The sequence below is a fragment of the Malania oleifera genome, chromosome 5 (assembly GCF_029873635.1).
Source record: "Malania oleifera isolate guangnan ecotype guangnan chromosome 5, ASM2987363v1, whole genome shotgun sequence".
Taxonomy (NCBI): domain Eukaryota; kingdom Viridiplantae; phylum Streptophyta; class Magnoliopsida; order Santalales; family Ximeniaceae; genus Malania; species Malania oleifera.
In genome coordinates, this window is record NC_080421.1 from 101495414 (window position 1) to 101567502 (window position 72089).

A 72089-nucleotide genomic window follows, 5' to 3' on the forward strand; every position below is an offset into this window, starting at 1 on the left:
GATTTCGAGATCACTTCCCAGGTGCTTGGGCAACGAGCGGGGGGCTGGGTGAAAGGTCTTGGAAGTGGTTACATCGCCCCAACATCATCATCATCCATGGGTGTCGTGGCTCGTGCAGAGATGGAACAATAGCGTCGAGAGGCCGAGTATGATAAGAAGGAGATGGCTCGATAGATGCAGATGATCGCTATGGAGAATGCGGAATTGAGATCGGAGGTCTCCAGTTTTCGAGCCCAGATGCAGGCCATGATGGATAGGCAAGCGCGGTTAGAGGAAAGGATGCGCTAATCTAGACCAGATGATGCGGGTGGCTCCTCCAATTAATTATAAGGTATTATGATCACAAATTGAGTTTCATGTTAAATCATACTAGTCTAGAATGCCTCCTGCATGGTGGATGCAGTTGATGTGTATTGCATGCTAATAGTGGATATAGGTTCTCGTGTGGCTTCAACTTTTTATAAATGATCTATTTGAACCTATCAGGTGCAGGTTTTATGGGAAAACGTCCAATTTATAAATGACATGCTGCCGAAATTGCGTTAAAATTTTTCCAAAAAAAAAAAAAAAAGGCTTAGTTTAATGTTAAAATATTTTTGAAATGATGAGTAAAAACATTTGCCATGTCTGAGCAAAAAAAAAATTGCCATGATCTAGTGGCTTTTTAGCTGTTGAGTGAACATTATAAGTCCCTTGGACTATCTTTAGTTTGCAGAATGCTTATTCCTAGGAATAGAGATAGTTGTAATAGAAAAACTTGATAATTTGTATTAAAAATGTATTATAATGCACAAGAGAAAATTTATAATTTCTTATCAATCATAGTAAAGAGTAGACAAGGAATGGCTATAATTTCATCATAGATATACCTTCCATATTCGATGTTGAGTGGAAGAATGATGAATGAATATGAAATGACTATTATCTCTATTCCTAGATATCTTCTTGTATTCCGTCCAATTCATACGAATAGCTATTCAGTGAACCAACAAAACCTCAATGTATCTGGTGAACTTTTATGAGGCATCCCACTCATCATCTGATGTCAATTGTTCTCATGTGGTGAGGTGCCCTATTTTTGTTAGTTGTTTGTGGTCAGCTTGTGAAAGTAGCTTGGGCTTGTTTAGTTGTCAAAAACAATTTTTCATTTTTCATTTCTAGATTTAAAATGACCAAAATATAACTTTGTTTTGAATTAATATAGATGTCTTCAAAACAAAGAAATGCGTTGACATTTTTTATTTCATTATATTTTGAAAATATAAAACAAAAATTATTTTCCAATACTAAACTAGCTGTTACATTTTCTAATACTCAACGATGAGGGGGGTATCTTTTGCATGGAAAATTTGTCAAGCATCAATTTATACTGTTGAATATTGTTGTATTTGTTTTGATTTTTCTTTTATGTTGGGCATCTTGGCTAAATGCATTGGTTAAATGGTTTGCAAATATATTTTGGAGGGGAAAGAGCTGGAATTCTACATGAAGAAGATTCAGAGGAAGAAGGGAAAGAAAAGAAAGGGAGCAGGTGCTACCTAAAGTTTTGTTGCCTAGAGATCGTTTTCATTTTTCTCAATCCCATATCTCATTTCAGGCATTGGACTGCCTCATTAGAATATATCAGATAGCATTGTCTCTTATAGTTTTAATTGTTATTTGAACAAATGAAGTTTTTGTATTTTTATTTGAATTTGTACTAGTATTTATATTTGAATTTTGAATTTTTTTAAATAATTTTTGTTATCTGAACATATGTTATTTCTTCATTTTAATTGAATTTGTATGAAATTTTGAATGGTTTCAGTTTATGTATTTAAAAATGTAATTATAGATTTTTATATAAGAATTCATGATTAACAAAAATTAGTATTAAAAGGTTTTTTTATTTTTCACGAATTTGAATCCTTCACAAATAACTTACTTTTAGTAACAAATTTCGGATTTGTCAATAATACAATGCTAGTAGTGACGAATTTTTAATTCGACATTAATACCATACTAGTAGTGACGAATTTCTAAGCCGTCACTAATACTCTACTAGTAGTGACGAATTTCTAATTTGTCACTAATACTCTTCTAGTAGTGACGAATTTCTATTTCGTCACTAATACCCCTACTATTAGTGACGAATTTGAGTTGAACCGTTCTATACTATAGAGTGACGATGTTAGGGTTTTAGTGACGGATTATATCCGTCACTAATATTCCATTATTAGTGACAAAAGTTATATTGGCCACTAAAAGTTAGTAGTAACGGCACTTATAGCAACTATTTGAAAACCGTCACTAATAATCATAAATTCATCACTAATACTATTAGTGACGAATTTATGACTATTAGTGACGAATTGGATCCGCCACTAATACCCCTGATTTTTTGTAGTGGTTCTTACATATGATAAAGAGAACTTGGCAGAGGTGGACTAGCACGTATTTATACGATGGTCCTGGATGAGGCAGATAAAGCCAATAGGGCAGGTATGAATTTATGTTTAAGATAATGATGATCTTATTTAATTTTAGATGATACATAAGTTTATTTGGTGATGCATACTGAATTGTATGAGTTGATAAATTTTGAAAATGTGGAAAAATGATTGGGTAGCGAATTTCGAGGACGAAATTCTTTTTAGGGGAGAATGTAACTGTAACGACCCGAAGAATAATGGTATTTAAATAATAAAAGAAAGGGAAATGAAAACCGGAAACAGAAGGAGGCAGTCGACGACATTGCATTTTCGAAGGATAATTCCGAGGAATTTTTCAGCTCCTCTTCGACGAATACAGGGGACTCGTCGATGAGGGTATAACAAGAGCTCGTCAACGAGGATGGGAGTTCGTCGATGAAAATATGATTGGTCTCGTCGACGAGGTGACGTGACTCGTCGATGAGGAAATACCGAGAGAGGTTTTGGTCCATCTGTATTTCGTCAAAGAGGAGTCGGTTTCGTCGACGAATCCCACAGTATAAATAGGGTTAAATGTGATTTTTAGTTCATTTTGCTGCGCCAAATCCCTCTCTCTCTATCCATACGGTTTCTCCTCCTTCTTTCTTCGATTTCGGGCCAGATTTTCACCGGTTCGACGATCCGAAGCCACCACGACGCTTCTGGGAAAGTTCTCTGCAAGTCTGCCAGAGCAGATCATACGTGGGGCTAAAGTGGAAACCATCCCAAATCTAGGGTAAGGGTTTCTACTCAATATTTGGATTTTTGACAGTTGTAAAAAGTGTTATACGCATAGAAATACTGAACTTTAGTTATGGGAAATTCCGTTTTCAGGGTGTTGAATGGGGAACCCTGTGGGTGCGGGACAGATTTTCTTAGGGGCTTTTAGGAATCAGGTAAAGGGATAAACTAAGGTAGTTTTGTTTGATAAAATGTATGTATATACATAGCAATTGATTTCTAGAAAGTAAATATGTTCATATATATAATTTATATTTGAGAAAACACTGTTGAAAATGATGGTATATTGAATATGCGGAAAACCTGTTAGTGTGGCATGAGTAGAAATTGATATGAAATACTGTTTTCTAGAAATGTGATTATGATATGGATTTTTATAATGGAAAACCGGCGTATGGGCCAAGATTTTTATATATATTTGCCGGCATACGGGCCAAGCTATGGATATGATTTGTCAGCGTACGGGCTGTGCTATAATATGATTTTTCAGCGTACAGGCCAAGCTATGGATGTGATTTGCCAGCGTATGGGCTATTTTATGATATGATTTGTCGGCGTATGGGCCGAGCTATGGTAAAATGTGAAATACCAGCATACGAGCCGATGATTTTCATGATATGCATATATATGCAAAATGATATGATTGAATTGATAATTAATGATATGAAATATCCATGTATCACAGTTTCAGTATATGTTATATAATATCAAAACCTGGCTGGCTTGGTCTAGGCTAGCACTTGCACGGTACCGTTGCTATGTGTCCATGGTCTTCATGATCATGATATCTGTGTTAACGCTGCTATACGGAGGGGTGTGAGATTGGATGGTCGATGTGATTTTTAAGAAGTGTGTGAGCGCCCCTAGTGTACGGACCAGGTCTAGCAGACCCATCAGACTTACAGAATGTACTTTTGACTTGGTAGTGGTCGGCTAACCATTGTTAGGTCCCGCCTTCGGGCCACACAACCCAGTCATGTGAGGGTAATACATGACAATATGCAGCTAACCTACTAGGAATGTTTTTGTAGTATATTTTATGAGATGAATTATGATTATGAAAATGCAGTGCGTTCTGCCATGTTATGATGATATATATGCTTTTCTAGATATGACATAACAGTTGTTAAATATGTTTCTATACGATATATGTATAATACAGAATACTCATGTTGCCACACACTAGTATTAGTTTATTTCCCTTACTAAGAGGTGTCTTACCCCGAATTTCATAAATATTTCAAGAGCCCTTGATAGGGGAGCGGGTAAAGCCCCGCTAATCTAGTACGGTTGGACTACCCTCCCAGAAGGGTAAGTGTTTGATAAGGGTTGGATGTATTTTGTGGGACGACCTTAGATATCTTTTGGGTTGTGTATTGTGTACATATATATACAGTGATTGTTGTATATCTAGTATTATGATGTATGGTATAATGAGATGTATAAGATTGTATGTTTCCTGCTGCTTAGGCTTCCGTTTTGTGTTCTGATGTATCCCTAGTACCCACGGGTCCAGGTGGATTATGATCTATTGAAATTTGTGATATTGATTTTATTATATTTTGAGAAAAAAATATAGAAATTAAGCAGGTCGTCACAGTTTGGTATCAGAGCCTAGGTTGCTAGGTTCTGTAAACTTTAGAATGCAGCGGAAACAATACCAGAGTTTAGAAAATGATTTAAGGTTGTTCTACAGTCTAGAGGCAGGACTTCCATGGTAGTTTTTGTATTTTTCCTAGGGTGATGATTTCAGGAAAACCATAGTAAGCTATTGTCGCGTTGTGTTCCTAGTATCTAGGACTGGGGATTAGAAATGAGTTAGAAATGGTGAGATAAGTGGTGAGGATAGGTGGGTAAATTATAAGGATAGAATTTTTAAGTTGTGTTTGTTGTTTCCAGGATGGATACAGGAGGAAGTAGTGCTCATGCGAGTGGTAGTGATGGAGCAGGACCATCAGGTGCAGCTGGGATCGACTCTAACACAGTATTACGTAGCATGGCTCAGCAGGTTATGACTGAGATCGCTAGGAGCTCGAGGGAGTAGTGTGATCCATCTGCAGGCCATGGGTGCACTATAGGAAAGTTTACGAAGATGAATCCTCCGGCGTTCTCAAGTGGAGTTGATTCTGGAGCCACTAAAAACTGGATATAGGAGATCGAGAAAATCTTGGTTGTATTGCAATGTACTGAGGAACAGAAGGTCCTCTTCGCCACCTATAGATTGACGGGAGAGGCCGAGAGGTGGTGGACTGCGGTGAGACTATTGGAGCAGCAGAGGGTGACTTCGATAGCCATGACATAGGACAAGTTTGAAGAATTGTTCTTTGATAGATATTTTCCAGCTACTGTCAAGGAGGCTAAAGTAGAAGAGTTCCTGAGTCTGAAGCAGGGACAACTATCCGTCCAGCAGTATGCGGCGCGTTTCATCGAGCTCTCTCATTTCGTCCCATATATTGTTCCTGATGAAGTAAAGAAGGCGAGGCAGTTTGAGAAAGGCTTGAGGCGGAGTATATTCAAGCAGGTGGTGGTGCTGCGGATCTAGGATTTTGCTGAATTGGTCGACAGGGCGGCCTTGGCAGAGATTAGTGAGCATCTTGATGCAGAGGAGCGGGGACAGAGGAAGAGATCTGTATCTACGGGCTACCAGCAGGGTCATAGATCGGGTCAGTGGAGGAGAGGTAATCGTGGTAGAGGGCGGAGGCAGGAGAAGGGAGGACGCGAGGTGCAGGCAGGGCAGGGTCCTCCAGTCTTTCAGACTTGTGGTAGGAGGCATTAGGGAGAGTGTCGAGTTGGTGGTGTGGTGTGCTATCGCTGCGGTAGATCGGGTCACATGGTGCGAGACTGACCTACCCCATTAGATGCAGTTCCAGCTCCCAGACCATACCGGGGAGGTTATTAAGCGGCACGTGGGGACCAGCAGAGAAATACGGCTCCATCTAGGGTGTTTACTCTGACGCCAGGTGAGGCTGAGACAGCAGGAGATGTGGTGACAGGTATGGTTATTATGCTTTCTTTTCAAGTTATTGCATTATTTGATTCAGGAGCTACGCACTCGTTAGTGTCTTCGGGGTGTGTTAAATTATGTGAGGCTGAAACACAATCATTAGATGTTGAATTTTTGGTATCTACACCAACTGGGTTAACAGTGAGGTGTAGTAGGGTGCTCCGAAGTTGTCTAGTTGATATTCAAGGAAAGACTTTATCTGCTGATCTGGTAGTGCTAGATATGCACGGGTTTGATGTTATATTTGGCATGGATTGGCTAGCAGCTAATTTTGCCAGCATAGATTGCCGAGCACGAGAAGCGATATTCAAATCTCCAGGGGAAGTAGAATTCAAGTTCGTAGGGTCGCGAGTGCAATCCTCACCTCAGCTAGTTTCAGCTATTCAGGCCAGAAGACTATTGCTGAGTGGTTGTCAGGGGTTTGTGGCTGTTGTGAGGGAAATATCATAAAATGAATTGAAACTTGCTAGTACGCCTGTAGTAAAGGAGTTTACAGATGTTTTTTCAAATGAGTTGCCAGGCTTGCCACTCGATCGTGAGGTAGATTTTTCTATTGATCTACCTACCGGTACAGCACCGATTTCTAAAGTACCTTATCGGATGGCGCCAGCAGAATTGGTAGAATCGAAAATTCAGTTGCAAGATCTGCTTGATAAGGGTTTCATACGACCCAGTATATCTCCGTGGGGAGCTCCATTTTTATTTATGAAGAAGAAATACGGGACTATGAGGATGTGTATAGACTATAGGGAGATTAATAAAGTGACAATCAAGAACAAGTATCCTCCACCCTGTATCGACAATTTGTTTGACCAGCTCCAGCGTACACGGGTGTATTCAAAGATTGACCTCAGATCCGGCTACCATCAGGTAAAAGTGAAAGCAGAAGACCTCTTGAAGACAACCTTCTGGACCAGGTACGGGCATTACGAGTTTCTTGTTATGTTGTTTGGTTTACTAATGCTTCTGCGGTATTAATGGACTTGATAAACAGAGTCTTCCACCAATACCTAGACCAGTTTGTTATTGTTTTTATTGATGATGTACTGGTCTATTCGAGGAGCTATGAGGAGCATGAGACGTACTTAAGGCAGGTTTTGCAGACATTTCAGGAAAAGAAGTTATATGCCAAGTTCAATAAATGTAAATTCTGGCTTGAGAAGGTCGTGTTCTTGGGGCATGTTGTTTCTGAAGACGGTATTTCTGTGGATCCTAGTAAGATTGAGGCGGTAGTGAATTGGACTAGACCAATAAATGTCCAGGAGATCAGGAGTTTCTTGGGGCTAGTTGGGTATTATCACCATTTCGTTGAGGGATTCTCAGCTTTGTCAGGACCTTTGACATGACTGACGACGAAGAATGTCAGATTTGAGTGTGACGATAGCTGTGAGCAGAGTTTTCAAGAACTAAAGCAAAGATTAGTCACAACACCAGTATTGGTTATCCCATCAGGGGGTGAGGGGTATGTCATTTACAGTGATGCGTCCTTGAAGGGACTTGGTTGTGTATTGTTGCAGCATGGCAGGGTAGTGGCGTATGCGTCCAGGAAGTTGAAAGAATATGAGAAGAACTACCTTACACATGATCTTGAATTGCTGCAGTGGTACACGCATTGAAAATTTTGAGGCATTACCTGTATGGCGAGTAGTGTGAGATTTTCTTCGATCACAAGAGTTTAAAATATTTCTTCACGCAGAAGGAACTGAATATGAGGCAGAGAAGGTGGTTAGAGCTGATTAAGGATTTTGATTGTACCATCAGTTATCACCTAGGGAAAGCAAACGTGGTAGCTAATGCGTTGAGTAGGAAATCTAGGGAACCAGTGTTGGCGGCTATGGAGATCCAATATCCGATCATGATGGATATGGAGAGACTCAACATAGAGTTGGCAGAGAGTGATCCTCCAGTGTATATTTCTAGCCTAGAAGTGTAGCCTACTCTGCAAGAAAGAATTAAAGCCGCTCAAAAGGAAGACCCAGAATTAGCAGAGGTGATGGATAGAGTGCAGAATGGTCAGGGGGAGGAATTCAGTATTGCAGATGACAGAGCTTTGTGGTTCCATTCCAAATTATGCGTTCTTGCCGATACAGAGATCAAAAAGACTATTTTAGAAGAGGCTCATAGATCTTTGTATATAGTTCATCTCGGTAGTACGAAGATGTACAGATATCTGCGAGAGTCGTAATGGTGGAGTGGTATGAAGAGAGAGATCGTTGAGTATGTAGCCCCGTGTTTGACGTGCCAGTAGGTAAAGACTGAGCACCAGAGGTCAGTAGGGAAGTTGCAGCCATTATTTATCCTAGAGTGGAAGTGGGATCATATATCTATGGACTTAGTGTCAGGACTGCCGACGGCATTACATGGCCAGAATGCCATCTAGGTGATTGTTGACCGTTTGACTAAGACCACCCACTTTATACCTATCAAGATCAGCTACTCTTTCAACCATTTAGCAGAGATCTACATTCAAGAGATAGTTCGCTCTCATGGGGTGCCAGTATTGATTGTGTCAGATCGAGACCCATGTTTTACATCACGAATCTGGAGAAGCTTATAGGAAGCTTTAGGGTCTCAATTATATTTTAGCACAGCATTCCATCCTCAATCAGATGGTCAGACTCAGAGGACGATACAGACATTAGAGGATATGCTCTGTGCGTGCGTATTGGATTTTGGGGGTAGTTGAACTCAGTTCATGCCACTAATAGAATTTGCGTATAATAATAGTTATCAGTCCAGTATTGGCATGACACCATTTGAGCTCTATACGGTAGGAGATGTCGTTCTCCTTTGTTTTGGAATAAAGTGGGTGAGCGGCGAGTAGTGGGGCCAGAGCTTGTGCAGCAAGTGTGTGATAAGGTTCGGCTTATTAGAGATAGGATCAATGCAGCCCAAAGCCAATAGAAAAGTTATGTTGATAATCGCCACAGGAATCTGGAATTTGATGTGGGTAATCATGTATTTTTGAAGATAGCTCTGTTGAAAGAGGTTATGCGATTTGGGAAAAAGGGTAAACTTAGTCCTAGGTTTATCGGTCCATTTGAGATTTTAGATAAAGTGGGACTAGTGGCCTACAGGCTAACTTTGCCACCTGTGTTGTCCAGGATCCACGACGTATTCCATGTTGCTATGTTGAGGAAATATGTCCCAGATTCTTCTCATATCATCAGTTATGATGAATTAGAGCTTAATGATTCACTGGTGTATGAGGAGGTACCAATACAGATTCTAGATAGGAAAGTACAGGAGTTACGCAACAAGAAGATTCCTCAGGTAAAAGTTTGTGAAGGAATCATGCCATTGAAGAGGCTTCTTGGGAATTCGAGGAGCAGATGAGACAGCAGTATCCGCATCTATTCCAATAAGTTTGATTGGGTAAAATGTAAGTAGTTAGGTAGTATATCTTTTGTAGGTACATGTAATGGTTTAATTAGTGTAGCATTTTAGTTATGGGAGAAGTTTTCGTTTGAATATGTAATCTCCCAAGACTCGGAATGTAACCACGGTATTCCTCTGCCATAAGTGAGGGTAAGTAATAAAATAAGTAGACCCTTTTCTTGTTAAGGGATGACGAGTTACATGAATAGTAAATTTCAAGGACGAAATTTTATAAGGAGGGGAGAATGTAACGAACTGAAGAATAGTGGTATTTAAATAATAAAATAAAGGGAAATGGAAATCGGAAACAGAAGGAGGCAGTCGACAAAGCGTTCGTCAATGACATTACATTTTGGAAGGATAATTCCGAGGAATTTTTCAGCTCCTTGTCGACGAATACAGGGGACTCGTCAACGAGGGTATAACAGGAGCTCTCGTCGATAAGGTGACGTGGCTCGTCGACGAGGAAATACCGAGAGAGGTTTTGGTCCGTATGAATTTCGTCGATGAGGAGTGGGTTTCGTCGACGAAATTGTTAAAGGACTCGTCGACGAGATGACGTGGCTCGTCAACGAATCCCGCAGTATAAATAGGGTTAAACGTGATTTTTAGTTCATTTTTCTGCGCTGAATCCCTCTCTCTCTACCCATATGGTTTCTCCTCCTTCTCTCTTCAATTTCGGGCCAGATTTCCGCCGGTTCGATGATCCGAAGCAACCACGAAGCTCCTGGGAAAGTTCTTTGCAAGTCTGCCAGAGCGGATCGTAGGTGGGGTTGAAGTGGAAAACATCTCAAATCCAGGGTAAGGGTTTTTACTAAATATTTGGATTTTTGATAGTTGTAAAAAGTGTTATAAGCATAGAAATACTGAACTTTAGTTCTGGGAAATTCCATTTTCAGGGTGTTGAACAAGGAACCCTACGGGTGCGGGACAGATTTTCTTAGGGGCTTTTTAGGAATCAAATAAGGGGATAAATTAAGTTAGTTCTGTTTGAGAAAATGTATGTATATATATAGCAATTGATTTCTGGAAAGCAAATATGTTCATATATATGATTTATATTTGAGAAAACACTGTTGAAAATGATGGTATATTGAATATGCGGAAAACCTATCAGTGTGGCATGAGTAGAAATTGTTATGAAATACTATTTTCTGGAAATGTGATTATGATACGGATTTTTATAATGGAAAACTGGCATACGGGCCGAGATTTTTATATATGTTTTCCAGTGTACGGGCCGAGCTATGGATGTAATTTGCCAGCGTACGGGCTGTGCTATGATATGATTATCCGGCGTATGGGCCGAGCTATGGATGTGATTTTCCAGCGTACGAGCTGTGTTAGGATATGATTTGCCGGCATACGGGTCGAGCTATAGTAAAATGTGAAATACTGGCATATGGGTCGATGATTTTCATGATATGCGTATATATGCAAAATGATATGATTGAATTGATAATTAATGATATGAAATATCCATGTATCACAGTTTCAGTATATGTTATATGATATCAGAACCTGGTTGGCTTGGTCTAGGCTAGCAATTGCACGGTACCGTTGCTATGTGTCCATGGTCTTCATGATCATGATATCTATGTTATCGCTGCTGTACAGAGTGGTGTAAGATTGGATGGTCGATGTGATTTTTAAGAAGTGTGTAAGCGCCCCTGGTGTACGGACCAAGTCTGGCAAACCCATCAGACTTACAGACTGTGCTTTTGACTTGGCAGTGGTTGGCCAACCATTGTCAGGTCCCGCCTTCGGGCCACACAACTCAGTTATGGAAGAAATTTCTTTACCATGATTTAATTTAAATATTTCATATTCTCTAACTAGCATGCATATTTTTGATTGTTCATTTTGTGATGTATTTCCATAAATGTTTTCAAGTACATCCCACATTTCTTTTACAATTTGACATTCACAAATAAGACTATGTACATCATCATTTAAACCACAAAGAATAATATGCTTTGCTTTAAAATTTAGCTCAACTAACCTTTTTTCGCTTGGTGATTGTTCCATTAAAGTCTTTGGAATATCCTCATTTTTGTTTGTGATTGAGAAGTCTCCTTTAGAGATGATCTCCCACAAATCCAAGTCGTATCCTTGAATGAACACGGACATTTGATTTTTCCACGCATGGTAGTTTGAACCGTTGAACATAGGTGGTTAATAAATGGATCGTCCATATGAAGAGGTGCTCACTGAATACTCCATTTGATCTTTCACGCTCTGGATTTTACTCCGAAAATACAAGCGCCTTGCTCTGATACCACTTGTTAGAAGTCCTAGCCCGGGAGTATATAGTCTAGAGGGGGGGTGAATAGACTCTTTTTGCGGAATACGTATTTTTCTAAAAAATAGAAACTCTTGGCAAGATACAAAAAATTATATCGCAATATAAATATATATCATGCACAAGATATAAAATAAAAAGTGTAAGGGAGAGAAAGAACAACATCGGTATTTTTATGTGGTTCGGCACCAAGCCTACGTCCATGCCTTAGCACCAAGCCAAGGATTCAACAATCCACTAAAGATACTCCTTCACCAGCAGAGAAACCTTACAACTTGAGAACAAATCCCTACACTTGGGAACAAACCCCTACCACGCTCACCAAGAGCCTTCGCTTCGGTTCACAAAGAACCTTACAACAATGGTTTACAAAGAACCTTACAAGAGATTGGAAATACAATTTAATGCTCCTTAAATGAGCCAATATGAAACACAACCAAATCCTCACTCTATTCTCTCAAGTAATGAATCTTACAAGATAAGTGAGCAAGAGAGGATTGAGCACTTGTGAAGAATAACTAAAATGCAAAGTGCAAAGTGCTTAGGTTTTGGATAAAATGATATTTTTTACTAAAAATAATCAAAGACCTTCAAAACCATGTTAATACAAGTCTAATAGCTTGTATTTATAGCCCAAGAACCTTAGGAGCCGTTAACTAGCCGTTGGGGGGAAGAAAAAATATTTTATTTGGCAAACTAGCCGTTTTCTGCCCGTTGGAGAGCTTCTGCCCGTTGAATTCGTCGACGAAATATGAATTTCGTCGATGAGGTCCCTGAATCAAAAAAAGTCACCAAAATTAAAGTTGTGGAATTTTGTCTTAGCTTTCCAAAGGCATCAAGATTGTCCCATTTGGACTTTTTTAGAAAAAAGTTATGCCCAAAATACCGTAAGATGTTCAGGACTTAAGACTGCACTACGGCAGTGACAATTACTTTGTTTTTCCTTATCAAAAAGTGTTTTAATGACTCAAAACATTCTTGGACAAAATATATGAAATATATTAAATTTAATGAAGATTAAAACTTGTCCAAATGAGTTTCCTTTTCAATATAAGATATTTTAATTAATAAAACACGTTTGAAAACCCATTTTGATATCTTATATGCTTAGTATGTCCTTTTGTAAATATACTTGACTTTCTTTGAACCTTTAGGACATTAAACTTGTTTTAACACAATTGGGACTAAGTACAAAAGTGTTCTTAAAACTAGGATGTTAAAAACTTGTCCCTTTAAAAACATATTTGAGTTTTAGGATTCATTTGACAAACTCTTGTTTTAACTTTGAAAGTTATGAAAGGTGAGTTTGTGTTTATGTCTTTAGTGCAATCCTATAAACTCATGTGTCCTAGTATGCATGTGCTTTGTTCAACTCTTACTCAGAAATCATGCAAGAAACACACTCACAAGAGTTACAAAACATACTACCTCACACAACCCTTATTACAAATAATTCTACAATTAAGCTTTCTTTGGTTGTGCTTGGGTCATTCCGAGTACGTGTCCATTTGATCTTTCCTCTTAATGTCTACTCGGTCCGATCTTTTCCTTCGATCCAATAATTCATGTACAAGTACCTATAGTAAACATGATATGCAAAGATAGGAAAACACTAGGAACAACATATAGGTTAATATCATCAAAACACATTAAACAATGATGGTGTAGCCACTAAGGCTAACATTCTCCCCATTTTTCATGATGTCTAACCTATTACTAATTTACTTAATCTTTGCATTTATATTTATACTAATCATGGCTTGATATCCAAAGATAAGCTTACCTAGAACCACTAATGGGTTGTTATAATCAAAACAATGCAATTAAACTCACATAGCCTCTAAAGCTAACACGATATATGTATAACACAGAATACTCATGTTGCCACATACTAGTATTAGTTTATTTCTCTTACTAAGAGGTGTCTTACCCTGAATTTCATAAATATTTCAGGAGCCCCTGATAGGAGAGTGGGTAAAGCCCCGCTGATCTAGTATGATTGGACTGCCCTCCCAGAAAGGTAAGTGTTTGATAAGGGTCGGATGTATTTTGTGGGATGGCCCTAGACATCTTTTGGGTTGTGTACTGTGTACATATATATACAGTGATTGTAGTAACTCTGGTATTATGATGTATGGTATAATGAGATGTATAAGATTGTATGTTTCCTACTGCTTAGGCTTCCATTTTGTGTTTTGATGTATCCCTGATACCCACGGGTCCAGGTGGATTATGATCTGCTAAGATTTGTGATATTGATTTTATTATATTTTGAGAAAAAAATATAGAAATTAAGTAGGTCATCACAGTAACGACCCTAAAAATAATAATAAATAAAATTAATTAATTAATATAACATTATTAAAGTAAACTAATTGATTAAACATTGTTAAATTAAATTAATTAAATAAATAATAGGATGATATATATATATATATATATATATAATATATATATATTAGTTTGTTAAAACTTCTTGAAGAAGCTTCTTCAAAATGCTAAATTGAATTTGGCCAAAGGATCTGCGCCTCTCAATCTCTCTCTCTCTCTCTCTGTAACTCTCTCACATCCCCAGCGTCTCTCCTCCGTCTTCGTCTCTCTCTTCTTAATTTCTTGATGGATATTTGGCTGATCGGGAAATGGAAGGCGCCGTTGGATTCCTAACTCCGCCACCGACATTTATTCTAGAGTGGATTTGTCATAGGAGTGGCGTAGGCACCACTCATGGGGAAAAGTAATTTTTTCCTATTTTCTCAATTTCTCCTTAAATATACCACTAAATCTACGATCGGACACCACCACGGGGTCCTCGTCGTGATCATCGTCATTTTGGTCAGAGTAAATTTTCAATTTGGGTTTCCAAGGCCCTACTCCAAAGCGAGAGTGAGATTTGGGAAAATAAGTAAATTGATTATATTTGAGAGTATAATTATTTATTTGGAATTTAAGAGCCTAGGAAATATTAAAATAGTATTTTATTTAGGATTGATTTAATGGAACTAGGATTTTTAATTTTAGGGTCTGGGTGAGCGTCGCAGGCATCTTTTTGGGGTCCCTGTTGACGTAGTTCAAGAAATCAGGTAAGGAAAAAAAAATATATTAAATCAGAATTTTTTATGAATTTAATGAAAAATGAATTGTGTTATATATACGTATATATGTTTCAGTATGAGTTTAAAATACCAATCATTTAAATTATATTTTTTCAAGCTTATAGCTGTTTATTAGATATGTATATACGAAAATGAACTGATGCAAGTGAAAGATATTTTCAGGATAATTATGTAAGGTAAGAAAGGTATATTTTGAGTATATGAATGTTAAATGTAGGTTGACTTATTTTACAGGAAATATATATGAATTTTACTGCTAATAGTGTGGCATAAGTTAATAGGAATTCTATGTGGAAATATGTTATATGTATGAGATGCAAGATATACATGAAATGAACTGAGTATGAAAATGTTATATGAAATATGCTGCATGTGAGTGTTAATGCAACCATGTAAAACAGTTGAAAAATGTTGGGTAAAACAGCTGAAAGATATTAGGTAAAACAGTTGAAAAATGTTAGGTAAAATAGTTAAAAGATGCTGAGTAAAATAGTTGAAAGATGTTGGGTAAAATAGCTGAAAGATGCTGAGTAAAACAACTGAAAAATGTTGGGTAAAATAGCTGAAAGATGCTGGGTAAAACAGCTGAAAGATGCTGGGTATGAAATGAAATGAAATGAAAATGGAAAAGAATGAAACGAAAATGAAATGTGAAATGTGAACAATGTAAAATGGGAAAGAGCCACGTAAAGTGAAATGAAATGAAATGTAAAAGATGAAAACATGAACAGTTGAGAAATGCAGAATAATGGCAAACAAAATAATGTAATATGGTATTATCAGTATTTATGCTAGTAGAACATGTTACATTTGGGCAAGGCAAACTCTTTGCCCAAGGGCTTGTTGAGAAAGATGAAAGCTCTGGTTGTATTAGGTGTAGCAGTAGGCTGCATAACATGTTATGGCGGAGGGAAACTACTTGTATGAGTTGGTAGATTTTCCTATTCTTGGGAGCCTTCGCCGATAAACTTTTGTATGAACTGTGTGAGTACGAGATTAATCTATCACTTGAGGACTTACTGAGTAAAGTGAGTGCCCTGGTATGCTTCAGTTGTGACCTTTTGGTTGCCTAATGTATAAGAGCAGAGGGGTGCTACTTGTATGGGCGGGTAATCATCCTTATCCTTAGGTAATCTCGTGGGTAAAATAACTTGCATGTGTTTGAATAGGATCAGAAAATGATTTCAGAAATTATGTTAATGATTTGAAAATGATGAATAATATGTTATATTCAAACCTCATGTTGGTCACACACTATTTTAATATATTGTTTCTTCCTTTATTGAGATGTGTCTCACCCGAATATGAACTTATCTTTTTCAAGACCTCCACGAGATCGAGCTTAGAGATCTCGAGCTGTTATAACATTTTTGAGAAAAAGGGTATATTTTTTATAATATTTTGGGATGTAAATATTTTATATTTTAGTTTTCTAAGATATGGATGGTTGAGAAATATACTGGTGTTTGTGAATACTGAATGTTTTTGGAGATATGTGTATATATGAGAATACATGTGATGAATAGTTATTTTAGATTATAGATAGAAATAGTAAACTCTGGTATTATATTTGTGGAGATTATATTTATGTTTTTCCCTGCGTACTTGATATTAAAATGTGGATTATTGGGTAAAGGAATGGATTAGTAGCACTCTGGGCCCACGTAGAGGGTCGGGGTGTTATAGAAAAGCACAATGGATATTTTGGATTGAGTCTTGCAAAACCAATATCAGTGATTATGTGCAAGCTTCTAAGTCTTGCAATATGAGTGCCAAGACTAGCAAGAAAAAATCAAGATCTTTCTAATTGAATATTTATGAAATAAAATACTATGAGAAAGATCAAATAAGCAAGAACTCTCAAAATGGATTTTCAAAACCGTATGCTTATGTGAGAGTATTTTCCAAGGGAATGATATGTAAGACTATATGCACTAACCACAATCGCTTCCCTTTAAACTTGCAATTGATTTGCAAGAGATGGGAACAAATAAAACCAACACTCAATCTCAAAAAGATGTTTACAAGAGAGTGAATGAGTGTTTTCAAAAAAAAAAATATGAGCTTGGAATGAAAAGAGTATAGAAAAAGAGTATGGAAAATTTGAGAGGAAAAATTTTAATCACTTTTGCTAATCGAGTTACTAATTAGGTCAAATGAAGTGTTATATATAGGAACCCTTAAAATTTTGATCGTTGGGGACCTATTTGGAATTTTGCAAAAAGTTTAATGACCTTTTAACCCTATTTACTCTTAATTACCACAATTAAAAAATATGCAACCTGAGAGTTTCGGTCGCCCGGACTATAGGTTCGTTCGCTCGAATAGATACATGTGAAAAAGCTTAGTTTTTTGGTTTGGGTGCTCGAGGGTAAATTCGGGTGGCTCAAGTCAAGGCAATTTTCCAAATTGCTTGAGGTTTGGTCGCCTGACTCTAAGTTCGGTCTACTGAACTTGCCAGTTTGGTCGCCTAAGGTGAAAATGAACATGAAGTTAGGGTGCCCGAGGGAAGGTGGAAAAGTCATAAATAAGAGTTCGGTCGACCATGAACACTTAGTTCATTTCAGTTCGGTAGCCTAAAGTCAAGTCAACTATTTTACTTTCCCACGTCTAGTCGACCAAGGCATTTTCAATGCCAAGGTTCTGTTGCCCGAAGCCCTATCATTTTAGGTTCCAAGTCCTATTTTTAAATATAGATTTCCTTGATTATATGTATGATAGTGGGGCTAATCTTAAGTGCTAGTGCAAGGACCTAGGGGTCGATTTATGGTCTCTTGAGTATTTGGTTCTATCATGCAAATGATGTAGTTATTACAAACCATATTATATTACAGACCCAAGAGAATGAAATATTTAAAATACAACAATTAAACACTTTAGTCTTCAAATTCTTTGAGTCTCTGAGTCTCCATATATTACCATATGATATTGCCAAGTCATGCAAAACTGAACCTGCACACAAACTCGAGACAAACATTAAATATTAAGGTATTTGTCATAATCAAAATGGGAAATGACCTATAAGGTCAACAATTGAGAATACTGACTGCTTGTAAAAAAAATCTGATCAGTTGCGAATTCTATCTAGTTGTGAGTACTGCTTGGTTGTGAACATTGCTTGATGGTGAATATGAGTTGATTGTGAATACTGTCTGTTGTGAGCGTAAATGTGTAGTAAAATACGTAACTGCCTTACGTGGGCCACATACAGTGTGAGTACGTAGTTACCCTACATGGGCCACGTACAGTGGAGTACATAGTTGCCCTACATGGGCCACGCACAGTGAAATACGTAGCTACCCTATGTGGGCCACGTATAGCGAGGTACGCAGCGGCCTTACGTGGGCCACGTACTGGTAGGTATGCAGTTTCCCTAGGTGGGTCACGTGCTGGTAGGTATGCAATTTCCCTAGGTGGGCCACGTACTGAGTTTAATGGATTGTGTTGTATCTTGTGTGAATAAACTGTGATGTATATGTTTGCAGACTATATGGAATGATTGATGTGAATGTGAGTGTATATTGGTATGTGAATTTACTTGTATAAATATTTATGGCAAAGTAAATCTTTCCGCCCAAGGACTTACTGAGAAAGGCGAGTGTCCTAGTAATTATAGTCTGCTACCAGAGCAGAGGGAAGTTATATGTATGGGCGTGTAAATTTCCCTATTCTCAGAGACTTTGCTTATGAATATAACCCTGAGGGCTTACTGAGTAAGGTAAGTACCCTGGTAGCTATAAAGGTATTACAGCAGAGGAAAGGTACATGTATGGGCGTGTAATCTTCCCAATCCTCAGGAACTTACACTATAAATATTGGTTTTGTTTGTGTGACTGCAGTGTGTAAGTGCCTAGCTAGTGGTTGTTGATTAATTGATGAAGTTATATTTTATATATGTAATAAAACTCTTTTGCCACACACTGCTATAATATATTTCTTCCTTACTAAGAGGTGTCTCACCTCGAGGAATTATTGACTTTTCAGGTCCTTTAGGTGATCGAGCTTAGTAAGCTCCAGTGTAGAGCTTAGAATTTTGGAGACTTGTGAGTGGTAGTAGAACTGAAATATGTATAATAATGTGTTAGATTTTCTAGTTATGTAATATATATGGATGGATTTTTATTTTGGGTTGTCTATAGTACTCTAGTATTTTATTTGAGGTTGTTCTTTATTTTTCCGCTGCGTGTATGCGAAATATAGTATCAGGGACGGTGATTGATCTCATCACACCTCGAGCTCCACCTGGCGGGTTTTAGGGCATGATAGGATATGTGTGATTGTATAACCCTTTTCATTTTGGATTTTTCTACACAATTTGGGAAGTCTCTCAAATGCTTCATCCTTAGATGCTAGAAATAGAACTCATGTGAGCTTAGAGTAATCATCAACAATGACAAATGCATAGGATTTACCTCCTAGACTTTGGACTTGATTTGGACCAAATAAGTCTAAGTGTGTAGTGGCCTACTAGTAGAGATGAATTTCTTCTTTTTAAATTTAGACTTGGTTTGTTTACCAAGTTGACAGACATAAAAAATTTTATCTTTTACAAATTATGTCTTTGGTAGACCATTAACTAATTCTCCTTAATTTAACTAGTTTTGAAAGCAAGTCCATACTAGCATGACCTATTCTCCTATGCCATAACCCACTAGCCTCATTAATTGGGGAAAAACATTTTACATCTTGTGAGGCTAAGCTATCAAAGCTAATAGTGTAAACATTCTCATAACGATTAGCAACAAATAGTACTTTATGTTCAGATGAATTTTCAACAATGCATTTATCTTGTTCAAATGTAACTCTATATCCATTTATCACATAATTGACTAAAACTTAACAAGTTATGCTTCAATCCTTCTACAATTAGTAAATTATAAATAATGAGAGAATGTTCCTTACCGACCTTCCTGACTTCGATGATTTTTCCTTTGACATTGTCTCCAAAGGTGACGAATCCTCCATCTTTTGGCGTAATGGATGTGAATTTTGATTTATCTCCTGTCATGTGCCTCGAGCATCCACTATCCATGTACCATTTATCCCTTGAGGAGGACATCCTGAAATATACCTACAAGATAAACTTAGGTAACTACTTTTGGTACCCAAGTTTTCTTGGGTCCTTTTGAGTTAGCATTTGATTCTCCTTTTACTTTCCAAACCATCTTAGATTTAGTATCCTTATTTTTGAAAGGGCGGTCAATTTGACATAGTCTTTCTTTTTACACGTAAAACATGTAGCATGGATATAAGAAACTTTTGAGGGAGTATACGATTTTGATTCCCTTACAAAATAACCCATATATAGATTTTTCTGTTTCTTATTTTCTTTGCCATTAAAGTCAACCTTTTCTAAAGATTTTCTTTGAGTTCCTAGGATTTTTTCAAAAATTCTTTTTCCTCCTATAAATTTGTAAATGATTTTGGAGTCATCTTCTAGTTTTCCTTCTAAGTTTGTAATTTTCAAATCCATTTCTTTTAGCAAAATAGAATTAGACTCCTTTAGGTCTTCTAACTTCTTTATTAGTTCTTTATTTTCATTTTTCAAAGAAGAGTTCTTTTTAGTCATTTTTTCAAGAGCCTTGTGTGTATGAACATATTTCATTTTCAATTCTTTGTATGAAGGCATGCTATCATTGACAGAATCATCACTAGGATAATATAAGGTAAAGGAATAAGAAGATTTTACCTCATTATTGCTATGTGCCATTAGGCATAAATTTGCACCTTCATTTTCACTGGAGTCGCTGTTAGAACTGTTGGAACTTGGTTTGTCCCAAGTAACGACTTTAATTGCCTTTTTTTTTTTTTTTTTTTGGAGCCCTTCTTAAGCAATGGACACTCTGGCTTAATGTGGCCAACCTTTTTGCAGTTGTTGCACGTCGGAGGATTTGACTTCTGTTCTCTCTTGCTCGACTCTCCTTTTTCTGTTTTCGAGCCTCGATATTTTCTGGAAAATCTCCTATTATTTTTAAAGAACTTACTGAACTTCTTGGTCAGCAAGGTCATGTCTTCGTCAGTGTCCTGATCACTTTCCTCCTGAAGCTACTCATAGAAGCTTTGAGAGTTGTAACCTTATTTGTTGTGCTTTGCTCGTTTATCCTTTCATTGATAGCCATTTCGTAGGTGATGAATGTGACGAACTAATTTTTCTACCAATTTTTTCAACAATAATAATCAATCATCATCTGTCAACTAACTCTGATACCATATATTACACATAACCCGACCCTAAAGTGGGTACCGGGTATTCAGTCCATCCAAACATACTATCCATGCAGCGGATTACATGCAATGTTTGAGCCCAATATACAATACCATCCAAAATGCTATATAATACCAGAGTGCTAAGACTCCCAAAAATCTATAAAATAGTCTAGAGGTTGCACAAAACACATCCCCTAGCTCAAACACTTACTCTGAATATTAGGGTACTACGGTCTCCTCTACCTCAGAGCTCTCTCTGCTGGTCTGTCTTGATTTCTTGAAATATTTAAATTCTGAGTGAGAAACCTCTCAATAAGATGGAATAAATTATTGATAGCGTGTGGCACATGAGTTTAGTTATATCATAATACACTCATTTAAATGATTATATCATTTGAGAAAAATGTACATATATGTTCTTATAATCATATAGATATAAAATATAATTTTATAAGCTTTGGTATCATTTCTCATATTCATATTCATAAGCTATCATTTCTCATAATCACATACATATACTTTCATATTTCATCTTTATATTCATACTCTTTCATTTCTCTTATCATATACATACTCTCTCATTTCTCATATTCATATTCATTCTCTAGCCCATGAGTATCCACCAGCATATAGCACAATGTGTTTGTAACTCATGGCTGTTCATTTCTCATATCATTTCTCATTTTTATAATCGAGCTCATGAGTATCCACCGGCATAAAGCACGACTCGCCTGTAACTCATGGTTGTTCATTTCACTTTTCACTTTTCATAAACATTTTCTAACTCATGAACATCCACTAGTATATAATACACGCCGCATCTGTAAGTCATAGCTACATATTATCGCGTTTGCAATGAGAAACCAACCTGTGGATATGTAGGTCATCATGTATTCACCCCACATGACCGAGTTGTGCGGCCGGAAGGCTGGACCTAATCGCAGTTGGCCTACCCGGTTAAATCAAAACGGGGAACGTGTCTGTAGTACGATTGGCCTACCCAATCCTACTCCGGACCCCAGGGGGTAACACAACCCTTCATAGGCCTAATCGAATGTCTCGCCATACTTTGTACTAGACGTGTGGTTGCACTAATTACAAATACTGGCAACGGTACCATGCTTTGTATACTATGGTTCATCAGGGTTCTCATTTCCACATTTCCGTGTTCACATTTCATCATTTCTGTAATTTTCATCATTTTTGTATAATTCTCTGTTCAACATTTCTGTATAAAACAGTTTTATGTATTTCACATACCATTATTTCAGTATAAAATATATCTATATTTCTCATTTCATCGTTTACGTAAAACGTTGTTGTATATCTCGTATATCATCATTTCGTAGTAAAAACATATATGTATATCATATTTCATCATTCCTTAGTAAAAGTACATCTATATATAAATCTCATATCATCACGTGTATATATATATATATATATATATATATATATATATATATATATATAACATAACTGGGTTTCCCATATCTTCACATCTGAATAAAAACATATATGGGTATCTCATATTATCACATATTTCAATTTCAACCACATTTTCCGTAATAAAACTGCTATTTCATATTCCTCATGCTACACAATTTTTAACTAATAATCATAATATAATGATCACAAGGAAAATATCAATATCATAGTTTTTTCAAAACATAAACAGTATTCACAATTTCACATACTAAATTTCAACCAGTTAATTTTTCTAAAAATATTTGTTATAATTTATTCCCTTTACCTGCTTATTGAGAGGGTGCTTGCTAAAATCTCCAAACCCACGCCCGCAGCGTTTGGAATTCAAAATCCTGAAATCATATTTTCCCAGTTCAATCAGTTCAACCCTAGAATTACAATTATCTTAATATTCCTAAGCTCACACGCTCCCATTAACCGATTAAATTATAAAAACACGAGTTTGATCCACTTCCCATATTTAAATTTAATTTATAACATATTAAAAACATAAATATGATCAAATCCCCACAGTTTAATTTAGCCCTAGGAATATTTCCAAAAATCTAGTATAATCAAGTACTACAATTTAATAATTAAATACTAAAATTTAATTTGTTAAATTTTCAAAATAACAAACATAATTTGTAGTGGTGTCTAGGATCCCCAAATAAAAAATCTGCTCCGATTAAAATGACGAGGATCGAAGCCGGGACCCTAATATCGTGTTTGATCATCAGTTTAACTGAAGACTTGAAGAAAAAAAAAAAAAAAGTTTACCTTATCCTAGGAGTGGTGCCTACGACGCCCTAATCACGAATCCACTCCAGATAAAATGTTGGTGGCCGAGAATGGAATCCAGTGATATTTTTCGTTTTTCAATCGGCCGAGAATCGGAGAAGGAATTGAAGAGAGAGAAAAATGATGTGAGGAGAGAGAGAGAACGAGAGAGATGAGAGTATTCGGCTGGCTCCTAAATGTTAAATCCAAATTTTTGATTTGGATGCTTCGAGGAGAAGCATTGCATTGTATTCCAATATCCAATATAATACTAGTATTATATACATATATATCCTTATCATATTATATTAATATTATATACATATATATATATATATTACTTTATTCATATATATATGTATGTATACTTATATATCCATCATATTATTTATTTAATTAATTTAATTTAATAATATTTAATAAATAAATAAATAAATTATTTAATTTTATTTTTACACTTCCAAGCTTATTATTTTTGGGGTCGTTACAATGAGGGATCCAATAAGCTCGCCCATCGTCATTTCGTTCAAATTTCTCCCTTCAACTATAGTTGTACTTTTGGTTCCCAAATTAGAGGTACCTTCTTGATCATCTCATAAGTAGGATAAGTTTTTTCAAAAGCATTTAAAGAATTTGTAATGTGTGTAAATCTAATGTACATAGATTGTATATATATTCATTAGGAGTCATTTTGAAAGTTTCATATTCACTTGTAAGCATATCAATACGATTATCCTTAATATCAGTAGTTCCTTCATATGTGATTTCTAATTTATCTCAAATTTCTTTAGCATTTTTGCAAGTCATGATTCTATTAAATCCATTTGCATCTAAAGCACAATATAAGATATTCATAGCACTAGCATTTACTTGTAATAACTTCATGTCATCTTCACTCAAATCATCTTTAGTTTTAGGAACACTTTTATTTTCAATAGTTTTCATAGGTATATAATCTCCCTTAGTAACAACTCTCCACACCCTCCAATCCATGTTTTGAAGAAAAATTCTTATTCTTTGTTTCCAAAAAGTATAATTAACACCACAGAAAATTGGAGGGCGTGTAGATGATTGTCCCTCACCAAAAGGGGATATACCAAGATGAGCCATGTGATCTTTATACAAATACGTTTAAGCTTTTTGTTACAAGGCTCTAATACGAATTGTTAGTTTTGGTGAAATCTCAAGAAGGGGGGTGAATTGGATATTTAAAAAATTTAGGTAAACTATTTTACCTATTTTTTTAAACAAACACAATCTCAAGTTTAGGGTTTCTCAATCAATCTCAAATGTTATAAATATTCAAACATACAAGTGCGGAAATTTAAATAAGAGAAGGGATAGAGAAAAACAAACACAGTGATTTTTACAAGATTTGGCGATTCCCGCTTACGTCCTTGCCTTAAGACAACCGTTTGAGGATTTCCACTATTGACTCCTTTAACGAAGGCGGAGCTACCTTATACGACACTCCTTCACTCGGGCGGAGATACCCATTACAACACTCCTTGTAGGCAGAGCTACCTCTCCAAACGATATGGTCTCGCTTGGCACGGTTCAAAACTCGAATCGCAAAAATATGAATGAAAAATTTTTTTGTGTACAATCAAATGCTCCTTTAAGAACTGGTTAGTACAATGAAAGAACTTTTTCTAATGCACTCTCACAAGATAATAATGAAGCTCAACCAGTTGGTGAAGATTCTCTCAAAAAGATTTTGAAATAAATGAGAGTAGATGATATTTGATGTGAGAAAAAGAGTATAATAAATGCCCAAAGATGCAAGAGTATTAAATGATATTTGCAAAAGTATTCTCCAAGTGTTTGGGCTTTGTATTTATAGGCAAATACAAGAAATAACCGTTATATGACCATTAGGTATTAAAATAATATTTAATTTCAAATTTTATGGCCGTTTTCTAGTCAGAATTGTCAAAACCCGAGAGTTCTTGTCGACTGAACTGAGGTTTGGTCGACCCACCCAAGGAGGATTTCCCTTTTAGCGCAATTTGGTCGACTGACCTAATGATCCGATTGACTGATCTAATGATTCAGTCTGCCAGATCATACTCGGATGATTGTCAGTCGACTAAGCAATACATCCAGTCGACAAAACCCGTTAAGAATTTGAGTTTCAGCCATTTTTCAAGTTCAAAACCATTTCAAACCTTTTGATTTAGTTTATCATTTTTGATAAAAAGGTTTTCCATGAAAATTTGAGTTCCTAGGATTAATATATGGTCATTAGAGAGCTTCACATTAAATCAAATGAGATATGCATGAACAATTGAATCTTAATATATTACAACTGAAAAAGAAAATACGTGTCTTCAATCGTTGCTTTTCAATTTGTAATGGAATGAGCCGCGTGACGTGTGTTTTGAGTGTCTAATAGCTTCCATTTTGCATTTACAATTTGTGCCTTCTAAAATATAAACCTGTTCATATACTAAATGTACAAATGAGATGTTTGTGATTTGTCATTATCAAAACGAGATAGAACTCAAAAAGTCAACATTATTTTCCTCATTATTATTACTGTTTTATAGTAATAAATATTATTATTAGTTTTTTATTATTGCTATTGAAATTAGTATTAACTGTTATTTTTTTATAATAATAAAATTAGTATTATTATTGCTTTTTTTTTTGTTTGATTATTATTTTTTTATTTTATAATGCTATTTATTATTGGTGTAATTATTTTTTATTGTTGTTATGACTATTTTTTATTATTTTTATATTATTTATCACCCTTAAAATAATAATAATAACAATTTATTATTTTTCTTGCTGTTATTATTTTACAATAATAAATATTTTTCTTATCATAGTTATTATTAGTTGTTATTATTTTTATTATTTTTATAAAAATGATTTTCCTTATAATAATTATTACAATTTTGACTTTTTTATTATTATTTATAATGTTCTTGTTGTTATTGTAAATTTAATTATTATTTTAATTGTAATGAATACAATTATTAGTTGTTATTATTGTCGTTATAATTGTTATTAGTTGTTATTGTTTTTATAATAATAATAACAATTAGTATTATTATTTATTTATTTTTTTGTTTGATTATTACTTTTCTATTTTTTTTATAATAGTGATTATTACTAGTGTAATTATTATTGTTTAGATAAGACACTAATCTCTCATGAGGTTTGGCAAAAAGACAATGATCTCCCTAGAGGTTTTAAAAATTTCAACTACCTTTCATAAGGTTTGTTGAAAAGACACAAACCTCTCATTGTATTTTGTAAAATGACAATTTCTTTTAGGGGAGGTTTATGTCTTTTTGGCAAACCTTAGGATAGGTCAATGACATTTTTGAAACCTAAAGGGAAGTCTTTGTCTTTTTGTCAAATCTCATGAGAGGCGAGTGTCTATTGCCTTATTGTTTATTATTGTTATTACAATTTTTATTATTTTTACAATAATTATTAATTTTATTTTATTTATTATTATTGATCTTCTTGTTATTATTATTTATTTTTATTAGTTATTATTAGTTGTTATTATTTTTTTATTTTTATAATAATTAATATCCTTAAAATAATAATTATTATTTGGTCTTTTTTATTAATAATATTGTTCTCTTTGTTATTACTATTTAATAATTATCATTAGTTGTGATTATTTTTATTATAATAGTAATAATAATTAGTACATTGTTGTTGTTTTTAGAATTTTTTTTATTATAAAATGAATCCGATTCCATGGAATGAAGATCAATTCCACCCTATTTGGGTTGGAATCGTGATCCTCTCATTCGCAAAAATTGTATTCCAGTCAAAATATGATTCCATTCTAAATTTTGCAAATCAAACAAATCAAACGCAAGAATGCAAATCTATTCTCAAGATTTAATTTTATTCCACAAACCAAATGGAGGGCCAAAAAACCCCCAAAAGCCCAAAGAAAGATAAGATAAAAGGCCTAGGATAAAACGGTTTAACATGAGAGTACTCAAACTCTATTTCACATGATCAAGCAAGGTTATGTGTGACATTTTCAAGTTAATATTTTTTTAATGCAAAAGATATTGGCCTCTTTTGAAATTTGATAAAAAGATAAGAATCTCTAACAAGATTTCAAAAATCCCACCAATCTTCTTAGAGATCAATTTTTGGGATACTTATAGTCCTAAAAAAATCATCGTTCTTCCAAATATAAGGGAAATGTGTGTCTGTTTTTTAACAAATCTTAGAGGAGATTTATAAAATATTTGAAATTTGAAAACTCAAGGGAGGTCTCTATCTTTTTGCCAAATATCAGGAGAGGTGAGTGTCTATTGTCTTATTGTTTATTGTTATTATTACTATATTTATTATTTTTAAAGAATTATTATTTTTGATTTTATTATTATTGCTTTTGTTGTTATTATTATTTATTTTTATTAGTTGTTATTATTTGTTTGTTATTTTTATAATAATTATTATCCTTAAAATAATAATAATTATTTTGATTTTTTTATTAATAATATTGTTATAGTTGTTATTACTATTTGATAATTATCATTAGTTGTTATTATTTTTATTATAATAGTAATAATAATTAGTACATTTGTTGTTGTTTTTAGAATTTTTTTATTATAAAATGAGTTTGACGTCATGGAATGAAGATCGATTCTACCCTATTAGGATTGGAATCGTGATCCTTATTAATAGTTACAACAAACCCAACTAAATATTCCTTTTTTCTATTTTTTGCGACTTTCTGTTTCTTCTGTAACCATTTTTTTATTCCCCTTTTGATTCCCTCTGTAAGTGTATATAAAGAGCTTCGCATATAAATAAAATCAACACCGTACAACCACTGTTCATTGGCTTCTTTTATGGTATCAGAGCAGTCGAGATCCATGGAGCTATCCTCTTCTTCTTCTATTCCTGCATCTCCCTCTTCTTCTTCTCTCTCTCTCACATCATCACAACCAAACTCACCACAGAAAACTATCTTCTCTAGAAAGCTCAGATTACAGCATATCTACGGGGCCAAGATCTCTTCTCCTATGTTGATGGATTAGCCTCCTCTCCGTCAAAATTTCTCCCTGACTCTACCGGACAACAACCACCCAGATCTAATCTTGTATACTTGGCCTGGCCTTGATTATCATGAAACATTTAGTCCCGTTGTCAAACCTTCCACAATTTGTCTCATTCTTTCTATTGCTGTGTCTCAGCACTGGCCACTACGCCAACTTGACATTGAAAATGCCTTCTTACATGGAAATCTCACAGATGATGTTTACATGCAACAACCTCAGGATTTTGTGGATTCTGCTCATCCTACCTATGTCTATAAGTTTCACAAAGCTCTTTATGGATTGAAGCAGGCTCCAAGGGCTTGGTTTGATCAGCTCAGTTCTTGGTTAAGTGAGTATGGCTTTCAAGTTTCCAAAGCTGATCCCTCCCTTTTCATCTTCAACACCCTAGCTGTTACAATTTTTCTACTTGTCTATGTTGATGATCTTGTCATTACTGCATCAAATTCCTCAGTTATTAACACACTAATTGCTGCCATGAGCAAGGCCTTTCCTATTCGGGATCTTGGAAATTATCTTTCTTTTTGGGCCTTGAGATTGATCACACTACGGCTGTACTGTTCATCTCCCAACGAAAATACATCAACAACCTCCTCACCCGCAGCAATATGCTCCAATGCAAACCCATGTCCTCACCCATGGCTGCTTCACTCAACCTCTCCAAATTTGATTCACCTTACTTTGATGATCCAGTCCTCTATAGAAGTCTCATTGGAGGTCTCCAATATCTCAACTTCACTCAGCGAGATATCTCCTTTGCAATGAACAAACTTTGTCAGTTCATGCATTCTCCCAAACTTACTCATTGGAGTGCACTCAAATGTGTCTTACGATATCTCAAGGGCACCATCAATCATGGACTATTTTTTACCTCTCACTCAGGCCCTGTTCTTCAAGCTTATTCTGATGCAGATTGGGGTGGTTGTCCGGATGATTATCGATCAACAAGTGGTTTTTGCATTTTTCTTGGCAACCATCTCATCTCATGGAGCTCTAAGAAACAAAAATTCATTGCTAGATCATCTACTGAGGCTAAATACAAATCCTTGGCATCCTCTGCCGCTGAGCTAATTTGGCTCCAATCTCTTCTCAAGGAACTTGACATATTTTTACCCCAAGCACCCACACTCTGGTGTGACAATCTTGGTGCTACTTACCTCTGTGCAAATCCAGTTTTTCACTCAAAAACGAAACATATGGACATTGACTACCATTTTGTTCGGGATCGTGTTGCTGCCAACAGCCACAGAATTTCTTTTTGCAGCACCAATGATCAGATTGCAGACATTCTTACCAAGCCACTGGTTTCAGACAAATTCCTTCACTTTACAACGAGTCTCAACGTGGTTGACACCCCTTTGGACTCGAGGAGACGTATCAGCAGTTACAACAAACCCAGCTAAATATTCCTTTTTTCTATTTTTTGCAACTTTCTGTTTCTTCTGTAACCATTTTTTTATCCCTTTTGATTCCCTCTGTAAGTGTATATAAAGAGCTTCGCATATGAATAAAATCAACACTGTACAACCACTGTTCATTGGCTTCTTTCAATCCTCCCATTCATAGGGATTGTATTCCAGTCAGAATATGATTCCATTCTAAATTTCACAAATCAAATGCAAGAATGCAATTTCATTCCTGAGACTTGATTTTATTCCACAAACCAAACGGAGGGCAAAAAACCTCCAATAGCCTCTAGAAAGATTAGATAAAATGCTTAGGATAACTAGAGAATGTGTTAAAATGGTTTAACATGAGAGTACTCAAGCTCTATTTTACATGATCAAACAAGGTTATGTGTGTCATGTTTAAGTTAAACGCAAAAGATATTGACCTCTTCTAAAATTTGATTAAAAAAAAAAAATGAACCTCCCACGAGATTTCAAAAATCCCACAAATCTCCTTTGAGATCAATTTTTGGGATACTTATAGTCCTAAAAAAATTATCTTTCATCCAAATATAAGAAAAGTGTGTCTATTTTTTTTGACAAATTTTAGAGGAGATTTGTGGAATATTAGAAATTTGAGGAGAGGTCTCTGAAATTTTTAAAAGCAAATCTCAATGAATATTAGTATCTTTTTTACCTTATTTTTATTATATTTAAATTCACATTTTTAGAATTATAGTTTCTTTTGACAATTGCATTATAAAATGTTTAAACTACTTTCATCATAAAAGGAAAAGTTGTTAGTTGTTGAAAAGGAGATTTTTTATTATTTAGTGTTAATTTTGTCAAGATGCATGCATGCTCTATAACCCTATTTTGTCTTTGGAGTGAAACAAGCTACCCTTTTCTAAAACAAATATACCTATTTCTACATAAATATATAATAAAAGTTGGTGAGCATTGACTATTTTATTGCCCATTTAGAGTACATAAGTAGATGTTTTAAGAAAATAATAGTCTTATACTGCAATGTAATTGGAGAAATTATTAAGTTAAAGCCAATCACATCGTTGATTTTAAATATTTTAGAAAATTTTAAATTAAACCAATGACTTTTTTGTTTAAAATCATTCAAAATTCAATAGTAAGAGTAACTGTCTAAAATATGTCATGATTCCGCAGACTAACTTAATAATTTTTCACATAATTAAGCGCATGGAAATAAATAATTTTTATTATTTAGTAATTTTTAAACGGCATTTTCGATTATGCAAGTGGGTAGTATCCTTTTAGAGTAAGAAATTGTATTAATAAAAAAAATTGGTTACTATATCGAAAAACACTAAGAAAAAGAAAAGAAAATATGAAAAAATTTATATTTTCATGTTTGGTTATTAAAGAAAGTAAAAAAAAAAAAAAAACACACACACACACACAAAAATATATGAACAAAATTTTGATTCTACTCATAATTAATATCTGATTTTTTTTTATTATATTTTCGATCACATTAAAGTAAATTTTTATTTTCAATAATATTTAACATGCTTTTCCTAAGTCTTTAATTATTATTTTTAGTTCCATTTATAAGTATTGTGTGATACACGCGGCATCTTACAAAATCAAACTTTGCTTTTGACACGAATAAAAAATTTGAGTGCCTTAATCTGATCCACCCAAAAAGGAGGGGCGGTGCCAAATTGCCATTTGTCCAAACAAAAATTAAACAATGTGTGGAAATTAGGAGGAGATAAGACACCATAAAGATGATGAATGTGGGTTGACCATTGACTCCGGTGCGACTGACGGCGACCTTCGCGCGACGGACCGTCGAGGCTCGCAGATTCCAGAAGGATCGACTCAGCCCGCACCTACCGCCGCCTCTATCCTCTCCATACACGTGGACGGTCCCGATGCCAGGGCGCCGCGTCCGTCCGCCCCGCTCGAATGTTCACATGCCCTCGCAAACCTTGATATTTCGGCCCCCACAAAAGTCGTCTACTCGTAAACCAACAGCAGCAGTTTCCGCCGTTCGATGAAAACGAGCGCCGCATCACCGTCCGATTAGATGGAACCATGCAGAATCTCGAAGCTTGACCCAGCAATGAACGGGTAGATTTTTTTTATTTGAAAATTTTAAATTTCTTGGTAAGGTTGGAAAACGGTGGAAGACGGCTCCACGGCTCAACGACCACGTGGCGATAACTGAGTGGTCCGTTGAGTAACAGCGGTGACCTTCTTTCACGCGGCGCCTCTGAACCCTAAATCTCTTCTCTCTCTCTTGCGTTACGCGTTCCGACCCTGCTCGCTATATATAATGGCGTTAGCTCTTCATCTCCAACCAAATATTTGCAACCCTAGAGCAGAGAAGCGAGAAAGAGAGAGGGCCAGAGGGGTTTCGTTGTGAAGAGGTTTCTCTCGCTGCTGTGGTGGATTTTCCGAGAAATCGAAGGAAAGCTTTCACGGCAGCGACAAAATTCTCTTTCTGCTTTCGATCGAAATGGCTCGCTTTTTCTCCAACGCTAAGCTGATCTCTGCTCTCGTCGCCGATAATGTTTCCCTCGCCGTCAACAGGTACTAGGCGTTCGTAATCATACGGTTTCAATTCAGAGTTTTGCAAAACTCGTTCTGCGCTTAGTTGTCTAGAAAACGGGGAGGAAGAAAGGGAAAAGGGGACGATGCCTTTCCTAATCTGATTATTTCTATCCCCCCCCCCCCTCTTCTACGGCAAGCAATCGTTAACAGCATTAAAAAAATTTAATGTGATTTCCTTTAATTTTTAATTTGGTTTTATATTTATGAGTTTGGTATGTCTTGTCCAGGCGGGGTTATTCTGCGGCAACTCAAGGGGCAGCGCCGAGCGCGGCCAGAGGAGCAAGGAGCGGCGTGATAGTGAAGAAACAAGGAGAACAGACGGGGAAGACGACTTCTTCGTGGGTCCCAGATCCTGTCACCGGCAACTACCGGCCGGAGAATCTTGCCGACGAGATTGACGTCGCCGATCTCAGAAACATGCTCCTGAAGAACAAGCACTGATCAATAGATGAGTTTTTCAAGATTGAACGGCGGTGATTCGTTGACGGTGCTTGGGTCGGACGCTGCACGGGTTTTTGCATCCCTTCCTCCGATCTTGGATTAGGAAATTTGTCGAAGCTTCTCTGTTCCTCCTATCGTTGACGACCAGATTTGTGACTTCGTGTTAGTTTGTTCATCTGTGTTATTTTTAGGAATATAATAAAAGTAATTTCTATTTGAGATTGCGACATTCCCCTGCCGATCAGATCTCTTTATCTTTTTTCATTATTTGGTAAACCTGTGCTTGAATAAAAAATTTTCAATGTCTAGTAAGATTATGTTTGGCACAATTGAAATATAAAATTTAACGAATCTAGAAATGATGTAATAGGATCTTATATTTATTTCGTCTGAATATACTTTTGAGATTCAGAATTTAAGCATTCATGAAGAAAATTTATGAAGCAGAGCTTGATTACTATTTCGGGACCAATCAAAGTAATGGATTATAGAAACTGCAACTCAGGGAAAAACAAAAGTGAAGACAGCTTACAATCCACATAAAAAAATAGAGCAACCTTCAATACAAAAAATAGAGGCAATTTTAATTTCAAATCATTCTTATCATTTGTATTTCAATAAAATTTAGATTTGGCACATTTATTTTGAAAATCATCTCATTCAGTGTTTCAATGTTTAATGCTCAAGTTCAATGTTTCAATAAATATAAATCTCTTATGAAAAAATATTTATTAGTTATTATGTGAGAAATGTTAATTGCATAAATTTTAAATATTTTTAATTTACATTATTTTGATTTTAGAAATTTACTTTATTGTGAAAACGTGGGTGGAAAAAGCATAGAGATTAAGTAATAAAAACACACGAATTTAATGTGATTTGGTAGTATATTTATAAATCCATAGAGCGACACTATATGAAAATTTTCAGAAATACTCCGATACCATACCACAGGAATATTGTGCAATCCCAACCTATTTTCAAAATTTAGCCAATAGGACACTTTGTAGGAAACATAAGTCAATTTTTTATTTTTTGGATTACACATCGGGTATCTACGTGTCCGTTTTACGGTCCATGTGACTAATCCTGCGTCCCTTGAAGTTGATCCCACAACTCCAAAGGGAGGATAAATTCAGGAGTCCAAGGGCGAAAACGAGTTCGAGAGGATTTGAACACCTGACCTCGTGCGAGGCACTCCTGCAACCCACACTACCACCTGAATCACACCCTAAGGGTATAATTTAAATAATCAAATATCTCATTCACACAATGCTTAGGCATCTCACTTACAACAATTATTAAGAATAATTGTTGTAAGTGAGATGCCTAAGCCTTGTGTGAATGAGATATTTGATTATTTAAATTATAAACTTAATTCTTTTCTATTTTTGAGGGTATATCAGAATATAATTGTTTAATTTGAATCAATTAATTAATATCTAAATAAAAATTACTAATATATTTTTATCATTTAATTATATCTATTTTTTTTTAAAAATTTGATAATGAATATTTTATTTTTTGTAAATGGTCATAATTATGATTATCATCGAAAATTCTAGTAAAAGGTATATGTAATATTATGAAAGATATTTTCATCTTCTTAAATTTGAGAAAAAGACACTGATCTCTCTTGATGTTTTAAAACTTTCAGAAACCTTCCTTGAAATTTTAAATTTGAAGACTTCCACAAACCTTCCTTAAGCTTTACTGAAAAAAGATATATATTTTTGTGAAACTCCATGAAAGGTAAATTTCTTTTGTCTTGTATTATAATAATTCATCTTGTTACAATAACATCATAATAGTCATGTGTTGGCTTTTTGTGTGATACCTCATGAACTAAAGGCTCAAAAAAGGATTAAATATTACCACCCATATCAATAAGATGCACATTTCTTTTCGGGAGTCTTCCTATAAGAATTTCATGATTAAATGTGCTTGACTTGGAGTAATCTTGGGATGTGTGACCTTTTGGAAAGTTTTCTAAGGAAGTGTGTGAGTGAGAACAAACATACTGAAAAGGACATGTGTTGGTCTGTGGAGCTAGTCATTAATCCGATAAGACTTGCCCCCTATTGTCTGGTCCAAGAGGAGGAGGAGAAACGCAGTACTCTTTGGTAGACCCAGATTGGGGCGTTACAAAAAAGTATCAAAGACATTATCCAGCCGGAAGTGTGATGAAACTCACATCGCCTGGGTTTGGAAATGTGGGTTCGCAACAAGGACGTTGTGTTCTGTAAGTGGGGGAGAATGTGATACCTCGTCGAAGAAAGGCTTAAAAAAGGATTAGATGTTATTACCCAAATCAACAAGGTACACATTTCTTTTTGGGAGCCTTCTCATAAGAATTCCACGATTAAGCGTGGTTGGCTTGGAGTAATTTTGGGATGGGTGACATTTTGGGAAGTTTTCTCAGGAAGTGTGTACGGACAAAATACACTAAAAATGACACATATTGGTCTGTGAGGCTAGTCATTAGTCTGATAAGGCCCGCCTCCTGTTGTCTGGTCTATGTGGAGGAGGAGAGACGCAGTACTCCTTGATAGACTTAGGTTGGGGCGTTACATTTTGAGTTCGATCTATGTTTTGTTGACAAATACAAGTATCTTATATATGTGCCTAGTGTTTTGAACATGTTTACAATTCAAAATGCACACACAAAAGAGGAAGATGGAAGCCAGAAAGGACTTAAAGCTCACATCATATTGACATATTTCATAAAGAGAAGAGCAAATAAGAAAGAAGACATTTTTTATTTCAATTGTAATTGCATTTGGTTTTCACACTTTGATATGTAATAATGCATGCATCTGCATGATATGGATTGAATGCTCAAATAACCGTAAACTGACCTTAGGGCACCTACACTTCATACAAAACATTTTCATAAAAAGATAAAATCTTACAAAGGTTTTTAATATAACTTTATAGTCAAATTAGGGCTTACAAAGACTTGGTCGACTGACGTTAGATTTTTGGGCTTAATTTAAATGTTCGGGCGACTGGAACCTCTAGTTATAATCAACTCAGTCAACCGAACCACTATTTGCCCTAGAGTCAAAATGTTGACCATAGCTCGGTTGACCGACCCTGTTTTAAACTAATCTTCTTTGGTTAACCGAATCATAAAAATTTACTTTTCCACCTACTTGGTCGACCAAACTTATGGTTAAAAAACACTTTGGTCGAACGAACCTCATGTATGGTCAACCGATCTCTTGCCATGGTCGACTAAACTCATGAAGGGTTTCAAATCGCCTTACGATGGTCAACTCTCTAGCTTCCCTGGTCAACCGAACCCGTTTCTAATTCAAATTCATTATGAGAGCTCAACCGTTTGGCCTTGTGCTCGATCAACCGAGCTTGGATGGTCAGTTGACCAAACCTTGCTTGGGTTGACCGAATCTCTTAGGTGTTTCAAATTTTCAGCGGTTAAACGCCATTAATTTTTAAACAAATTTGAAAATACTGATCGTGTCCCTAATGGTCATAATTTTCAAAAATTCAATAAATATCCATTTCATTTGCTTAAATAACAACTTTGATTAGCAAATTTTTTCTCACAAATTTTTTACTTAATCAAAGTTCCCCCACATACTCTTTTATTTCAAAAATCATTTTGGGATTAAATTTATCACTCTCCAACTCTCTTTGTTATATTTTTTGAAATATTTTTTAAAGAGAGTATTTTGTTTGGGCATTTGTTTTTAATTTTATTTATTGCATAAATATTCTTGAGCTTAAAATCCCAGACTCTCCAAACATTTTTATTTGCAAAAATCTTTATTGGAGAACGTATTTATCATATATATATATATATATATATATATATATTTTTTTTTTTATTTGTGTAAAAACTATTCAAAGAACAAACCCTAAGCTCTCCTATACTTGTATTGAAATATATTTTTGGGAGAAAATTTTAATAAGGTCACATCTTTGACTATTTTATCATACACATCATTTCTCAAATATTGAAAATGTTGTTTTGAGAAAATACCCTTTCTCTACTGAGCTTAACTCATATTATATTAGAGTGTGCATTTTATGAGCTTAAATGTGTACATCCCAACTTATTTTTTTAAGCATGTTATATGTATAAAAATGATTTTTATTGTACCGATTGGGTTTAGCCTGGAATTGAATTGGAGAGTCTCAGCCCCGTAAGTGAAACTGGTTGGGTTCAGCTCGGTAAATTGAATAGGGGAGTCTCCGCCCCGTAAGGGAGACAAGTTGGGCTCAACCTTGTAATTGAGTTGGGGGTTTACCCAGCCCCTGAAGGAAATGTTGTAACGGCTTCTGCTCCGCCTGTTTAAGTGAACAGGGATAGTGTAATCCTTGGGGGGTATACCCAAGGAGGGGATGTAGGCTGGTTTGGTCGAATTTCGATAACAAATATCGTGTGTTTCTCTTTCTCTATCTCGTTTAAATTCGTGCACTTTAATTTCCTTACATGTATGCTTGTTCATTTATCGCTGTCATTACTTTTGCATACATGCCCTTTATTTAAATGAATATGCGTCTTACATGTATATTTACTTTCATTACTTAATCATTTTCACATACACGCTTTGAAGATTAAATGGGATATGACGTGGTGATTGTATGCAAGTATTTAATTTACCGAGAATGTCTTATTTGGCTTAAATATTTGCATACTTGATTAATTGGGAATGCTTAGATAGACCCTAAGTTGTGATATAATGGCTGCGAAGTGAGTTCAATATAGAAGAAATTTTTAATACCCAATTCACCCCCGCTTGGGATTACACCATTTCCAACACCATATTATGTCAAATACAATCATAATTTTTTTTTTTAAATTTACATGAATGAACTCCTTAACAAAAAAAATTCTCATAAGATAATAAATACTTAGAAAAATAATTTTAGAAGGACAAACAGGATAAAGTCTAGCGAAATGCTCCCTTTAGAAAGTTCATTACCAACCGACTCTAATGATGCTTAAGAAAAAACCAATAACAAAAAATTTTCATTGAAATCCTTTTATAGTCCAAGAAGATTGATAAAATAATCTAGTGAGTAATAAACCTCCTTCACAATTTTTTTTTTTTTTTTTTAAATTGTGAAAAACGTCATTTACACTAGTAGAAATTGAAAAGTTAGTGTGAATGATTGTTAGCCTAACTAGGTTTTTCAATCTTATTTTGATGATAAAAAATGTAGATGGTTTAACATGTGTGTTGTTAAGTGATTCTATTTCAGGTATATATAATCTCATAACTCATATTTGACATGGATACAAGCTTGGAAATTAAAAACAAATCAACTGAAAGTTTCTTCAAAACGTCAAGCATCAAAAGACCAAAGCTTAAAGATAAAAAAGAACTCAATGAAAAGCTTGAAGTATCTTAAAGCTTGAAGATGAAAATACCAAAGCATGGAGACTCAAAGTTTTCAAGAATAACAAAAAGTTTAGAAGTCTTTATGTAAGTGCGTTAATATTTAAATATCTTTTAAAATATTGTTGGAACTCTTTAGGGACAAATATGGACTTAATAAACCTATTTCAAAACCTTGGAAATATTTTATGAAAGATTAAACCATGAAAGCAAGACTATAATTAAAAAAACCAAAAAGAAAATCCAGTCAATGGTCTGTCCAGCCGACTGACTTAACAAAGGCAAAATCACCCAGCCGACTGACCTAAAATGAACTGTGTCTCACCAGCTGACTGACAATTTCTGGAATTAATTTCTGGGAGACAAAATGGTGTCAGTCGCCTGTCCAGTCGACTGATCCTGTGTTTTTTGAACCACTCAGTTGCCTGTCCAGCCGACTGACTTCACGGGTTTTATTTTTTAAACTCCAACGGGAAGATTTCAAAAATTAGTTATATGAACGTTGTAAAAACTTGGGAAACACTAAAAGTCACTTGGGGAATAAGGAAACTAATCTAGAATGCCTATAAATATTTCTTTAATCTCAAGATTTCAAATAGACAAACAATTACACAACACACTTATATCAAATCTCTCAACCTCTTTCAAAGCTTTGAATTGCTCAAACTCTTGCTGAAGAGAGATCATCCGAATTGCTGTTGAAATACCAACCCAAGGTTCTCATATTGAATTTTCTCAAATCACAAAGGAACCCTTGGTGAATTCTACTTTTGAGTTTCAATTCTATTTCTTTGTGGTATTTAAATTATTGAAGTACCTAGAGTTGAAATTGTACTAATCTACTCTGTTTTGAAAGTATTTTGTAGTATTTTCTTCATATTTTGTGTAGTTCTTGGACGATTCGAGGTGTTCGGATTGTTGGCTAAGCAAGGGGATATTGCTTAGAGAGACGGACTCTAAACTAATTAAGGAGTGATCGAACGAGGGAACATCGTTTGGAGAGGCGGGTTCTAGCATACTGAAGGAGTGTGTAAAGGTTTTGTTCCGCCCGGTAAAGGAACTGCAATAGTGGAACCCTTTGGTGGTTTGCCAAGGGCGAGGACGTAGGCTATGTTGAAGCTGAACCTCGTAAAATCTTTTGTTCCTCTCTCTTTCCCTTACTCTTTACTTTTAGTACATATACAATTGCGTGGATGGTTTAATTGATAAACATACAAATTACGTAATTTGGAAGTTAAACTTAAGGTTCAATTTTGATTTGGGATTGCGGAAACTAAAAGGGAGTACGTTGGTTAAACCTTACTTTGCGGAAACTATACGGGAGTACGTTACTTAGTTAAACTCTCAAAGATAAATTTACCAAGAGTTTATCTAAATATTTGGAAAGAGTGATTGAATTTTATATTGAACATCATATTGAAGAAGCAAATTCATTAATACAGGGTTTAATTCAAATTCACTACAGGACTGCAAACCAAACAAAAACTGAAAGTTAAATTGTTTAAAGTTTGATATTGATTGGAGTGTGTTTATATTCCAAGAGTACTGAATCTTGAATGCTTTCATTAATTGAAATAGTGTTGTGGTTATCTTAATCTTGGCTTGGTTGTTTTGCTTTCCAATTGTGTTTGATTGGTTTGGATAGTGTGGTTGAAGATTGAATGTTTAATTAGTTGTGTTGTTGATTATATAAAAGAAACCAAGTTATTGTGTGTTTGACAAATTAAACAAACAAGTCAAAGAATTGGTTAAATAATAAAAGAAGTTAACTATTCTTAAAAGAAATTAAAAGAAAGTTTTTAAAATCCCAATTCACTCCCCTCTTGGGAAGTTATCCTAATTTCAATGATAGTTATTTCTTTCTATGAGTTTATTTGATGTAAATACAAATACAATTAAATAAAACTTAGAAATGTAAATTTTAGATCATGTAGTGTAGGAGGATGAATTTTGAACTTTGAATTTAAATTTGTATAGATCTAAATGAAACCTAACATATTTTTGGACTGCATTTTGTTCAAATACACATAAATTCAAATTAAACACTTAAAATTTGATCTTTTTGCCAAGCATAGAATTAAGATAGATTCGGGTTCTGTGTCCAATAGCTCACCACATTATTCTATCTTAGGTAAGAGGTTCAAAATTCAATTTTGAATTAACAATTAGGTGTTGATGTAAAAATTAATACTCAATTTTTGTCTTTGTAAATTCCTAAACGATAATGTTAAAGAAAATAAAAGAAAAAGTGGATTGTGAGACCCTTTTACAATGCTCAAGCAATAGTCATAACCCTCACAATGACATAGAGAGCCCCAATTGATAGGGCATATAAATATGCCCGTTATTAATACCCTCTGAACAATTTATAAAAATCACACGTCAACGAGGACAATAGGCGCTTTAAGACTTTTTAAAATACTACAATATCGATAGTTATAATCGCATATTACTCAATCCATATTCTTTTATTTCTAATTTTTTTTATGACCCAGAACTTCAATTTAGGCAAGTTCTTCGAACCCACTAGACTTTAACAAACTAGGGCACGAAAATATTGCCAACGCATCCTTGATAATTCAGTAAGCAAATCGTAAGTAAAAATCTAAGTGTAAATATTGCCGTTTACTTACGTTTTCTTGATAATTCAATAAATAAATCGTAAGTGAATAAGTTATTGAGTGGGGGCTGGGGATTAGATAGAATGGGAGTGGGGTTGTTTGCTCATCCTCTATAAATATATAGATTGCAAAAAATTAAGCAATACATAAAAAATCAAAATCAAAATGAAGAGGAGAACCCATAAACTATTGTTCAGGCTGGCATGATGTGGTTAGAGGGACATGCAAGCTAGGCATCAATCCCTCTTGTCTCCATCCCCCATGTGCACATCAATCTATCTCTACTCTTCTTCCTTAGTACTCACTGCCAAAGCCTCAATCATTTTTGTGTTTGCATTATGCATCTTGCATCTGCAATATACACGAAGAATCCTCGCAGAGGGTGTTTGAACATGACACGCATTTGGATAGGGTCATAGGGGACAAGAAGAAGCCCTTCTTAATTTTAAAAGAGACCATAAAAAGTAAGTAAAAGAAATTGATAGTATTATTTTTTGTTTGGCAGGTGGGAAAAAATTGGTAATGAGTTTTGGGTTGACCCAATGAAAAGAGAAGTTGAATTGGGAAACTCGTAAGAGTCCTTTTTGAAAAAGACAAAAAAAAAAAAAAAAAAAAAAAAAAAGAAAGAAAGAAAGAAAGGAAGGTTAGTTACGCAAGGAATGTGACTTTTGCACTTTGTGTTTGGTATTGCATGATAATTCTCTAAAGTAATAGGGTTACATTATTTTATGAAATTTCTACTTATATAGGAGTAATATAATTATTGAAAATAAAAATAAATAAAATTTGTAAAAATATTGTTGTAACGTTTTAGAGAATGGTCCAAAATGACGAGGGGTGATAATAATATTGATAGTTTGATGGAATAGCTACTAACCTGTTATTTTTTTAGGTGTGGTTAGCTTACCTAATTACTACTTGTTGATTCGATTTTAGACTAATCCTAAGCCCAATGAACCAGTAATCTCGGTCTACTTATACCAAAACTGAAGATTGAGAGAGTATACTTATGCGAGGGGAAGGTATTAGCACCCCCTACACACTCATTTTACGAACGATACCTAATTAACTGCGAATTAGCTCAAATTGAATTAGATGGTCCTTAATTAATTCCTAAATAATCCCATGAATATTGAAGTTTCAAAAGAGAATGCAAAATTAAGTACGATTTAGGAATGCCTAATAAAACCTCCATAGAAGGGGGTCTTATTAGATAAACTCCCTCAAAATTGTTATAGGTGAGGTTTGAAATATCTCTTTATCCTTTATTTTATCATCAGGATGCACACATGCACGTGCACACAAAACATGATATATACAAATATAAAATGATCATAAAAAATGCACCAAATTTAAGAAAAAATGATCTCCAAAACATTCACCAAACTCCAAAATTTTCTTCTAGAGTTCTCTTTGAATTTTCCAAGAATTTTCTACAATTTTTAAGATTTTAAAAGAATTTTCTCCATTTTATTTGTTTGGTAATTTTATTTTATTTTATTTTTTTACCTTGAGTAAAAAATTATACAAATAAATTTTTAATATTTTTTCATAATTTTATTTTTTAAAACTTTTTTTCCTATTTTTGAATTAAAAATAAATTAATAAAATTTTTAAAAATGGGTGGCCCAGGAAAGTCAGACCAATTCAATTGGTTTGAACCAGATTCACTTGATTCAAGGAAGAGGCAGAGGTGGGAGATGATGGACTACCACTTGTCAAATTGCTAAGTGTCAACCATTGACGATGACACATGGCAGCAAACGATGTTTGATTTTTTTTTTTTTTTTTTTGAAATCAAGAGGAGACATGTGGCCTTGGATGTTAGTGTGACATCACCGACCATGTCGCAGAATGGAATTGACTCCGCTTAAAAGGAGCATATCGCTAATGTGACAACGATCCTACCATCCAGAGACTTGTCACGGACCATCCGTGAGGGCTCTGATACCATAAAAGATTTTGCAATGCACCACATACTTTTACGTGGGTGAGTATTTCTATTTATAACAGTGTTCAAGTGTACAATCCGATTACACAACTACATTAAAGAAAATAATCAAAGCATATCTGTGTAACATCTCCTACAATCAAGGAGGAAAATCAAAACATATTGTGTGACATCTCCTACAATTAAGGAGGATCCCATGGATCAATGAAGGAGGATTTTGTGTAACATTTGGAAGATCAAAACAGATTTGTGTGACATCTCCTACAATCAAGGAAAATCTCATGGGTCAATGGAGGAGGATTTACAAGGATTCTCACTAATGGGGTTAGTGCATGTCCTAAATTTGACGTGCTCTCATGAAAGGAAAATCTTCTTCATGTGGTCAATATGTGATTGACTTGAGTAGCTCTCATGAAAGTTGGGAGCCTTCACGAATCTTGGTCACATGGTCAAACATGGCTAATGCAACAACTTGTCACATTGAAGGAAGATCCTACTCTTCATTGAGTGGCTAGCATGTAGCTAATTAGCCTAACCTATGTTCACCCGGATAGTTAAAACAATCCGAAATCTCAGGAGCTAATCCAAAATCACCTACTTGATTGAAATAGGAATAGACATTCCTATGGTTCTTATGGTGAAATTTTAAAAGTCTTCCAACTTGCCTATTACATCTTATGTACAAACAAAAAAAATTGTGTATAGTCAATTTCTTTACAATAGCAACATATTTTGTAAGCTATTAAATCTTTATATTATGAGTATTCTTCCTATAAATAGATATTCTGCAAATCAAATGTAACCTAAGTATATATTAAGAACTCGGTATGCATTTAATTTTAAATAAATTGGTAATAAGTGAATTGACTCATTAGGGTTATATACTCTTCTAATTTATTTTATAAATATTTGTGTAAATTTTGGAACATAACATATCATCATTCTTCACGAACAATATACTCAACTTTATGCATTCTAAATTATTTTAGCTTATCAACACTTATACTGTGAACTTATTGATACATTTTTTTTTTTCAAAAAAGAAACAACTAGACTCTAAGCAACTTTTTGAGGGGTAGCTTTTAGTACATTGCAGCTCCACTTTGACTCTCTCATCCTTTTAGGCAATTGTCATTCTACTTTTAGCTATTCCTCTTCAAGTAGTCTTTTTGTGAAATTGGTCTATTGCGTGAAATTAGTATACCCTCTTCAAGTAGTCTTTATATATATATATTCTATATAACTAAAATAAAGATTGGAAGAGAACATATTCCAATTCCTATTAGCTTAATTAATTGTTTGAACTTTATGTATGGTTGAATATATATATAAATAAATATTATGATAAAAGGTATTGACGTCCTTTGAAGTTTAATAAATAGAAGAAGCCTTCACCCTTTTAATAAATTTCAAAAAGGTAAGTGATATTTTTAAAATTTTAAAAGTATTTTAAATTTTTTTATTAAATCTTAAAAGATGTAAGTATCTTTTGCTTTATATATATATATATATATATATATATAAAATTATTAATAATCCAAAATTTCAGCTATTGCACTACTTTCAACATTATGATGCAATACTAAGTGTTAAAAGTCGCCTCCCATGGTAATTCCGGATATATATTAGAGGAGACTCTGAACGTTGAAGTTGGAGAAAGTTTGGTTCACCATCATAGCAGTGGAGAAAAAAGTTTGGGTCCCGTTGGAAACAGGTCTCCATGGGCACTCGCCCAGACAAAGCTTCATTTCTAGTAGAAAACTGAATTTAGAGAGAGAGAGAGAGAGAGAGAGTAATTTAAAATTTCAAGGTAGGGTAGGGAGGCAGGCATGTAAATGCGGATGCTGCTGATGCAGAACCTAGCTAGGCAGCTAGGAAACCAAGGAGAAAGCGTGATTCTCTTCTCACTGCTAGCTAGCTAGGAAACCAAGAAGAAAGCGTGATTCTCTTGTCATTTGGCAGTTTGATTAAAAGAGAAACGCCATGCATATGTATGCACATGCATATGCGTATGCATGCATGCATGTACGTAGACCGTCTCCGTTGCCACCACTCCAACTGCTTCATTGAGCTCTATATAACCATCATCCATCTCTCTCTCTCTCTCTCTCTCTCTCTCTCTCTCTCTCTCTCTCTCTCTCTCTCTCTCTCTCTCTTATCCGACTTGGACCACAGACGTACATGAGGTAGTGGATTTAAAATTTTTTAAATCTTATTTTCGTTCACTTTTTTTTTTTTTAACAAGATTTGAATTTGAGATGCATAATATCAATACAAGTCTCCAAATAAACCATTTACAAAGTCTTCTAAGGAAAAAAAGTTATCCCTTCTTTAATTTTTTTTGTTAGTTAGATAAGTTCTTTTTGTTGAGGCCTAGTCAAACTTGTCTATAAGCCAATAATATTTTGGAAAAAACAAATAAACTTTAGATTAGATTGTCCAATTTTTATGTGTTAATTGGGCAAGTGAGATAATTATGTTATGAAATAAATAAGACGAAAAAATATATTATAGGCAATAAATAACTCTTCATATAGATAAGAGATGGAAAAGTGCATAAAGAAAAGAAATGGAAGAGAGAGAGAGAGAGAGAGAGAGAGAGAGAGAGAGAGAGAGAGAGAGAGAGAGAGATGGTGTGATTTGTATATAAGAGGGGTATGCTATTTGTAGTCTATTCTAAGGGAGAGATTTGTTTATCAAGTCAATGTGGGACAAGTGTTATATACATTAACAATATACATTAATAGCCCCCCTCAAACTCAAGGTGCCAAAATGGAGACCAATTTGATTTTTGGAAACTAAATTCTGAAGGTGCCCAGGAGGATGCGTCTTAGTAAAGATATCTGCAGTTTGATTGGCAGAAGAAACTGATAATAGTCTAATGGTGCCACGGGTGAGATGATGACGCACAAAATGACAATCAATCTCAATGTCTTTTGTGCATTCATGGAATACATCATTGTGAGCAATTTGGATAGCACTTTGATTATTGCAGTTGATGATAGTAGCAGTAGAATAAGTGACGCCCATGTCTTCAAGTAACCAGCGAAGCCAAAGAATTTCCTGAGTTGTATCAGCAAGAGCACGATACTCAGCTTCTGTGCTTGAACAGGCGACGACTATTTGCTTCTTGCTGCACCAAGAAATAAGAGAGTCGCCAATGAAGAAGCACTAGCCAGTGGTGGATCTACGATCAGTACTAGGGTCACCTGCCCAATCTGCATCTGAGTAGGCATGAAGCTCAAGTGAAGAGTGGGTAGAGAAATGGAGACCATGAAAAAAGGTCCCCTTGATGTACATGAGAATGTGAAGCACTACTGCATAATGGGGTGTACGAGGAGCAGAGAGAAATTGACTGACAATATGGACGACACAAGAGATGTCCGGGCGAGTCACTGTAAGATAAACAAGACTCCCAACCAATTGGAGAAATAGGGTGGGGTCATCTAAAGGTGTACCATCCATAGGAGCGAGTTTTGAGTTGAGCTCGAGAGGAGTGGTGCATGTCTTACTATCTATGAGTCCTACTCAAGTAAGAAGGTCTGAAGCATATTTGGCTTGAGAAAGATAATATCCTTTAGAGTTAGAAGAGATCTCAAGTCCCAAAAAGTAACTAAGCTTCCCAAGATCTTTCATCTCGACATGTTGGCTAAGATGGGTCTTGAGAGCTAAAATTCCAGATGCATCATTGCCAGTGATGATCATATCATCAACATAGAGGAGAAGAAGTATAGTCCCATTGTTTGATTTGCGGATGAAAAGGGCGAAATCATGCGACCTGGAAGTGAATCCAAAATCTCCAAAAATGGTACTAAACTTGGCAAACCAAGCTCGAGGAGCTTCCATGAGACCATACAGAGCCCAATGAAGTTTGCAGACTTGATGTGGAAGATGATGAGAACCAAGAGGAGGACACATATACACTTCTTCAATGAGCTCACCATGAAGAAAGGCATTCTTCACATCCATCTGAAATAGACCCCGGCGACGAATAGCGGCAATTACAATTAAACTGCGGACTAAAGTGAGACAAGCAGCCGGAGCAATGGTCTCCTCATAGTTGATCCCATACTCTTAGGTAAACCCTTTTGCTACCAAGCGAGCTTTGTACTGCTCAATAGACCCATCAGAGTGAGTTTTTATTTTGTAAACCCACTTGCATCCCAGAGCATGTTTACCAGTTGGCAGGTCCACAAGATCCCAAGTGTGAGTGTTTTCAAGTGCCTGTAGTTCCTCATCTATTGCTTTCTGCCAAAGAGGGTTAGAACTAGCTTCACGACAAGACTGAGGTTCATGCTGAGTAAAAGTAGTGGAAAAAACAAAGTCATGAAGATGAACAGAAGGAGTTTTTACCCGGTCACTTCGTCAAGGAGGAAGATCAGAAGCTATTGGAGCGAATCCATCAGTAGAGACAAGTTGCTCAGAAGTAGGCAAGATAGATGACTCAGGTGGAGTATCTGGAGACATGTTAGGTGGATGTGTTGCTGGGGAAGTTAACTCAGACTCAGGTGGAGTATCTGAAGACATGTTAGGTGGATGTGTTACCGAGGAAGGTGACTCAAAAGAAAAGCTTGTCTCAAGAGTATCGGGAAAAATATTTGTGGAGAGATCGGTGAAGAGTTGAGAGGTGTTGGTGTGCGAGAGTTGAAATTTGGATATGGAGGAAAACATCTTGTGTTCCTAGAAAATAATATGACGTGACACTTTGAGACGTTTGGAGTGAGGATCCCAACATTTGTAGCCTTTGTGTTCAACACCGTACCCCAAGAAACAACATAAGCGAGATCTAGTTTCCAATTTGGTACGCTTATGAGGTTGAAGGAGAACAAAACATGCAGAACCATAAGAGTGTTATAGTCGGGAGGGCAACCATAAAGACGCTCAAAGGTTGATTAATTCCTAATGATGGGAGAAGGCACACAGTTCTTGGTGTAAACAACTATAATAGAAACTTCACCCCAAAAACGTTCAAGACACGAACTAGATATAAGAAAAGCATGAACGGTATTGAGAATGTCTCGGAGTTTGTGCTTAACACGCCCATTTTGTTGAGCGGTACTGGGACATGAACGCTGAGAAAGAGAGCCATGTTGGTGAAGAAAATTAAAGACACGAGAGTTTGTGTATTCAGCCGCATTGTCTGCACGAAATACTTTGATATTCAATAAAAATTGTGTTTTGACCAAGGTAGCAAAATCAAAGTATAACTAGGGTAATTCAAATCGATTACACATAAGAAAGATCAAGGTGAAATGGGAGTAATCGTCAATAAAAATGACAAAATATCGAGAGCCTCCCATAGTAGCAGTGGGAGATGGATCCCAAACATTAGAGTGAATTAAGTCACATGGTGCAGAAGAAAAAGAGTCACTTTTGTAAAATGGCAATGTCGATTGTTCTGTAAGTTGACAAGGAAGACAATCAAATTGTTCTTGATTAACAAGTCCCAAATTTCCACTAGACACTAAAGTTTGGAGGCAACCAACAGACGCATGACCAAGGCGAGAATGCCAAAGACTGATGGATGGTGTGGATGATATAGGAGCTACCATTTGAACTGATGAGGAGAAATGAGATGGAAGGTGAAGATTAATGAGCTCAAAGTTTAATAACCCGAACCTAGAAAATAAAAGAAAAATAAATAAAAGAAAAAGGGGAAATAAATAAAGGAAAGGAAGAACATTTCAAGGCAGCACAATAGGGCTTTGTTGACGAGTGCCCTGCGCTCGTCGACAAAGAGATACCGAGAGCCAGGAAAATTCAGATTTAATGGATTCATCGACGAACCAGATGTTCTCGTCGACGAATGTTCTTCTTGGGTTCATCAATAAACCTTTTAGACTCGTCAACGAACGCCAGTTTATAAAGAGGCCCTTGATCCATTTTAGTGTAAAATTTTCTCTCCTCTCTCACTCTCTCTCTAGAGCTAAGGTTCCTTCCCCTTCTCTTTTCGATTCTGGCCTGGATTTAGCTCAATTGGATGATCAGAAACCACCACGAGGCTCCTAGGGCGATTCTCTCCAAGTTAACTGGAGCAGAAACTTGATTTGGAGTTCTTGGGCACCACTCCAAAATTAGGGTAAGTAAGATATTTTAAATATTAAATTAATTATTGGGAGTGTGTGGGCCTAGGAAATGTTAAATGATGAATATTCTGGGATTGAACTGATTAAGTTAAGATTTTTGGAATACAAGGTTTCGTTTTTCGTTTGATTTGAGTAAAATTTCGAGGAACAGGTAAGGAGAATAAATTATACCAGGTTTTTTATTAAATTTGAATAGGTTATTTTTGAGTATAGGAATCGTATAATTATAGTATGATTTTCTGAACAGTTTAGGCAATTGAAAATAATGATTTTGATTATAAATCATAATTGGAAACCATGTGACATGATAATAATCCTTCTTAATTAACTGGTTGTAAATACTATATGGTTATGAATACTGTTTGCTTGTTAGTGCAGTCTAGATGTGAGTACTGCTTGGTTGTGAATACTGATTGGTTAGGGATACTGTCCGTTTGTGAATACTGTTAGTGGTGAATACTGTCTAGTTGTGAATATTGCCTGTTTGGGTGAATACTGTCTGTTGTGAGTGTAAACGTATAGTGAAGTATGCAACTGTCCTATGTGGGCCATGTACTGGGTAGTACGCATTAGTCCTATGTGGGCCACGTACTAAGATAGTACGCAGTAGTCCTACATGGGCCACGTACTGTGATAATATGCAGCTGCCCTATTTTGGTCATGTACAGTGAAGTACGTAGTTGTCCTATGTGGGTCACGTACTGGATAGTACGCAGTAGTCCTATGTGGATCACATACTGAGATAGTACGCAGTAGTCCTATGTGGGCTACGTACTGTGATAATATGTAGTTGCCCTACGTGGGTCACATACTGTGATAATATGTAGTTGTACATCTCCTTAGATGTACACATCCATACCCCACAGCAAACAGTCTATTAATTTAATTAAGGCTTATATAGTCATGTATTTCAATATTGATGTACATGAAATAAAATACAATTTTAACAAAAATAAGCCTAATTAATAAAGACATATATTGGCATTTACATAAAAATTTAATAAATGCACAAATAATAATCACAATTATAGGCCAATAAAAATTAATAAATGCATATATGACATGCATTAAATATTTATGCGTAATTTTTTTGTTTGACTAGTCAAAGGGTTGACCGGTCCGGTCTGGTCAATGGTCAACTGGTTTGGTCCACCAGTTCACTAAATCGGGCCAAGCTTTGTCTAGATGCGCGGGTCGAGTACGAGTACGGGTTAGGTTGGTAGAGTCTCCCATGCACATTTTATTGGGTTAGACCTTAGAGTGGGCCGACCTATTTGACCTATGGCTCAGGCTTTATAAACCTAACTGGTTTGTTTACTGAACTAGGCTAGGCCCAAATCCCACGACCTGTGAGCTTTAATAAGGCTCGTCTCCTCAATGGGCTGGATGTAGCCCACGACCCAATACCCTAGGGCTAAACGACACAACCCATGCCCTTTCAACCCTCTTTGGCGCTCAGGAAACCCTAGTGCCGCCAGCCCTTCCTTGCCTCCTGATTCGACGCGGCTTCACTTCCTAACGGTGACTTCACTGTTACACGAAAACTTAACACAAAAACTATCCCATAAAACCAAGACCACTCAGTGAACAAACCAATTAAAAAGAAAATCTCTCTTTGGAAAGAAAAACATGCCGTGAGATTGGTAAAATAAGCATAATACATAAATCGAGTTTGCATATTTAAGAATAGTGCATGCCGAGTAAATTTCATTATAGAAATTAATACTATAATATCAAAATCAATTTCTTGAAAAATAATTTCATGTGATTTTAGAATAATAGAAACTAAGCAATATGGTATGGAGTTGGCTCTGATACCACCAATGAAAGCATAATTTCAGAAACTACAAATAAACAATTGTTTACAAGCGGAAGAGAATAGTGATCTGACCTCTAGCCATAACTACTCAAGTTTTCAAGAAAGGGATCTGAAATAAGAAAGAGAACTATGAGAAATAGAGAAAGAGATTTGGGAATTCGCTTTACTCTCACTATGTTTCAGAAGTGTAGAAGGAGTAGGGTTTTTGGTAAGTGCTATATCATCGTAAGCTCACATGCCCTATTTATAGACTGGTTAAAACCCCATCCACTGAGAGATTTCCTCTCACATTTCCTACCATCAAGGTATTGTGAGTTTTCAAAATCTCTCATTTGAATTTCAAATCAGATTCAAAATCTTTCATTTGAATTTCAAACCAACGACTTAATCTTAGTCTTAGTCTTAGTATATCAAGTAGTTACTGTAAAATATCATCTCCCATATTTGATTTTTTGAATAAAATAATAATTATAATAATTTAGATAATAGTATTTTCAAATAAAACAAGATGTGTTATGTGTGCCACTTAAAAAGGCAAACATGCGCTCTAACAGATACGATAATCTTTGGACATGAAAATTATGGACTCAATATTTTTATGTTTGAGACTAACTATTTTAGTTGTAAAAATATCCAATTAATTACTGGTCAAAACCAACGTATTCACTTTCCATATTAAAATAAATTATCTATCTTTGTTTATCAATTAACAACTAATACAACAATTTTTGACATTTTGAAAATAACAATTTTTATGAAGTGTGCTGGCCATTCATCTATACTTATGCATACACACATACACATGAGATGCATTATTCAAATAATATACTAATCCTCTATCTACCATATCATTGAGCTGTCCTTTTGATTTTTTTTAAATAATAATTAAAAATGCAGCTAAAAAAAGAATATATCTTTATAATTGAGAATGCATATATGATTGAGAATCACCAATTATAAGATGTTATCATATCAATAATGTACATCTTGATCACATTAATGTCTGAAATTTATTTATATTTTTGGTGTAAGAAAGAATAATTTTTCATAAATATTTGCTGTAAATTTAGACACATCCTGTTTAAAATTGGATTTATTGAAAAAAGAAACAAAAATAAAAATTCTTGTTTTTTTATTTGATTATCATGAAAATTTTTTTAAAAAAATTTAATTATACAAAATCAATGAATAAAAATTAATTTTATACGCAGTTGATATTTCTAAAAAAAAGTTAATTATGTTAAAATAAAATCTTATTTTTAATAAAAATGTAATAAAAATAAATTTTAAAATGTATTTTTTATATAAAATTATTAAAAATTCCTAGGCAGCAGTCATCATTCACTCTTTACAAAGTAAATTAAATAAAACACAGGGGATGATCAAAGCTAATCAAAGTAACGAGGAAAAAAGGAAAGCCTTAATAAATAAATCATGGTTCTTCCGGAAAGTCGTCGTAAAAGCGAAGTCAAATTGTTGCAAAAGAAAGTCCTCGTGTCCTACGAAATAATCCGCCCTTGTTCTCTTTCTTTCTTTTAAGCGCCGCTGAAAACTGTTCTAATTTTCTGAGCAAAGGGCTCTGCTCTCTATATAAAGGCGGCAGCTCTCCCTCTCCAATAGACAGAGAGAGGGTTACAGTTGGGTAGAGTTTTCTCTCGCTGCTGTGGAAGATTTTCTCCAGAAATTAAAGTTGGTGAAGAGAAGCTTTAGCATTAATCTTCGATCGAAATGGCTCGCTTCTTCTCCAACGCTAAGCCTCTCCCTACTCTCGTCGCCGATCATATTTCCCTCCCTGTTAACAGGTATACTAACGACTAAGCACTAACGCTCAAAATCATGCTCGCTCAAACTCATCCCTGTTTGGTCGCTGAGAAAACAGGGTGAATAAATATATAAATAAAAGTTAACGTGGCAGCCAATCCATCACCCCATTCCATGCAATTCTTCCTTTTTATTATATCCTCGAGTTTTTAAGGTTATATGGTTTTTGCGAATATTATTCATTCATGCACTTTGGGTATATCTAGGCGGGGTTATGCTGCAGCGGCGGTGCAAGGCGTTGCGGCGACCGCGGCGGGAGGAGGAGGAGGAGCAGCAGCAGGAAGGAGCGGTGCGGTGGTCAACAAACAAGGAGAACAGACGGGGAAGGCGACATCTTCTTGGGTCCCAGATCCCGTCACCGGTTACTACCGGCCGGAAAATCTCGCCGACGAGATCGACGTCGTCGACCTCAGAAATATGCTCCTCAAGCACAAGCACTGATCGATCGATAACCTTTTAAAAATTGGACGGCTGAGAATTTGTTGGTGGCTTGGGTCCAGATGTATCGGGCGGTCAAGATGTTATGGGTTTTTATCCAGTGTGACGATCACTGTTGAAGTGCTATTTTAGTAGTCCCAGTTAGGAAATTTGTGGAAGCTTCTGAGTGCTGTATCCTTATTTTTAAGGAATAATAAAATAATTTTTATTTTAAACTTTCTCATTCTTAATTTCTTTTAAATGGTAAAAGGGGTTTATGGTTTACACCCAAGCCACCACTTTTAAAAATATATACAATTTATACGAGACTAATTAAACTCATAAACATTCTTACCGAACTCTTGAGTTACTAATATTCATCGATACAATCCTTTTGACTTTTTTTTTTTTTTTTTTTGCAAAAATATTTCCTGATTCTTTTTAGATTAAAAAAAAAAAATCCTTACTGAACTCCTGAGGTAGCGATATTAATTGATACATCCCTTTCAACTTATTTAAAAAAAAAAATTAATTATATAAACATAAATGTCAAAGATATATATATATATATATATATATTGAATAATATAAACTAAAATTAATTCTATAATTTTAGTGGAAAAAATTGTATAATATTTTATTGTATAAAATATTTTAGAAACAATTCCAATCACTTATCATACTTTTAATGTATATTACATATATAAATAGAAATGTAACATGATATATATATATATATATATATATATATATATATATATTCATATTTTTAACAAAATAAATTAAAATTAATTTTATACTTTTAGTGGATGTAAATATAAATCAAAGATTAAAGTATGAACTAATAATTTAAATTAATATTATAATATAAAAGTATTGAGAAAGAAAGTGATGGAAAGTTGTTGAGTTGGGACCTAATTAAAAAAATTATTTTAATGAAAGTCATTTAAATTGAGATTTTTAAAGGCTCGTAAAAAGGGGAAATGAGTTTTAAAAAATAAAAAAAAATTTATGAGGCCAGATGTAGAGAGAGAGAGAGAGAGAGGGAGCTATAAATTTAGTAAGTAAGAATATTTTGAGAAAGAAAAAGATGATAGAAACTTATGGGAATTTTTTTTTTGTTTTTTTAAATAGCTATAAAAGCACATGATGTATATGTGATGTAACACCCTCAAAATTCATACATTTTTTTTTCTATCTATATAAATATATCTGTACATTTACATCCATACCTAAGCAAAGGAAACACAAACCATGCAGCCATTCACATATATATACTAAACAACACCAAAATTTAGTGTATACAGACTACAGTCATACAAAAAAACACCTCTAGATCATCTACTCACAAATACACAGCTCTGACAAAAACTCACCCTATAACCAGGGTGATCTAACTACTATTATCCGCGAGCCTGATCTGCTCGTCTAACTGGCTCACCTGAAAAATGGTAAAGTAATGAGATGAGTCGACGCTCAATAAGTGGAAATATGTTATTACTAGTGTGTGACAACTAAGTTAAAGATACTTTTAAAAATAGCAACTGAACTGTAATGAAATAAATTGTAAAACATATCTTTCAAACATATCAATCTTTCTCAATTTAAAATACACTGTATCGTCTGTATTTTCTACTTTTCATATTGATAATATCATACTATACTCATCATATACTGTAAAATTGTATACATATATATAACTATACTTATTCTCTGGGACTCTGTACGTCATGAATTGACCCCTCATGACAGGATTGTGCGGCCCGTAGGCGGGACTCTATCTGGTCGGCCCTCCAGATAAGTCAATATACTCTACACTACCTCAACCCAGCCAAACTGCATCCTCTCCTAGGCGTGGGATTGGCTACTACCTCGTCTAATCGGCCCCCTCTACCCAGCGTACTGGGGAGCTGCATCCTCTGCGAGCACGGTTAGACGGTACCCACACACTATCTGAGATATGTGGTTGCACTCTATCTGTATATAGTAATGGTACCGTGTTCTGTAATCTATATCTGTACTGTATCTGTTTGTGATCTTTCCACAGGGATCTGATACTATATACATATATACATATATATTCTTTTACTATTTTCTTCATCATGTTTCCAAAATTACCATAACTCTATCTTTCTGTACTATAAATACTGTAATCTCTGTATACTATATCCGTAACATCTTGATGCTACCTCTGTATATCTATCTGTAGACTTTGTCCATATACTCTGTCTGTATACTCTGTATGTTATGGTAATAGGAAACATGGAATACTATAATTCTGTAAATACTGTTCTATATAAAGCTGTGATATCTATACTGATTTGAATAAAACTGTATACATATATATATATATATATATATATATATATATGTTTCATTAACTATTCATATAAAAACTGTATATGCATGTAAATGTCACTGTATAATCTCTGTGAATATATATCTATATCTGTACATTCAGTGTAATCTCATATACTGGAAAAACTATATAAAACGTATATACCATCTATATCTTTGTACTCAGTATAGTATGATATTTCATAAGAACTGTAAAAATTCTTTCATCACATGAAAATCTACTCAGGCCACACAAGCATTTAAATTCATGTTTTGTAAATACTGTATAATAAAATGGAATAAATATGTGTCTATGAAATCTCTGTTAACATTATAAAACTCCTAGCATAGCATATTTCCCTTACCTTAACTTTGGAAAGCTCCTTAAAATTATAGCTCTATACCCGCAAGATTCCTAGATCAACATTCTGAAAATACAATCCCCCAGAACAAAATATCAGTATTTCTTAGCCTACATCATTTCCTATAACTATCGGGAAGTCAAAAACTGAATAAAAGACCTTACCTTGAATTTGGGATGAAATTCAATTTCGTTTTCCTGACGATCCGCTCCGGCAGACTTGTAGAGAATTTCTCCAAAAGCGTCGTGGTAGCTTTGGATCGTCGATCCAGTGACTGGTGGGGCCGGAATCGAAGAGAGAAGTGAGAGAGAGTCCTAGAGAGAGAGAGAGGAGAGAGAGAGAGGGGTGCTGAAAATGATGAAATTTCCTGGTTTCCCTCCATTTATACTTCTAAATTCGTCGATGAGACACGTCACCTCGTCGACAAGTCTTTCATTAAATTCGTCGACGAGTCCCTGTATTCGTCGACGAAATTTGGGCTGCTCCATACCCCCCCTCGATATTTTCTCGTCGACGATGCCTTGACTTCGTCACGATTTTCCTGATGTACTCGTCAACAAAGCCCTGTATTCGTCGATGAGTTTCCTTATGCACTCGTCGATGAAACCCTGTATTCGTCGACGAGTTCTGGCAATCTCTTGAAATTATTATTTTCTTCAAAATGCGATGTCGTTGACGAACGCGAAGCGTTCGTCAACAAAACCTATTGCCTCATTCTATTTTTGTTTCCATTTTCCTCTCTCTTTAATATTTGAATATCAATATTTTCTAGGTCGTTACATGTGATGTAATTTCATTTAATTAATTTATAAAATTCAATGATTGTTTTTTTTTTTCAATTTCATTGATTTTCTATATGACTCGCAATATTTTACTTATACATCACATTAGTACTTTAATATTCAGATTTGACTTTTGTGAATTAAGTAATTACGTATGCAATTTAAAAAATAAAATTATCATGTGAATTTAAAATACAATTGAAACAAAAATCCGTGTATTTTTAAAAAATTGGAGAAATAATATCCATCCAAAAAATATTTATCCTAATAAATCTAGATAATAATACCACACGATCTTTTAAATTTTAAGATGAATATGCCTCAAGATTAGTTTAGAAATAATAATTGAAAAACTCGGCTTCTTACATTTCTATCTCTAAAAATGACCTTTGGCAATACTCAAAATTCTTAATATGACTTGAGATTAGTTTAGAATTAATAACTAAAACATTCTGCTTTCATACGTTTCTTTGTCTAAAATATGATCCTTAACAATATTCAAAATTTTAAAAATATACTTCGAGATTAGTTTAGAAATAATAATTAATTTTTTTTACTTTTATGAGTTTTTTTTTGTCTAAAAAATGACCCCAAAAAAACGACCCTCAACAATACTCAAAATTCTAAAATATGCTTCGAGATTAGTTTAGACATAATAATTAAAAAACTCTTCTTTCATACGTTTTTTTGTCTAAAAAATGTCCCATAACAGTACTAAAAATTCTAAAATATGCCTCGAGATTAATTTAGAAATAACAATTAAAAAACTCTACTCTCATACATATCTTTGTCTAAAAAGTGACCCTTAACAATGCTCGAAATTCTAAAATATACTTTGAGATTAGTTTAGAAATACTAATTAAAAACTCTGCTTTCATACGCTTTTTTTTTTGTCTAAAAAAGGACCTAAAAAAATGACCCTTAGTAATACTCAAAATTCTAAAATATGCTTCAAGATTAGTTTTAAAATAATAATTAAAAATTAAGCTTTCGTATGTTTCTTTGTCTAAAAAATGACCCGTAACAGTAGAGATTTGAATCCGAAAAATAAAGAAATAAATGAGAAAAGAAGGAAAGGGAAAATAAAAAAGGGATTTCAACAGACTTCGTCGATGAGTCCCCTATATTCATCTACGAGTCCCCTGTGTTCGTTGACGAAGGCTCTTTTGTGGTTCATCGCCGAATTTTAGAGCATCGTCGACGAAGAGATCTAGAACTACTGAAAATATAAGGCTTAGAGTTCGTCGATGAAGCCCTTCATTCGTCGACGAATTTGACTGAGTCAAGGGGTCTATAAATAGAAATTTTATTTTCTTGTTCAGTAAGAAACATAATTTCTCTCTCTCTCTCTCTCTCTCTCTCTCTCTCTCTCTCTCTCTCTATGATTTCTTGCCGTCATTGACAGATTCGACGATTGGAAGTTACTACGAGAGTCTAGAGGAAATTCTCTACAAGTCTAGCGAAACAGATCTTTGATCTAAACTTTTTTGACGTTACTCCAAAATCAGGGTAAGTAAGTTATTTTAAGGCTTTATGGTTGTTGTGAACTATAGGAAGGCCTAGGAAATGATTAATGGTTGCTGACCTAGAGCTTGTGTTGATTTATTTGGAAAAATTGTGGTTTTAGGATTTTAAACTGCAAATGCTGTAGAGCGTGGAGTTTGGGGTTTTTAGTGCGCTTTCTTGTAAGCCAGTAAGGGGATTTGTCTTAAATCAATTACTTTTGAAATCTAAACCGGTTAAATTGTATTTTATGGTTTCGGGAAAAAATTTTCAAACTTATATATTCTTATTATATTAAAGGTTGGAGATGCTTAAACCTTTGTTTTTAAATTAAATCATATTTTTTGAACCATTTATTATATTATAGCATATTTAATCAAATGAGTGTGACATGAGATGGTAAATGTGAATGAACCGAACTGGTGAAATATCTGTATAAGATCTGGGAACTAGAAATTGTGGAAAACGAGATGCCGGTTTAAGACCGAGGGTTTTGAATGCATGGTAATGCCGATGAATGAATGAGTTTGTGAAAATACTGGAATTTTTTAAATGCTTTATGGAATGAAAACATGTTAATGTGCTTTCGTTATAAATTGTATATATAATGTATAAACCACCTGAGAAACTAGTCACTATGAGAGCATGGTACCATTGCTAGTGGGTAATATAGAGCAACTACACCTTATTGGTAAGGGTGAGTATCTGAAAATTCGATTGGCGACTGGCTCTGGTCTTTGATCTAGGGTGGGGTTGACCAAAGTGGATTTGTAACATTGAAGTGATTAGACTGGCGGGCCACCAAAGTTAGATCAGGTCTGTGGACTGCACAACCCATACCATGGGGGAAGTAAATGATGTTCATGTGGTGTTCCAAGGCAGGGAGGAGTCTGATATGCATGTATATGATTTAAAAATAAAATGGGTGAAGTTACAACTCTGAGTACCGAGCAGAGGGATTTTACAGTGTATGGGCCTGTATCCTACCCCAACCTCGGGAGCTCTCGCTTGTATGAGCCACACTATCTTTTGCAGGAATATTATATATATATATATATCTTCTATATTACAAGGTTAAGAGTGTTTTAAATGCGTAATTCATTTCAATTAAACTTACTATCATCTTCTGTTGGAATAAACTCATATAATCACACACTAATGTAATATGATCCACCAATACACAAATCTTATTTCAGGTCCTGTAGGAAACCGGACCTAGTATTTTAGTGGGTTCTGAAGCGTAGTGTTTTGTGAGTTGTAAGTACTTGTGTAAGTACTGGACTATGGTGAGGTTATCTTTTTTGGGATTGTAATAGAAATATTAGAAGTATTTATGTAATAATATTGACTTAGAACTCTGGTATGGTACTTTGAGAATGAAACTTTTCCGCTGCTTTATTGTATGTTGTTTATGGAAAGGGCAATCATGAACCCTTCGCAGTCGGACCTTCTTATTCAGAGTATCAGAGAGTATTTTTATTTTATGTTATGTTTTCTAGCACTCAAGGCACACGTGGTGGGTCGGGGCATTAGAGTAACAATACTCTAAATTTTAAAATATGAATTGAGATTAATATAGAAATAATAATTAAAAATGTATTGCTTTAGTAGACTCTTTTGTCCAAGAAATGAATCATAATTATACTCAAAATTCTAAAATTCATTATTTGATAAAAAAATCAACTCGAAAAGTAATAAAATATTAAAATCTTATATTTGAAAAGATTTTGTATTTGATATTATATTAAATTATATTGAAATTTGTTTAAAATGTATCAAAATCTAAATTTTAAAATGGAAATTCTAACTCTGATATTCACTCTTTTATTATTATTATTTTTATTATTATTATTATTATTATTATTCGAGGGAATGTGGGGTAGAGAGAAGGAGTGAGTGATTAATTTCTCCATAGGAAAAAAAAAACAGGGGAATTTTTCAGGAATGAATGCATTAATTGGTGAGTGGATTGGCCAATAAATGGAAATGTATAGTCATAAATTATGAGGCAGCAATGTCTAATTATTGAACATAAAAAAATAATATTATACGTTAGCAAGAAACAGAGCAGAGAGAGGGTGACGTTTAAAAGGAAACAGAGTCAAAGAGGAACAGGGGAAGTGGAAAACCCACGAAGCACTGCCCAGGCTGATGACATGAACCATGATCAATAATAATTAATACAGGGGACACTGCTCGCCTGGATGATTGCCCCCCATCCACATTTATAATTCTATCTCTGTTCTTTCTTAATCATTTTTAATTCTCTGCATATCTCTGCATCTGCATTAATAGTACAGACGCGTAGCAGGCGAGGGGATGTTTCCAAAACACGACAGGCATTTGATAGGGTCCATAGGCGACAAGATAAGTGTCACTTATATTGTATATTGTATTCACTAATCATAATTAAAGCCGACAGCTATATGCTAGGGATTCATTTCATCAAGAATTTTGCTTCGGAAAAGAAAGGGAACGAAATAAAGAGAAAATTTATTATTATTATATTTTTCTTTAATATCAAATATTATTAAAATTAAAATTTTATTTTAGTGTGATTAAGAATTGGAAACAACTAAATATTAACGAGAAAATCAAGAAAAGTTAGGACCCATTTAATTGTGAAAGATATTTTTTTATTTTTGTTTTTTCAAAGAATATAAAAATTCTTGCTTATATCCTATTTTCTAACTTTTCTATACAAATTTAGTAAATTTTAAAAACTATGTGACATTTTTGCAAGTATTAAAAAAATTTAAAATTAAATTATTTTCCAACATGAACAGTGCCAAATTTTTTATTTTATGTTTTTTCCAATTTTGTATGCAAATTTTGCAATATTGGAAAATAAGTTGACTTTTTTTGGGGTAATTCTTGGAGAAAACTAAAAGTGAAAAATAATTTATTTATTCTTCCCAACTGAATAGGCCTTCAAAGTTATCCTTTTTTTTTTCTTTATCAGTATTTACTAATAGTTTTTGTTCTTTTTTTCGTTTATTTTCAATCAATGAAATAAGCGAGTAAAAGAAAATTAATTTTTCTATACTAAGGAGCCTTCATTATCTTCTATTATAAATTATTTCTTAGTTGTTTAAAATTTTTAAATGTATCTACTCATTTTGAAATTTTTATAGTGAGAATATTCAATGTCACATTTATTCTTTTGATAACTAAAGTGTTATAGTTAAATAATTGCTGTTAAAATGGGCGTCTCCAACCCGCAAGGCTCCTCGCTTTTTGAATAGAGGGGAGGGTTGTCACAGCTTTCGTAGCCTAATCTCTGTTTTAAATGAAGAGGTTGTTTTCTTCCACTTAGACCTATGACCAACTAGTCATAAATGAGCTATATATCTTAACATTGCTTGAAAATTTTGCTTGCAATTGATTTTAGAAGTATATAAAAATATATATTTAAAAAAAATTGAAGTATGAGCGATTGCTCCAATTGAGGAAAGATCTTGGCTTTGTAACTGCACAAATAACAACGATAACTCATAATCAAAAGAGAAGAAAGAGTTTGGTAGACCCCTGGTGGCCTCTAGAGGCTTTCTCCAATGTTCAAGTCATAATTGACACTGATCAAAGTATGTAATTGGGAACATAATTCTTAGAGTCATGCACTAGACTTACCTTGTTATGATCTCTCTCCGTAAGTGTTTCCAAGGACCAATGCCTCAAACTTCTAATTTAAGAGAGGTTTTACAAGTAGAGTTAGACCCCATTAGTTCCCCCTTAATATTCTATGGATCCATCCCAAGTTGATGCAAGGCGATCTCTAGCATTCACATTAATACACACTCTAAAGACTTGACCGAAACATGATACACCTTATTTCACCTCATCAATATTTGTTCATGTTTGATACATAATTTTTCATTTCATTTTGTTTCATTTTAGTGCACCAAAACAAAACTACTTGAGATTAAGTGAGATGGGCTATTTGGTTTGTATACAATTTTTTTTTTCCTTCCAAATTTCCCAATGTGAGGGTGATGCAAAACTACATGCTGCCTAGATAAATAATGAGTTTGGTGCTTTGGTATGCAAATAAAAGGCCAGTTGGTGCGAGATTAAATATGATATAAGCAAATAAAATAAGAACACATATTGAAGCGCAAAGCTTTCCTTGTTTCCATTTTATTAAATTTAAGAGAGTTCACAAATTATTTATATTCATGAATACAAAGAAGAGAAAAAAAAAAAAAAATCCTAGGCCAAGATGAGCAATAATAGAAGCTTGATACATATATTGGAGGTTATTGGGTGTGAAACCTAAATTTGAACTATCAAAGCCTCTCCAGGGTGAGAGGTAGGTTAGATTTTCCATGTGCACATCATGTGATCAAGGAGACCATCCCAAAGGGAAGGCAGGTTAGATTTGCTATGTGCATACGAAGTTACCTAAAGTAGATTAGGTCAGCCATGTATGGAACATGTGATTGAAGCAGTTAGGCCTATAATGTGCAGACCACATGACCATGGAGACCTCCTTAGAGTAGGGGGATAGGTTAGGGATGCCATGTGTATAATATGTGACTTAAGGTAAGTCAAATTTGTCATGTGTAGACCACATGACCAAAGACACCACCCTAAAGAACGAGGTAGGTCAGGCTGGCCATATGCAAACTTCAAAATTAGGTTAATGAAACCCACTCTTGTGTTGCCTTTGACCTAACACATGCCATGTAGCTTGAGGCAGATCAAGTTTACCATGCGCACAACATGTGACTTGAGGCAAGTCAGTTTCCATATGTAGATCACTTGACTTGTGACAAGTCAAGTCCGCCATGTGCATACAATGTGACCCTGTACAATTATAGGTGACATGGTTTTAGTGGAGAGAACATTAGTAACCCGTGGCTCCTAATTTTTTTTTTTTTTTTCTCTTGTAAACCTCTTTACAACGTCTTTAAATGGGTCTTGTTGACTCTTATGTATAAATAAAAATACTTAGTCATAATCTTTTTGGCTTTGGCTCTTTGCACCTACAAGTTGTTTTAGTTGTGCTAATAAGGCTCTTCAATCATCGATCTTCCAACTGAAAAGTGAGGAGGTGAGTAGTTGGGTTCTAAATGCAATTATAATAATGACATTGATAGAAATTATATTCAAACAAACTTTAAGGACTAAGGCACATAACTTACATAAGCAATTGGTTTATTCACTATAAATCACATTATGTTATGGAATAGTGAAAATATATGTAATGGGTTGTGGAGTAAGTGAACACAACACCTTTTTTCAAAACAAAAAATGCTATGCCTACGTAAATTAATAGCCTACCTCCACTACAAAAAAGTAAAACAAAAATGAATTGTCATATTCAGAGGTTCTCTATATGCATAGAGGTTGAATTTGGAGAAAGTTTGGAGCCATGGGAAATCCAACTCTCTCTTGTCAACATTCATCATATCATTGAACAAGATTTGTGGTTTTATGCAGATGTAGCAAAATGGAAACACAAGAATCCACACAAAGCTACAAGTAGCTAGGCTATTAATTAAGGTTTAGGGTTTTAAGAGAGACAGAATATTTAGCTGCAAAGTGGAAAATGGAAGGCAAACTTTGATTCGCCTACCGTTTGTCATTTGAAGAGGACACCATGCGGAGCCTCAATAATTCAGAAAGAAGGGCAACCATCAGGAGGTTGGCCTGTGTATATGGATCTCATAGAAATGTCTTGGGTGTACCATGACCAAATAGCATGTTGACACCCATTTTCAAATGATATTTTGACGAGTAAGAGAGGCTTATGACTAATCATGCTAAAATTTCTTTTTGACAAAAATAAGAATGGTGAAAAACACTCTTTATATAAGAACCAATTAACGAAACAAAATTTGTACGCAGATCATGAAGAAAATCAAGTGATAAATTGAATTTCATCTTGTCGAATTTCACTTTATTATTGTGTACCAAATATACAATTGGTGAGCTCCCTACCACTCTTGGAGCCTTGCAGTAAAATCAAAACAATCACGAACTGTAACTAACTATTGCACCCATACGTTGCACGTATTATTTTGAGAAGTTTTTTATTGTTAGATTACCACTTTACCTAAAAGCCTTACTATTAGGTTATGGGTCAACAATGTATATCAAACTTTAACACTTCCCCGCGTATGCAGCCTAACAGCACGTGAAGAGATAAACACACAATAAATTTTTAAATGTTACAGAATAAATACAGGCAATGAGATTAGAACTCAGGACCTTCTGGTAACTTATTTTGATACCATGCTAGATTACCACTTTACCTAATTGTAGTTGGTTATAAGAGTATTCTAAAAAAATTGTTGAGAGTTATAAAGGTATTTTGGGATGGGAATTTCCTTTCTAATGGTAGAGATATGAAAAATATTATCTTGTTTTGGTGTCTATTTTTATAAAAATTATTTGCCATAATCTAACATTTTAGTCTATAAAACTTATGCATAAATATATTGTCTTATGACTAGTTCGTAACTGCTTATATTCAAACGCATAAATATTCAATTAGTAACTTGTGACTAACTTAGTTACAACTATTTATTTGATATTTATTTTTTAACATATATCATAAAATATCTTTACACAAAATTTAAATGTAAGAAAAAAAACATTACCACTAATTTAATTGACCATATTTTATCTAGCAATTTACATTAATTCATGGTAGGATAGAGGATTAATATTGGGGACACAGAATAATTAAATTTATAAAATAGATAAAATAAAATAAAATTATAAGGGATTAATAATTTTATAAAAAAACAAATAAAGAAACATTACACATGCATTTGGGTGTGCTCGATGGCTTATATCTACATCGTTTGAATTCTGACTAAGAGAGGTGTCTTTCATACGACAATATCATAAAATTGGTAGACCAAAATACATAATATCTCATTGAAATTAAGCTCAGACGATTATATTTTGTATTAGTCATTCTCAAAGCACTATCATGTGAGTGGATCTTGTAAGATTTGTTTTGACGAAAATGTCAAAAATCGGACGAGAAATTTAAACCGACAAAAATAATTTTGACCCCGCTAATGTGGGACGCTTTTATTAAAACAAAATTATGAAGGTCAATAAAACAAAACGAACGTTAATAAATAAATAAGGTATGATGAAAGGTGCTGTTCTTATTTGTCATTGGGGCCTTAACCACAGAGAATGGGCCGATCCTTATTTATTATTGGGGGCCTTAACCACAGAGAATGGGCCAATCGTTATTTATTATTGGGGGCCTTAACCTAAAGAAAATGGGCCAATGCTTAGAATCATGGGCGATGAGGCGTCCACCGTGGGCATTATGGGCTTCTCAAGTTGCTCCCCTAATTGAGCCACGTGGGCTCCGCTCAATGGCTGGCCAAGACGTCCATTAGCATTATGGCAAGCTCATTACTTTTCAAAATATATTTTTTATTTTTTTCATACAATGATAAATGAACTATATTTAAATTTAAAATTTTAAATTAAAAGTGTGTTTGACAGCATGAATTTCAACTATTTAATTTGAATTTGAGTAGATTTGAACAAATTTCAAAGGCAAAAGCTATCCAAACATAAATCAATGCAAATTCAAATCCTTATTTTCATGTTTGGTTAGTAAGGAAAATGAGAAAAAAAATAAAAATAAAAAATACTAAATTTATAAATAAAAATTTAATCTTATAAATAATTAATATTTAATTTTTGATAGTATTTAGTAGAGAAGAAAAATATAAGGAAAAAAAATAAATTTTCTCCTTACTTTCTTTTCTCATATAAAATCCTTGATCCAGACTGAGCCTAAAAGAAACAGAAACCCAATTCTTGCAACCATGTTTTCATTTATTTATTTTCTGCTTGGCAATGGTTTAAGCTCTTTCTGAGCTAGAAATGCCCATAAGCAATGCTTATGACTACCTGCTTCACTTTACATGTATGTTTCTGATTTTAGTTCTTCTCATCACTGTCGATCAACAGTTTTCCCCATAATTTAGATCTATTTGAGACTTAAAAAATATTAGAAAAAGGAAAAGAAAATATCAATGAATCATCATTTTATTATCAAGAAAAATAAGAAAAAAATGAATAATATATCAAATTTATAAATAAAAATTTAATTTTTATACATCATTAATACTTAATTTTTGTAATTTTTAGTCATATTAATTTTTATTTTTAATAATATCTATTAGAGAAGTAAAATATAAGAAAAAAAAATGAGCCCCTTCACTCTACTCTCTTTTCCTTTCCATTAGGACTGTACATGGCTCGGTGTGGTTCGATTTTGGCCAGAACCGAAAACCAAACCCAAATTTTTGGTTTTAGGATTTCCGAACCGAAACCGAAATCGAAACCAAACCGAAATTATGCTTTAATTGAAAACCAAAAATGTGGCGATTCGGTTGCAATTTTTTAGTTTTAAACCTATTTTTTAACAAAAAAATAACCTTTATTTTTCATAAAGTTGTTGAAAATTTATTGAGCATTTTAATTTTTTATAGGGACTCATAATTTTAACAAAATAAAATTTGTTGGACACTTTTAACAAAAACAACCTTTATTTTTCATAAAGTTCTTAAAAATTTATTAAGAATTTTTATTTTCAATAGTGGCATTATGACTATATTGCATGCTATATTTTTACTAGCCATATATATATATATATATATATATATATATATAGTTTTTCAATTTTTTTTCAGTTCAGTTTTCAACATAAAATCAAACCGAGACTGAATATTTTTATTTTTAAAAATCGCAACCGAAATCAAAAACCAAAAAATCAAACTGTTTATGGTTTCGATAGATCCGATTTTCAAATTTTTGATAATTTTTGTAGACCCCTACTTTCCATCGGGCCTTAAAAGTTTCTCACAAACTGAAGTCAATGTTGTTTAAGCTTATTTTTTCAGTAGCTTTGCAATTGTACCATCAAATCCATAGGCCTGTCAGCAGCCTAAGCCAATGTCAATCTGCTATTAATTGATGAGACAGTGACCAAGTCATGGCCTTTTTTCACCAAAACTTTATCTACGTATCACTGGTAAAGGACTAAAAATTAACTCATGGTATAAAACCTCTTCCTACAATTTGTATGCTCAGGCATCACAGTGGCTCATATTCTCACACATTTGTTAATACCTATAGTTTCTGGCATCAGCTTCACAATCTCAGCTCTACCATGCATTTCATTGATAATACTTGTATCCAACAATGAACTCACTGCAAAACTTTCTAAAAAAAATGAAGTTTTTATAACTGTCATTAAATGTAAATCAGTCTGCTATAAATATTACAAGAAACTTCATGTCATTCAAGTTGGCCTCACAGTTTCATAGGGTATAGACCTCTCGTCGCAAGAAAATATAATCTTGTGTCCATATGGAAAGTAAAAGAAATCCTATAGATTTTTCACTTTTTGGGTGAAGAAAACAAGAACCAGAGAGTAAGTCAGACATAAAGGAGCAGTACAGAGTCATCTAAATGCCATTACAACAGCTGAGAGGAACCCGACCTTGGGTCTAGTAGTTCATTTCCTGCCTCTTAAATGGGGAGGCCAGATTAAATCCACCCGGGAGATTCCAAGGAATTGGGGTTATTGTGACAGATAGTAGGCTTGCCCCTTTGAGGCAATGTCCAAGCATACTCTGCAGGAATGGGAAAAAAGACGCAAATATCTATGTTGAGAATTATACTTGTGAATTTGTTTCGAGTAGATGATGAGTGTTTATATATATAATTGGACCCAGAACCTAATAGACTTAAACTTTTGGATCAAGTTGGTGTTTATTCATGTATATCAAACTCACCTATAAGCTCCTCTGATGCTAAAAGACTAACCTCAAGAACCCAGGAATTAAACGAGCAAAAAACATTGACTTCTCTTTAGTAAACAAACCATACCTCATGTCTTTAAAATCACATGAACCTCCATTGACGTTTGAATTTTGAGATTACTTAAACCTCTCAACCTCAAGGAAGTCCCCGGGGGGTTGGAGGGTGCTCTACATCTTTTCACCAAACGTCAAGAGGTTAGCATCTTTTGTGCTGCCAAACGTAGGGAGGTTAGCATCTTTTGCAGAGTGTATGTCAGAAAAGATGCCGAGGGTCTCAGCTTGCAACAATTCCAGCTTTGGAGAGGTGAGTGAAATCAAGCATTTAGAAACGTCAGGAGGTTAGCATCTTTTTGCAGAGTGTAAGTCAGAAAAGATGCCGAGAGGGTCTCAGCTTGCAACAACTCTAGCTTTGGAGAGGTGAGTGAAATCAAGCATTTAGAAGTGACGGCCTTATACATTTATCCAGGTCATTAAGCTACATTATAAATAAATTGCAAGGATATGTAAGTTTAAAAGAGTTTGCCACCCGACACCTCACCTCTTTAACTTATCTGTATCCTAATCAGCAGCTGACATGTTGGTAATGCAGTTACCATACTACCCCATCATCCAGCGCAAACCAATCTTCACAGGATGCAAGCATGATAATGGATAAATATGCTGGACTCAGAAATACTACTCAAGGATTAAGCTACTAACATCATGTTTGGTTTGCAAAGTAAGAAGGGAATGAAACGGAGATTGAATGGAGAACATGAAATTAAGAGATAAATTCAATCCCATTACCTTATTCCATTTCATTCCTATGCACCAAACATCTGGTAAAACCTCTCCTTCACTTTTTTGTAAGAAAGTTTATCATCTAGACAAGTAGTCAAAGACGTTTTGGTTGCTTCCATAGTTCCATGGTCATCAAACTTAGATATAGCTAAACCATATAGTGTCACACACAACACGGGTGGTCAATTGACAAACAGACTTCCCCATTTAGGGCATCCTAAAAATCCAATTCATGATTTCAGGGATATCGAGAAAGAGAAAAATAAAAACCAACAGCTTCTGCCCTATAACCTTTATTCTAACTCGTACCTGTTCTATGTTGTTTCGCGTAATAATACAAATTTATCATCACATGTATCCTCTTCACCCCTTTCACCTCGAAATACTTATATCGTCTTACTTCATCCTGTTTACCCTGTTCACGCACATTAAGTATCCCACAGTCCATGGTAAGAACCAACTGGACATGCCAAAAATCTAAAAAGTTTTGGCATCGGATCAGAGATTAGGTCACAACCATTTGCTGCTAGTTCAGACAAATTACAGCATCGTCTGATAGTCTTTTGATGGTTGTTAATTATGCCTATTCCTGTGTCAATTAAAATATAGAACAGAGTACTCATTCTAACCAAAGCATAAACTATATAACATATACGTAAATCCAGTTCCAACCAAAGCGAAACAAATAAAATTCAACTTTTTTTTTGCAAAGACCCGCCTCGTTTCGCCCCTAGTTCAAAAAACCCATTATTCAAATTCCACCGACATCTCTAATTGCAACTACTAATTCCTTATTTAAATTTTAAACTGAAGCAACAAAAGGGTTCGTTCTAAGCTTGCTTACTTGCCCATTAACGCAATTCAAGCCACACCCACACTGCGGGCACTCCTCGAAGTTGTCAATCGGGAAATTCGCCGACGCAATCCCCACAGAGAAGTCGAGCTCATCGCCGCTCCGAACGACCTCCACAATGTTGAGCCACAGGAACAGAACCTTCACGCTGATACCGTTAAGCTTAGTGATTCTGTCTTTGGCGATGAGCCCACGAATGGTCGGCCTGTATTTGAGCTGGTACGAGCCCTCGAGAGAAAAGCTGCAAGTCCCGTTCAAATAAGCGGAAAATTGGCCCGTGGCGGGGTCAAGATCGTAGCCCGTTACGCCCTTCGGAAGAAGACCCACAGGGAAATCGTATCGTTGGAGAATTTCGTAGGCCGTGAGTTCGCCGTCGCCGGCGGCCGATGCCGCAGCCGACGAGAAGATACAGAGAAAACAGAGGACTAGAACTGTAGTCGGAGACATGGATATGTATGAACTATGAACCAGGAACGATTATCTGTTCGGAGGGTTGAATCAATTGGGCTCTGCCGCCAGATTCTGCAGGAGTTCAGCTCTGTAAGGTTGTGGCCTCGTGCGAGTCAGACTTGTTTGGATACCGATAGACGAGTGGGAGAAAACGAAGGAAAAGGGGAAATGGGTAATGCGGTAGTGCCAAGTTGTCCACAGTCCATCAATATATATTACGTCATATTTAGGATAATTTTACTTGCAGATTCTATTTTTGCCTATGAATATATCATGTTTATATTTATATTTTAGCAATTTTATTATTATTATTATTATTAGTTTAAGGGGAGGGGCAAATCCACTATTATTTATTTTTTTATATGAAACGACATAGTTGTAATAAGTTTAAGTTATATCGGACCATAATGATAATAATAATTTTGTCAATGAAAGTGAAATTTTCGCTACATTAATTGTGAATAAATATAAAATTAATTGTACATCTTGATTAAATCAATAAAATATAAACAATAGCTTTAAAGAAAATATTTTCACTACATCAATAGTGAATAAAAAAATAAAAAAATAGTATTTACTAATTAAAGTAATAAATTAAAATAGATTTAAAATATTATATTTAATGGTAAGTTAAAGTTAAAAATAGTGAATATTAAATATAATAAGTTAAAGTTATAACAGTGAATATTATATATAATAGAAATTAAAGTTGTGTATAAAATAGGAATTTTTTTTACTACATTAATAGTGAATAAAATATAAACTTTATAATAATATTTGAGACATTTTTGTTTTTATCAAAAGTAATAAAGATATGAATTAATAGTTTGGTATCAGATAATAAGCATATAATTTATTGTTGCATTGTCATACATTAAGTACTTAAGATTGTGGGGTCTACATAAAACAAACTTTAACCCCGATAATAATAAAATGTGGAGTGAATATAATAATTTATAAAAGAAGAATCAATTAGAATAAGTTTCATAAGACTCCCAATTAGTTTCTTCTCTATCTCTATCTAAAATAGACCCTTTAAGTTATTTCAAAATTATATTATATTTAAATATTACATTTGAGACCTTATAAATTTTTTCTTTATAAGTTTACAAATTTAGACTTAATTGATCCATAATCAAAGGCTTCATAACCAAGGAAATGTTAAGTTAAGATAGCAACAAAAGGGCCAAAGCTTGTTGGTCTTAAAGTAAATTATACTTCAATAAATTTTAGGTGATTTTAAAAAGTTAATTTGTTTTAGTGTAAATTTATTTTATGATTTTATATTTGAAATATTTACGTAATTATAATAAATGTTGATTGTGGTGCAATCCCAAGTGGGGGAGGGGGTGAATTGGTATTTTAAAGAATTTCTCCCCTAGGTCAATTATTTAACACCAGTATTTCACAATCCTATGGTCAATTTAGAGTAGATAATAAGGTAAACCAATAAATGTAACTGTAATTTAAATTACACAATTAAATCAACCAAGCATGCACAAAAAAACGAGTAAAGTAAAAATAACACCGGATATGTTATTAAGGTTCGGCAAAAGTGCCTACGTCCCCGTCTCAACTCGCAAGACCGATGATTACCACTATTGCTCACTTAACGGGTGGAACGACACCGTTTACAACCAGATCAAATTACACTAGAGTTGACCTCAGCCTTTATACTCTCCTTGTAGGGCGGAGAAGGCCCTATCGATCCTTACGGGTTAGATCAATGTCCCCTCACGCCACGCCTGGAATACAACAATGAATATGAAATTTTGCGTACAATTTAAGCGCTTCTATACAAGCATATATGTACCACAATACAATCCAAATAAATATGCATTCACAGATGATATGAATTTAATGCTCAAGTGAGATTTGCTAAAACATTATATCAGCTCTTAATAACAATGTATATATGTGTGTATACGTGAGAGAGATTACCTTTGATTCAAGACAAATAAAATCAGTATATATCAAAGGAACTTTGAATCTCAAAGAGAAAATCTCAACATAATATTTTTCAATATAAGCACAACTGAGATTTAGGGATCAAACTTGCTAAAAAATAATTTATCGAATAGTGCAAGCAAGCTTTCAAATCTGGCAATGAATATGCCAAGATTCATAAGCTAACAAGAGTTCTTCTCAAATAATATTTAGCAATCAAATATATTGATAAAAACCTTAACTTTACTCTCCAAGAAAACTATCA

The 72089-nt window shown here is 34.5% G+C and overlaps 3 protein-coding genes and 1 pseudogene across 3 annotated transcripts; 2 read left to right on the forward strand and 2 right to left on the reverse strand.

The window, feature by feature from the left end:
* Positions 1–31858: 31858 nt before the first annotated feature.
* LOC131155572 (protein SENESCENCE-ASSOCIATED GENE 21, mitochondrial-like) lies at positions 31859–33143 on the forward strand. Its single transcript, XM_058108797.1, has 2 exons — positions 31859–32452; positions 32701–33143. The coding sequence occupies exons 1-2, from the start codon at positions 32379–32381 to the stop codon at positions 32912–32914; spliced, it is 288 nt and encodes a 95-aa protein (XP_057964780.1). The 5' UTR covers positions 31859–32378; the 3' UTR covers positions 32915–33143.
* Positions 33144–45582: 12439 nt separating this feature from the next.
* On the reverse strand, positions 45583–46824 carry LOC131156071 (uncharacterized mitochondrial protein AtMg00810-like; annotated as a pseudogene).
* A 5503-nt stretch (positions 46825–52327) lies between these two features.
* LOC131155573 (protein SENESCENCE-ASSOCIATED GENE 21, mitochondrial-like) lies at positions 52328–53232 on the forward strand. The gene is made up of 2 exons (XM_058108798.1): positions 52328–52562; positions 52788–53232. The coding sequence occupies exons 1-2, from the start codon at positions 52489–52491 to the stop codon at positions 53020–53022; spliced, it is 309 nt and encodes a 102-aa protein (XP_057964781.1). The 5' UTR covers positions 52328–52488; the 3' UTR covers positions 53023–53232.
* Positions 53233–69196: 15964 nt separating this feature from the next.
* On the reverse strand, positions 69197–70060 carry LOC131155574 (uncharacterized). Its single transcript, XM_058108799.1, has one exon. It carries the CDS (start codon positions 69872–69874, stop codon positions 69377–69379), a length of 498 nt encoding a protein of 165 aa, XP_057964782.1. The 5' UTR covers positions 69875–70060; the 3' UTR covers positions 69197–69376.
* Positions 70061–72089: the final 2029 nt, after the last annotated feature.

Excerpts from the sequence above, each read along its gene's own strand:
- LOC131155574 (XM_058108799.1), bottom strand. The coding sequence starts at position 69,874 with ATGTCTCCGACTACAGTTCTAGTCCTCTGTTTTCTCTGTATCTTCTCG.
- LOC131155573 (XM_058108798.1), top strand. The coding sequence starts at position 52,489 with ATGGCTCGCTTCTTCTCCAACGCTAAGCCTCTCCCTACTCTCGTCGCC. Across the intron at positions 52,563-52,787 it reads ATTTCCCTCCCTGTTAACAG|GCGGGGTTATGCTGCAGCGG; the intron begins GTATACTAACGA and ends GGGTATATCTAG.
- LOC131155572 (XM_058108797.1), top strand. The coding sequence starts at position 32,379 with ATGGCTCGCTTTTTCTCCAACGCTAAGCTGATCTCTGCTCTCGTCGCC. Across the intron at positions 32,453-32,700 it reads GTTTCCCTCGCCGTCAACAG|GCGGGGTTATTCTGCGGCAA; the intron begins GTACTAGGCGTT and ends TGTCTTGTCCAG.